We start from the raw sequence: 72089 nt of genomic DNA, 5'->3' as shown, positions 1-72089 counted from the left end.
ATGCCGATGTACTAGAGATGGCAATAGAAGTAGAAAGGTTGCAGGCTAACGTTAGTAAGGAAGAAGCCAGTAAGCCTGAGCCTAGATAGTAGAATCAACCTCAGACTAGTCGAAACAACAACCACCACAACAACAACAGCAATCAGTCCAGTAACAACAACAATAACGGCCAGAAAAGAAGGCATCCTGATAATAAACAGTTTGATAGCGATAAAAGGGCACAGACGAATAATGGAGGTAGTAGGTTGGGTTATGTAGAATACCCGCCATGTGCTAAGTGTCAGAAGGAAACATCCTGGTGAATGTCGTGTAAACACTAAAAGATGCTTCAACTGTGGTTAGGAAGGTCACCAAAAGAGGCAGTGTCCCCAGCTCAAGCCAGAAGGGAAAAAGGAAGAAAAGTTGGTTCCTGCCAGGGTATTCGCCTTAACCCAATGAGAGGCTGATGTTAGCAATAAGGTTGTCACAGGTCAGGTTTCTATCCTCAATAATATATGTTATGTATTATTTGATTTGGGAGTCACTCATTCGTATATCTCGTTAGGAATGATAGAAAAACTAGACAAACCTTGTGAAAGATTTAGAACTAGGTTTGTAACTGAGTTGCCTTCGGGCAAAGTAGTTATATCATCACAGATAGTACGAGGCAAACCGATCAAGATTGAGGACGTAGAATTAGAAGGAGACCTGATAGAACTGGAGATCAAGGACTTCGACGTAATACTAGGCATGGACTGGCTAGCACGGCACGACGCAACCATTGACTGCAAACACAAGAAGGTGACGTTCGAGACTCTTGACGGCCAGAAACTAGGCTTCATGGGACAAGCTTCAGGACTACTGTAGAGTCCAAGAACTTTACTTAGCTAGTTAGATAGTAGTATTATAGTATTTATAGTATTATCTTTGTAACTGTGGATTTTTGGTTCAGACCGGCAATTATTTGGACACTCATAGTAGTACTTATAGATTTTCTAAGTTTAACCTATAGTTTAAGATTATTAATGTTAACCTAAGGTTTGATTATATGACTGATATTAAGGATAATATTTATTATACTATAAGGTTTAGATAAGGACCAATAGGATTTTAAGCACATGTTATGAATGGGTGATTGAGGATTAAGTATTTTGAGGATTTAATTTAATAAGGGTAAAAGTTTGAATGCTATAAGGTCAGTCAGCAGCTTTGAATACGTTGAGGGCTTAGTCTAGGCTGTTTAATCCATTCAAACTTAGCTAAAAATGTGTAATTTTGTGTTTAATTAATCAGCGTGTGCCGATATATCGCAGTTATAGGGGGCGATATATCGCATCACGTAGATACGGAAAACACGAGACGATGCACGACTGCCTCGGGCATACTGGCCCAGGCGATATATCGCCTACAGGGGGCGATATATCGCCTCCTTCAGTATGTTTTGAAAGTTTTTGAATTCTTTTTCCATTCAGCCATTCAACCTCTTGATAAGTCCAGCATCTTTTTGAACGAGTCTTCAGCCTCTGCTGAACGATTATTCAAATTATTTTCACCTAAAAAGCTATTATTTTTATTCAAGTAAAATCAAGATCCTTTCATTCCTAAACTCTATAAACAGGACCTAGTACCCAGCCATTATTCATCTTTTGCTCTAAGTTCAGAGGCTGCAAGTGCTAGGAGAGTGTGAGAGTCAAACACTTGGGTGTGGAAATCATAAGCTTGCTCATCATAAGCTTATCAAACACTTTGGGAAGTAAGGTTTATAGTATTTCGGTTTGAGGTATAGATTGGTCTTACAAGTCTTTAAGGTAACCCAAAACTCTAGTTCATTGGTTTTATGTTATTTTCTTTCTCATAGCCTTCTACTCAGTCTTCTAACCTCATTCTTATTTTGGTTAGGAAATCTAAGTTCTTGAGCACATAAGTTTCAGTAAGTATGTTTCTCAATGGTTTAGTCTTCCCATTCCTTTTCATCTCTTTTTCTTCATTAGACTCACTCTTTTTCATAATGGTTATTAGGAGTGTTCCAAAGTCCCAACGCTGTCCACATATCCCGGTAACTTTGGTAAGGAAAATAGGATAGAATCTATATGTTATATGCTTGTGTTATCTTATGTTTTATGTTATGAAATATGTTATAAAATATATTATGAATATGTATGTTTGTAGGCTTGGGCATATGACCCATATGATTAACAAGACCCCAAATAGATTATAGGCATATGACCTACTTAGCTAGTAGGACCCCACTAATCTCATGGGCATATGACTTGTTTAGTCTATGGGACCCCAAGTAATAATGGCCATTATAGTATGTGTATGTAATAAGTGTTATGATATGTCTTTATGTTTATTATGAAATTTATGTATGTGAAGTATGTATTAGATTTTTCCTTGCTGGGCATTAGGCTCATTCCTTTTTGTTTAAATGTGCAGGAAAATAGCTATTAGTGGCGGTAAGGTTCGTGGATGCTTGGAGATTGTGTATCGATGATGAATGGAGTTAAGGAGTCGAGAGTTCGATTTCGAGGATGTAGTCATTTGTTTATGGTCTTTATATGTATTTTCCGCACTTACTATGTAATCCCTTTATTTTATAAATCATGTTATGTTTTGTTTTTCAAACAATGGGATCCCATATCCTTCTTGGTATTTATGTAAGTAACTCCTATTTCTATAAGTTTTCTAATAAAATTATGGTATTTTCGCAAATGTAAGTTTTAGTAAGAATTTGTATGTATAGTTTCGTTAATGGTCCAAGAGTCTAGAGTAGTGGGTCATTACAACTACGCACCCCGTTAGTATCATCTCTCAAAGCCCAAAGAATGATGGAAAAAGGATGTCAAGCATTCTTAGCCAGCATCACAAATGTGGTAAAGGAAACACCACTTAAGGTTGGAGACGTCTGCATTGTAAGAGAATTCCCAGAGGTATTTCCCAATGACTTACCAGGATTGCCGCCAACTCAAAAAATTGACTTCACAATAGAATTAGTACCAGGCACCGAGCCTATCTCCAAGGCACCATATCGGATGGCACCTACAGAACTCAAGGAGTTAAAGACGCAGCTACAAGAACTCCTAGACTTGGGTTTTATTAGGCCAAGCCATTCGCCATGGGGAGCACTGGTGCTACTCGTGAAGAAAAAGGACGAAAGTATGCGGATGTGCATAGACTACCGCGAGCTGAATAAAGTAGTGATTAAGAATAAGTACCCGCTACCTCAGATTGACGACTTGTTTGATCAACTCCGAGGTGCAACCTTATTTTCAAAGATTGATTTACGCTCCAGGTACCATCAGCTCAGGGTGCGGGGAGAAGATATTCCTAAGACAACTTTTAGAACTCGTTATGGGCATTACGAGTTCTTGGTTATGTCTTTTGGTCTTACCAACACACCAGTTGCATTTATGGACTTGATTAATAGGGTCTTCAAGGACTACTTAGATAAATTCATCGTAGTGTTCATCGACGACATCTTAGTGTACTCCAAGGATGAAGTAGAGCACGAGGAACATTTGAGATTGATTTTGTCACGACTAAAGGAACATCAACTCTACGCCAAGTTCAAGAAATGCAAGTTTTGGCTTTCGCAAGTGGCGTTCCTCAGGCACATTATATCCAAGGACGGAGTTGCAGTAGACCTATCAAAGGTAGAGGCCGTGAAGAATTGGCCAAGACTGAAGAACGCATCCGAAGTAAGAAGCTTTCTGGGATTAGTAGGTTATTATAGGAGGTTCGTAGAGGGCTTTTCCAAGATAGGCACTCCACTCACCAACCTGACCCGGAAACAACAAAGATTCAACTAGAATGATAGATGTGAAGAAAGCTTCTAGTTGCTTAAGGATAAGCTTCGCTCACACCAATACTTTATGTACCGACACCCAATGATAAGTTCATAGTCTACTACGATGCATCAAACCAAGGGTTGGGTTGCGTTCTGATGCAGAATGACAAGGTGATAGCCTATGCCTCAAGGCAGCTGAAAGAGTACGAGCAACGCTATCCAATGCATGATATGGAGTTGGCAGCGGTGGTCTTTGCATTGAAAATCTGGCGCCATTTTCTTTACGGAGAACAGTGCGAGATTTATACGGACCACAAAAGTTTAAAGTACTTCTTTACTCAGAAGGAAGTCAACATGAGGCAGTGTAGGAGGTTAGAGCTAGTGAAGGATTACGACTGCGAAATCCTATACCACCCGGGAAAGGCAAACATAGTTGCCAATGCGCTAAGTAGGAAGAGTTATGGAAGTTTAGCAGCACTAGCCAGAATGGGAAAGCCGCTGCATCAAGAGCTGATCAATGCCGAAATAGAGGTAGTTATCGGCAAGCTGACTAATTTGTCTATCCAATCAAATCTGCTAGAAGATATACGGATCGGGCAAGGGCATGACGACACACTAGCAACACATATGGATGCAGTCAAAGAAGGCAAGGCCACAGATTTCTCAATATCAAGTCAAGGATTATTGAGATATAAGGATCGGGTATGAGTGCCAGATGATCAAAGGATTAAGATGATGATTCTAGAAGAAGCACATAGTACCCCGTACTCAGTTCACCCAGGGTCAACCAAGATGACGCACGACATCAAGGCAATGTATTGGTGGCCAGGGATGAAGAAGGACATAGCGGAATTTGTGTCTAAGTGTCTAGTATGCCAGCAAGTGAAAGCAGAACATCAGCGACCCACAGGCTTATTGCAACCACTTAACGTACCAGAATGGAAATGGGACGATATAGCCATGGATTTCGTGACAGGGTTGCCACGAACGAATAAGCAGCATGATTCAGCTTGGGTAGTAATAGCTAGACTAACCAAGTCCGCTCATTTCCTGCCTGTTAAGACTTCATACACGGTAGACCAATATGCAGACATCTATGTCCAAGAGATAGTAAGGTTGCATGGAATACCCAAGACAATAGTGTCGGATAGAGGATCGGTGTTTACATTGAGATTTTGGGGAAGTTTACAGCAATCCATGGGTAATAAGTTAAGTCTTAGTACAACTTTTCATCCTCAGACAGACGAGCAGTCCGAGCATACGATTTAGATTTTAGAGGATATGCTACGCGCTTGTGTACTTGATTTCAGAGGATCATGGAATAAGTACTTGCCACTGATAGAGTTCTCCTACAACAATAGCTACCAGTCAATGATTGGGATGGCACCTTATGAGTTGCTATATGGAAGAAGGTGCCGATCACCGTTGTATTGGGACGAAGTAGGAGAAAGGCAGCTTCTTGGCCCTAAAGCAATTAGAAAAGCTCAAGAAGCAGTAGTAATAATTAGACAGCGTATGCTTGCTACTCAAAGCCGTCAGAAGAGCTATGCGGATGCCAAGTGATGCAATGTGGAATTCAAAGTCGGAGATCAAGTCTTCCTGAAGATATCTCCTATGAAAGGCGTAAAGCGGTTTGGGAAGAAAGGCAAACTTAGTCCCCAATTTATAGGTCCTTTTGAGATATTGGACAAAGTGGGAGCAGTTGCATATAGACTAGCCCTACTACCAGCCCTAGCAGATAGCCACAACGTGTTCCACATCTCAATGTTATGCAAGTATGTGTCAGACCCATCTCACGTCCTCAAGTACGATATGATAGCACTCCAGAAAGACTTGAGTTACGAGAAACGACCAGTTAGCATCCTAGATAGAGGGATGAAGCAGTTACGGTCCAAGAGTATTCCAATAGTCAAAGTCCTATGGAGTAATAGTTCTGAACGAGAGGCAACGTGGGAGTTGGAGGAAGACATGCAAGGCCGGTATCCGGATTTATTTGGTAAGTAAATTTTGAGGATGAAATTCTTTTTAGCAGGGGAGAATTGTAGAGTCCAAGAACTTTACTTAGCTAGTTAGATAGTAGTAGTAATAGTAATAGCTGTATTATTTTTATGACTGTGGATTTTGGTTCAAACCGGGACTTAGTTGGAGACTCGTAGTAACATTTGTAGAATTTATAAGTTTAACCTATAGTTTAAGAATATTAATTATAACCTAAGGTTTGATTAATATGATTGATTATGAAGGTGATATTTATTATACTATAAGGTTTAGATAGACCCAATAAGATGTTAACACTTGTCTTGTGTATGTTTAATGAGAATTAAGTATTTTTGAGGAATACGTTTATTAAGAGCAATATTTGAAAATCCTAGGGTCTGCCAGCAGCTTTGAAATCGTTAAAGGACTTAGTCAAGGCTATTTACTCAATTCAAATTAGGCTGAAAAAGTGTAATTATGTGTATAATATTTCAGTGTATGCCGATATATTGCAACTCTAAGGGGCGATATATCGCCATACGGGGATACGAAAAACACGTAGCTTCGCACGACCACCTCGACGAGCCTCGGGAGCATCAATACAGGTGATATATCGCCTAGCATGGGCGATATATCGGCTGTGGTGCATGGTTTTTAAATGATTTTGAAACCGAGCTCATTTTAATCCTTACCCTCTTGATAAGTCCAGAATCTTTCTGACCGAGTCTTCAGCCTCTGCTGAACGATTATTCAATTTTTTTCCAATTAAAAGGCCATTATTTTATTCAAGATAAATGAAGATCTTTTCATTCTTGATCTCTATAAATAAGACCTAGTACCCAGCCAGTTCTTCATTCATCAAGCTGAGTTCAGAGCCTACAAGCTGCTAGGATTACTTTAGAGTGTTAAACACTTGGGTTGGGTTATAAGCTTACTAAACACTTGGGAAGTAAGGTTATAGTGTATTTTGGTTTCGAGGTATAGTTCGGTCATAGAAGCATTCAAGGTAATCCTAATTCTAGTTCCTTTCTGTATTGATTCTTATAGTTTTTCTACTCAAATCCTAACTCGTATTCTCTATTCTTGGTTAGGCATCTAAGTTCTTGAACTTGAGGTTCTTGTTGGTAAGTATCTTTTTGATGGTGTAGTTCATTCTTTTCATCGTTATTCTTTAGTATACTCACCTCTCTATTATGGTTTTTAGGAGTGTTCCAAAGTCCCAATCTTGTTCTCATATTCCAGTTTTCGGTAAGGAAAATAAGGTAGATTTGTATGTTTTTATATATGTTTATGTTATGAGTATGGTATGTTTTTAGTTGTTTTAGTATATGAATTGTTTAGATAACAATCACATAATTTGTTTAGATAACAAATATATAGCTTGTTTTGATAACAAGTCCCAATAGTAAATTCCTTGGGCATATGATTGTTTTGGATAACGAGCCCCATAAATTTATGTGACTTGTTTAGATAACTAGCCCCGTAAATTTATGGGCATATGATTGCTTAGCTAGCAAGTCCCAAGAAGTATGATGGCCATTATAATAGATGTTGTATTTATATAGTTATATGATTGTAGTTTACAATTTTTAGTTTATAGTTTATGTGTATGTATATGTTTCATGGTTGTAGTAGATTTTCCTTGCTGGGCATTAGGCTTATTCCATTATGTTTTATATGTGCAGGAAAATAGTTTTGGCGGCGGGAAGGTTCTTGGCAGCTTGGGGATGTGTATTGAGGCAGGATGGAATCGATGGATTGCGCGTACGATTCGAGGATGAAGTTTTTTAAGTCTTTTAGTTATGATTTCTATGTATTATTTTTCCGCACTTAATTTTGTAATCAATTTATTTAAGTTATGTTTTGTTTTATTTTCAATACAATGGGATCCCATATCCTAAGTGAGATTTTTATGTATTTAAACCTTTACTTTACAGTTTTAAATAAAGTTATGGTGTTTTCATATGTACGTTTTCTTAAGATTAGATAGTAGTTATTAATGGTCCAAGGTCTATAATAGTTGGGTCGTTACAAACCGCCATACTGAAGTGGCTGGTCAGGTAAGTCTTGGTTCTCATTCTTTTTCTATTTAACATGGGGACAATGTTCGGTTTTAAGTTTGGGGGAGAGATTTATTTTTGGTATTCTTTGCATTTGTTTTACGATTTGTTATTTTAATTTTTGTTAGTTGTTTGTTTTGAGTCATGTTTTAGAGTGTAAATTATGTTGATAATTATTTCCATGTGAATATGATTTATTGTTTTGTAGTATAATCCAAAGGAAAAATTGATGTGCTTCTAAAAACAATCTGTGTCCTTCGTTATATTACTTTGTTTTTCACTGTGATTTGTTGACATTAGAGATATATTGCTCATAAATTGCAAATTTTATAATTGAGTTATTTTATGCATGTTGAATTTATATTGTGGATTGAAAAGTTTGAAAAAAATTATATAACCTGCTTGCTTACTATTTGAGATGAAATTTGAAACAGTGCACATTTAGGAAAATGAAATAGGCAATTTTTGGACTGGTTGTGCCTTTCAAGCTAACCCTATTAAATTTTATCCTTAGTCAACCCTTTTGAGCCTTATAAGTATTTTCTTGATTAACACATTCTTTTGAGCCTAACTGTGAAATGAAATACTGTAACGACCCAGATTCGCCGATAAGGATTAAGGCCTTGATTAGCATGCCTGGAGGGCAATAAGTGAATTATTGTCTAATATGCGAATTTGTGTGAATATGTGATTAGTGATGCATGTTTAGGTGAATTAAATATGCATGTGGGCCTCGTATAGTTATTAGGGGCATGATTGTAATTTTAGCCCACTGAGGGTATAAATGTGATAATTGTGATATACTTGCGATATATCTGTGTTGAACGATCTGAGATAGTTCTAGGGAGCAGTTAGCTAGAAAGTCACAACGGGGTCGAAAATCCGACTCGGGGCGAGTCGAGGGGTATTTTGGGTGTCAGGCATTTTATGGGGTTATCGGGTTATGGAAATAAATATTTGGAGATATATTTGAGGTTATAATGTCTAGGAGGTAATATTGGGGAAATTTACCATTTTTCCCTCGGGGACGTTTTTGGTACCCTGAGCCTTGAGGTAACCTTAGAGACTAAGTTAAATAGAACAAAACATTAGAAGCTCTCAGAACTTAGGAACCGACCCACCTATTCTATCTCCTTCTCTCATCTTTTTCCTAGGAAGCTTGGAGGCCTAGTGACATTTTGGAGGAAACTAGCCAAAAACTTAGGAATTGGAGCTAGGATTTTGGGGAGCTTGAGGCTTGGAGCTTGGAACTTAGGTGATCAGCTCAGAGACTCAATTAAGCAAGGGTAAGTCTTTAAATTATTTGAATTGTGCTTGAAATTTCTGCTAGTGTGTTAAGAGTTTTGCATGTTGGAGAGATGAATATCCAAATTTGAGTTTGATGAGGCTTTGAACTAGAATTCTGGTTAGGTTTTGTTGCTGAATCTATAGTATAACCTCTGTGATGATTAGTTTGGACTGTTGGCTTGCATTTGGGGTAAATTAGATTGGTTTTTGGGGGTGAAAATGGTGAGTTTTTCTGGGCTCGAGGGGTCGGGCTGCGGCACTATTCTTGCTGAGCCGCAGCCCCTTAGAACTTGGGGCGTCTGGAAATGGAGGCGCGCCGTGGCGCCCTTCAGGAAGGGCCGCTGCGCGTGTGGGCTAAAATGAGGCAGGGCCTCGGGTTGAGCTGGGGGCCACGACATGAGTCCCTAGGGCCATGACGCTTAGTTTATTTTTTGGGTTCTCGAGAGGTTTTAGGCTCGGGAATTCAATAGTTAAGGCTCGGGATGGATTCTATCACCCGGATTGATAGAATTCAATGTTCTGTAGATTAGAATTTTGACCCAAAGCTATTTAATGGATTAGAACTTGATGGGTGGAAATTGTTAATGCGTTGTGACTAGGATTTTGGCGAGGCTCGGACTAGGGAACTGTGCTCAGGACATTGGTTCTTGGAAAGCTCGGGACACAGGTAAGAAAACTACTGTTCCCGTAGAGCTTGTGTTGCAAGGCTCGGCCCTATAAGATTAAGCTGTAGGGCTCGGCCCTATATAATTGTGTTGCAGGGCGTGGCCATTTGATTGTATTTATATGTGCTTAAATATCTGTTTAGTTATATTATGTGTGTATATAAATGGTGGAACGACGATGGCCGGGAACGGTGAAGGCTGAGAACGGCAAGGGGCCGGGAGCAGTGTTTAGCACGCGGAGTGCGAGTTGCCAGGGCGAGACCCCAAGGGATACCCGTGATATCCTTACGGTATATACCGCGAACCCAGGGCCTGGTAAAGCGCCTGGGACGGCATGGCCGTACGTGTATAGCCTGATGATGGCATGATTTTATATTAAGTGTTTGATATGCATATATTATCTGCTTGTGAGGGTTTTCTTGCTGGGCTTCAGCTCACAGGTGCTGTATGGTGCAGGTAAAGGCAAGGGGAAAGTCGATCAACCTTGAGTATGGTGAGCGTGACGAGCGGTGCGTACATGTCTGGTCTACCTGGCTGCCACGGCCAGGGGTGTTTTTGGGAGATGATTGTAGAAAACTTGAATTTTATCGTTTAGTCGACTTTGGTTATATTTTGAGTTGTAAATATTTCTAAACAATGTTTTTGAGTCGACTTTGGTTATATTTTGAGTTGTAAATATTTCTGAACAATGTTTTTGGGATCCCAAATGTTAAACGTTTTATAATTTTTTTTTCAATGAACGTTTATTCTCAAGTTTATGACTCTGATTATGATTTAATTACACTTTTGTTCTAAAAACCTCAGTTAGCGAGTTAATTGCACATTTTAAACTCACTCAGTAATGGCTCTAAGGCAGTAGGGCGTTAAAAATACAATTTACTCTTTTTGACCTATACCATGAGCATGAAAATTATTCTATGAAAGCAGTGAATTTATAATGGGATGTTTGTATTATTTGTTATTTAGAAAATTAATTGTGATTGAAAAAAATTAAAGAAAGAAAAGGAAAAGAAAGTGAAAAATGATTATGCTCCCAAACAATTATCTATTGAAAAATCAAAGTTTGGGGGAGTGTATTGAAAAAAAATTATTCTCAATCATTGCATAGAAAAAAAGGGTAACAAGGGATGAGTGGTGTGAATTTTCTGGGAAAGTTTGTTTAGTTGGAATGCTTGTGGTATGAATAAGCCTAAAAATGTCTCTTTATCTTCCTATACCTAAGCTTTCTATTACAACCCTTATAAAGTCCTATTGATTCGTATTTATGCATTTGTTTATATTAATGGAGAATAATAAGTAGTGCAGGCATATGGAATATTTGAGTATGTGGTTAGTTAGTGAGAATTTGATGTGCATAAAGTGGTTTAATTATTTTATCTGCGAGTTATGAGTAAATGAGCTTTGGTGTTGATAAATTGCAGTGAAAGGGTGATATAATTGAGACTGAAAATCTAGATTAATGTTTTAAATAGCATGATTGTTTTTCTAGCGGATTATATATGCACAGCAGTATTGAGTGTTTGAATTGGTTAGTTATGTCAACTTGATTTGTTTAGGTTTGAGTCTAGTTTGATTCTTTACTCGAGGGCGAGTAAAGGTTTAGTTTGGGGGAGTTTGATAAATGAGTTTTAGGCTCATTTATGGTCTAGTTTTAGGGTGTTTTTCATTAGTTTAGGGTTATTTTATTGTAGAATTATGCTTGTTTGTTCATGTTTCAGGTTTTCCATGCTAAGTTGGTGAAAAGAGTGAAAATGAGTGAAAGTGGAAGAAAATATAGTTAAGATGGAGAAACTTGTGTTTTCGGAGTCGATATGTGCGAGTTTGGATGTTGACAATAGCGCTACAACGCTATTAAAGGAGCGCCGTAGTGCTGGGAAGGACATGAAGGAGTTGATCGATTCTGGAAGTAGTGCCCCAGCTCTACGAAAGGAGCACCACAATGCTATCAAGAACAATCAAGAAGTGCCCCAGCGATACATCAAGAGCGCTACAGTGCTAGTGAAATTTTTTTTAGAGTACTTTTGCTCTGACTTTAGCGCTAGATTTTAGATTTTAAACCACTTTTTGAAGGGCAAAATGGTCTTTTCACTTGGGAATCCTGGAAGGCTATTCAAGAACATTTTTCTACGATTTTAGGAGGCTCTCAATTTTTATAAACACTAGATTAGAAGAGGCTGCTGTAATTAGTTTTCCTAGTTTCATCTATATTCATTAGGTTGATTTTTATGATCATTTATTTGGAGTTTAATTTCATCATGTTATTTATGAACTAATTTCTTTTATCTAGGGATTAATGTAGTCACTGTGATTTCTATTAAATTTTATTATGATTTTCTATTGATGTTTTTTTTATTCTAATCTATATGATGTTTGTTTAATGATAGTAAATACTTGATCACTATTTACCTGATTTAATGGTTTTGATTCAAAATTCGAAAGATGAGAATTGAATATGCTATTATTGTATAGACATAGGTTGCATATTGGATGAAAGTACCTGTATGACTTGTGTAGTAATTAGGTTTCCATGTTTAATGCTTTCTATTTGTTCAAGTTTATCATAGAAATGTAGAAAACCTACATATAGATTGAGATCTTATATCTTGAAAAAGAATAGGAATCAATTATATTAACCTGATATTAGAATAAAAAGAAGAGATTTAGAATTGATTATTAAAATTAATAGAATGAGTAGTTGATGAAATTAATTCCTAGGTTTTTTTTATTATTAATATTGATTTTTGATTAGTTAATTCATTGTGTTGTTTCCAGTTCTTTACTTTTTGTTCATAGTTTATAGTATTTCTTTTACCTTTAATTATTCACTTAAATTTTAATTCACCAAATAGAATTTTAAAATCAATTAGTGATACTTGGAAGATAGTCTCTGTGGAATGATATCTGATTTTCCAGAATTTACTACTTGACACAACTACGTATACTTGCGTACAAAATTTCTAGATCATGGGTCTAGTAGAATTTGATCTATAATTATCTATCTTTATGAAATTTAACCATGTTAACGAACACCATCCGTAGGGGGATGAATCAAAGCGACGTAAGGCCTCATAAAGACACCAACCTATTTAAATATATGCTAGAGATTGAATAATACTCTTAAACTAATCCCATTATTAAAAAATGTTTAGTATTTTTATTTTGAAAATTACTAACTGAGATTTTCCAAATCACAAAATAATTATAAAACATAGTTTTTAATTGTAACGCCCTACTAAACCTGGACCGTTACACTGTGTTTAAAATTATGCTTAACTCGTTAAGTGTAATGCCCCACGTCACTTTGGCTGGTTCCTGGAATGACGAATGGCCCTGCAAACCAACATGAGTCTTTCCAGTGTGCTTTGTCCTCACTCACACACTTCCTGGGAAAACTTACCAGGAAGTCACCCATCATGATACTACTCCAGGTCAAGCACACTTAACTTTGGAGTTCTCAAGTGATGGGCTACCGAAAAGAAGATGCATCTTGTTGGCATAGGTAGTACCCATCAATACATTTAAGCCCTCTTCAACTGTGTAGTCCCAAACCTACGAAGTCTTAGAATCATCACATTTGACCTTCCCCAAGCGATGTGGGATTGCACAGCTTTTTGCCTGGTCTTTCCCCCTACGGGACTACATAGTTGAAAATGGGCTTAAATGGATTGATGGGTACTACCTATGCCAACAAGATGCATCTTCTTTTCGGTAGCCCATCACTTGAGAACTCCAAAGTTAAGCGTACTTGACCAGGAGTAGTCCCATGATGGGTGACCTGCTGGGAAGTCCCAAGAAGCATGTGAGTGAGAACAAAGCATACTGGAAAGACTCGTGTTGGTTTGTAGGGCCAGTCGTCATTCCACAAAGTAGCCATAGTGACGTGGGGTGTTACAAATGGTATCAAAGCCTTGACCCAGCTAGAAGTGTGGTTGACGGGGACGTCGGACCCCTAAGGGAGGGGTGATTGCGACAGTCAGAATCTCGTGATTCGTAGGGGGAAAGACCGTGTAAAAAGTTCTGCAATCCCACATCGCCTGGGGAAGGTCAAGTGTGATGATTCTAAGATTGTGTAGTTATGGGACTACACAATTGAAGAAGGCTTAAATGGATTGATGGGTACTACCTATGACAACAAGATGCATCTTCTTTTCGGTTGCCCATCACTTGAGAACTCCAAAGTTAAGCGTGCTTGACCTGGAGTAGTCTCATGATGGGTGACATCCTGTAAAGTTTTCCCAAGAAGTGTGCGAGTGAGGACAAAGCATGATGGAAAGACTCGTGTTGGTTTGTAGGGCCAGTCGTCATTCCAAGAAGCAGTCATAGTGACGTGGGGCGTTACATTAAGCGAGTCTTTTGGACTAAAACATGTAGTTAAGGTTAGTTAAAATTTGGTATAAAAGTTTTTGGTTAAACATTTGTTACTTTTCATTAAAAGATTTAGTATATATACACATGATCCCAAAGAAAAGGGGAGTTTAAAAAGTTAATACAAAGAAAAATAAACGAAGTACATAACAGGCATCCTAAGCGGCAAAACCACTAAACCCTAGCTTTCCAAAAGAAGTCTCAACCATAGCGGTCAAGCAGGCTGCCTATGTACACGTCGCCCCCGAAGATCTCTAACTCATTGCTGGTCTAGGTTCCCTTTGCCCTTATCTGCACCACATAACACCTGTGAGCCAAGGCCCAGCAAGAAAACTCAATCACACATACAGACAATCAACATATTACAATTATAAACATCTTACTTAATTATTAATAACAATACAAAACAATATTCATTTTATTCACGCGACCATAGGGCCACCTAAGTGGGCACTGCACTTGTTTTGTTCAGGAAGATATAAAGCTGGACAGGCATAACTCACGCTCTACTCTCTCTTCGAGCGGCCATAAGGCCATACCAGTGCTTACCGCTCTTCCATATATGAACAAACATATAATGCATACATAACTCAACTATGTAAAACACGATTATTCACACTCAACTAATAGTTCTAGACATAGTGATAGCTAGGTCAATCACAGGGGTTCAAGCCCTAATTTCATCAAGGATGCAGCTTTCCTACCTTGATTTCTGTGCGGATGACGATACAACCTCAAGTACGATCCTGATCCCGAACCTTGCGGTAATCTAGTCACAACATATTAACGGACAATCATCAAGAACTAAACCAATTAACAACTTCAAGGTTGATTCCTTGCCTCCCGGTCCACGAATTCTACTAAATCAGGTAGTAGAATTATTAGGTTAAGCTAATATAATAAACCTAAGAAAATTAGGTCAAACTCAGGAAAATGGGCCTTAATAGTTGGACTTGCATGGAGAAGGGCTGGGTCCAGTGTATCGTTCCCATTACTAAGGCCCCCTAACTTCCATGCAAGGTGCAAAAGACAAGAATTTAAACATTTGTATTATTAATTGTTACAAATTGATTAGGTTCATTGTAATCATGCAAAGAAAATGAGCATTCACAAATGGAATCACCCACAAGAGAGGAATTTAAATGTAAAATTTTCTAATGTGCACAAATAAAACCTATCAGATTATGAATGTTTAATTTTGCAAAAATACCAGCCATCACTATATGCATCTAAGTCCAATTGCAAAAATACTATTTATAATGATGCATGATATGACAATAATTGGATGCGCCTAACATGTAATTAATTTATGAAAATATACCACAATAATAAATAATTTTTCAAAATACCATAATTAATTAACATAGAATTCATAAAAGAAATCTATACAATTAATTAAACAATTTGCAAAATATAAAATTAATTAAAATAGAATTCATCAAATAAAATTCAACTTTAAATAATTAATTTAAACTAGGTTGTTAGGAAAGACAAGATATTTAAAAAAAATATTTTAACCAATTTTAATATATCAAAAATATATTTTAACCAAAATATGTTAAAATATCATAATTATCAGATAACCAATTCTAAATATTTAAGCAATAAAACTATCTTGAATAATCGGATAATAAACTTTAATATTTCAATGATAACAAAATAAAAAAAATCTTAAAATATCATGAATTATCAGATAACCAATTCAAAATATTTTTAACAGTTAAATTATCTAGAATGATTAGATAATCAATTTTATATATTTTGAAATTAATTTCACAAAATATTCAATTTAAAAGAAATCAACCAAAAGGTCAAAATATCCATTTGAAAAAAAGAAAAAAAATCAAAATTTAAATTAATTTTTTTGTGAATGGTGCAAAAACGTACAAATCTGTACAATCTTGAGCCCTGGAAGCCTCTTGTGCGCGCATGTAACCAGCCACCCTCGCAGTGCACCCAAACAGTCCAAAAAAAAGTAAAAAAAATTATCTGCAATTTTTCAATCCTAAAAACCAAAAACAACCAAATTATAGCTAAATATGCATAAAAAAACATAAACATGCATCAAATAACATGTACCATTCAATTAAACCCTAACATATAAACCAATTTCATACATATTCAATCATGAAAATAAAGCTTTGAGGCCAGTTATAGGAAATACATATCATAGGATCTTGTTTTAGTTTCATGTAATTCACATATTATCAAACATGAAAATTCCAAGAACATGCTCTTATGAAATTGATACATATACAAAGTAAAGTAATTAGAAACTTATATTACATAGTGGAACTGGAACAACTCCTTCCTTTAGGTTATTTATGTTGGAAAAACAATCAGAGCACACAGCGAAATAGGGGTGGTGGGCTCATTGTTGTTTTATTCTAATTATTAAACAACAGAACAACAACATACAAAATTTTTCAATAATCATATAAACAATTTATATGACAAAGAAAACAATCTAAAAACATTATCATAAAATACTATTAATCATGCAACAAATATATATATACAATATATATAATATAAACACAAAAAAAAAAAAAAAATCAAGAACATAAACTTTTACCTCTTGAAGCCTATCAAGTGTCCTTGAGTCTTTTCGTATTTTTATCGATCTTCCTATCCAAAGCTTTGAGCACTCAAACTACGATCTTCCGGAGTATTCTCTACACCTCAAGATGTGTGTGGGCACATAGAGAACATGGGTTTGCATATTAGGAATCACAAGTATTTATCAACACATGAAAACTTGAATTATGGTATGAGAATGACTAGAATAAAGAAGAAGAAAGAGAGAAAGAGTTTTTGTCTGACAAAAACTCTGAGAACTATTTTGAATTGTGTATTGTTTTTTTATTATAGTTTTTGTTTTTCTCTTCTTCTTCTATATCATATATACATAGATTTATGTTGTCTTATTGTTCCTAATAATAATAGTAATATAAAATAATATAATAATGATGATAGGATTGATTTTAGGTAAAATGTTTACCATATTTCAAAAAACTAATTTCAAATTGTTAAATAATTAAATAAATAAAATAAAAACAACACAGATAGAATATCTGTATAGTGGTACACGCAAGGAATAGTCTTTGGACTGTGTCAGGCATGTACTGCTATTCTTTTTTTAGGGATTTTACATTTTTTCTTTTATTTAATTATTTAACTAAATCAATCTCTCACAAAATAAGGCATTTATCTTTTTAAGGAAAAAATGACAACCATATTTCAAAATTTAAATTCTAAATTCTAAATTCTAAATTCAAATTGATGATCATCGTTATCATCATATTTTAAAATTAAATAAATGAAAAACTATTTTTTGACTTACCAATTTTATTTTCTCCCACTCAAATAAAATAATTAATTTCAAAATTTTATTTATTTATTTATATATATGAAATTCGAAATTTAATACATTTAAATTGATAAATATATTTTCGAAATTTCATAATTAATTCTAAATTAATTATTCAACCTCAATTATCATATAATTGTATACTTGACCCGAAGAATAAAATTCTTCTCAAATTCCCAAATTACAGTTATACTCTTCTATCAACTCTTACCTTGATATAGTGTTGATAGAGCCACCCAAGGGACCTATGGACCTATAATATCAAGCTCCAATAAATATTGCATTATTAATCAAAGATCTTTGATTAAATAATCATATTTATTAATATCATGATTACTCCACTAAAAATATGAGATTGAACTCTTGATAACTATAGAGATATATTTACTGAGTACTTTATTAAGAATAAAATATCCATTGATATAATCATTAAATATAGCATTAAACCTCTATTAATGATTCATAATTAAAAGGGAACAAAATATCCTAGAGTACCATTGACTTTACCAGTGAAGGTTGTGTCACAACAAGTTTGCGACGTGAGCGCTCATAACATTTTCAGTTCCAAAAGTCAACCTAATAGGGAACCATTATTCAATCTATGAAAAGGTATAGATTCCATATCTGTTAAACTATGTCCCCAGCCATATACATCATTGAGTCCCCAAAATAATTGTTCTTAGCTTAATCATTCTGACAAACCTTAACGCATGAATCAAAGGAGCAGATGACATATTAAGATCATCATGTATATGATCATCGTTTGATGTGTTTGATTAATATTATGAATGGTGTTTATACAAATATTAACAAATCACATCTAGTCCAGTTCTACATACTCCCAACATGCAAAGTACATCCACTAAAGTATCCTACTACACTAGTAACCCGGATCTAGGTCACATGTATTCATAATACTAGTGGACCGTACTAGTAGTAATTAATCTAAAGATTCTGTAACGTTATTTTACTGCGAACTATTTAAGTTTTATTTTAATCTCGATCCTCCCATACCAATATGAGATTAAGACCACATAGATAAACTTTGAAATTTTATGATATTCACTTAATATTATCATATAATATCGGACTTAGTCTATATATATAATAATTCAATTCAATTATTTATTTCATTTAAAATATTTGTCAACCACAATTGCTTTATGGGCACTATTATCAACACTCTAACCTTTGAATCCTGGTAGTAGTAGGGTATTCAAGAACCTGAACTGGATTGTAGCGACCCAAATTTGCTAAAAAGGCTTGGAGCCTAGATTAGTGTGCCTGCAGGGCAATAATTGTTAAACTGTGTTAATTTATGTGAATTTGATGAATGTGTGATTAGGGTGCATGTTAGGTGATTAAATATGCATTCGGGCCCCGTTTGATTTTTAGGGGAAAATTGGTAATTTTAGTCCGTTTAGGTCATAAATGTAATATATGTAATATTATTGATATAATTGTGAATTATTTGTGATGCACATTCCGAGACGGTCCTAGGGAGCTGTTTAGCTAGAAAGTCACAACGGGGGGTCAAATACTCGGTTCGGGAGGAGCCTAGGGGTATTTTGGGAGTATTACAACTTGAGTTTGGGAATTTGTACGTAATGGTTAGTGACATTTTGGTAACTTGGGTAACCATTGGTAACCGTTAAGGATAGCTACTCAAAGTGGGAAAAATGGTATATTTGTAAGGGATGGGAAAGGTCTAAGATACCCTTGAGGTTTATGTAGAAAGAGAGTTAGATGGAAGGGAAAAAAGGGTCTTTTGGATGGTATATAGATGAATTTGGCTGAGGAAAAATCATTCACGTTACTTTACTCTAAGTATAATCTGAATATTGTGTTGGGGAGCTCTACAGGAAACTAGAGAAAAACAGAAGGGAAGGAAAGGAATTTCTGAAATTTTGTGGGATCAAGAAGGGAATTGAGGCCATAAAACTTAGAAGATTGTTTTTCATATTGAGGTAAGGGAATTCTATGTGATTATGTTGTGGGATTCAGCTATGAATATCATGGTTTGAGAATTGAATTGTGTGTTTTGTTTGGTGAATTCTTGGGATGGATTGTGGTTAGGTTCATCTTGAATTTTGTGAATTAAGCTTGGGATTTGATTGAGAAGAGCAGATTAAGGTCGAATCTTCACTTGAGGTATGGATTCCATGCATATTTGAAAGTTATTTCTGGTTTGGTTTAAGATTTTTAAAGGGAGGTTTAAGTTTTGAAGGGCTTGGTTTAAGTTTCTGAAGTGTTAAACCCAAATTGTGAATTGTAGGTTTGATTATGTGATTGAGCTTATTGTTGATGTTTTTGAGTTGTTAGATGGTCTATGTGGGGTTTTGAATTGAATTTGGGACTTAGGTATGCTTTGGGGTTGATTTAGGAGTGTTTTGGCTCGGGGAAAATGCAGCGGAAAACCCAGAATTCTGGGTTCGCGAAGGGGAGCCGCGGCCCTGTTCTTCTACGCTACGGCGCTAGGTTGTATCAGGGAAGAAGGCCACGTTGGGCGTCGCGACCCTTGAGGGCTAGTGCCGTGGCCCTAGGCCATTTCTGGGCAGGGGAAAATTCAGTTTTCAGTTTTTTGCCGAGGGGGCTCGGGGGACGCTTCCGCCACCTTGTGTGGGGATCCAAGAGGTCCCAAGGGCTCGGGATTGGTTTCGAGAGATGTTTTTAAATCGGTTAGTAATGGGGATGCTATTTATGTGTTGTGACTAGGTTCTCGGAGAGGCTCGGATTAGGGGACCGTCCTCGAGGGTTCAGTGCTCAGGAAGCTCGGGACTCAAGTAAGAAAACTACTGTTTCCCGTAGACCATGAGTTGTGGGGCTCGGTCCTATATGACTGTGTTGTGGGGTTTGACCCTTTGATTGAGTTTATGTATGCTTAGCTTGATGATTGGCTTTATCATATGTGAATGTGTTGGTTGTGCGGCATGAGCTGTGAACGGTGAAGACTAATAACGGTGAAGGCCGAGAACGGCAATGGACCGGGAACGGCGATAGGCATGTGGAGTGTGGCAAAGGGCCAGGGTCGGAAGCATCGTTTAGCACGCAGAGTGCGAGTTCCTAGGTTGAATCCTAAAGGATACCTGGGATATCCTCACGGTATGGACTGGAAATCCAGGGCATGGTAAAGCACCTGGGATGGCATGGCCGTATGTGTTTAGCCTATGAATGACCTGTTTAACTGATAGGTGTTTGATATGCATATGTTATCTGTTTGTGAGTTTTCTTGCTGGGCTTCGGCTCACGGGTGCTCTGTGGTGCAGGTAAGGGCAAGGAGAAAGTCAACCAATCACGAGTATGGTGAGCGTGAAGCGGCGTGTACATGTTTGGTCAGCCTGACTGCCACGGTCAGGGGCATTTCTGGGAGATGAATGTATAAAACTGGATTTTGTCATTTAGTCGACTGTGATTATATTTTGAGTTGTAAATATTTCTAAACTGTATTTTGGGATCCCAAATGTTGAACTTTTATAATTTTCAATGAAATGAGATTATTTTCAAAGATTATGACTTTGATTCTAGCTTATTCACACTTTTGTTCTAAGAACCTTGTTTAGCGAGTTAATTGCACGATTTAAACTCACTTAGTAACGACTCTAAGGTAGTAGGGCGTTACAACTTGGTATCAGAGCGAGCCAAGGTTTATTGGTTCTGGAGATTGACCAAACATGTACGCCTGCTGTCAGTGGCAAGCTTGACTCAGGGTTGGTTGGTATGGTTGATTAATATGCTTGAATATGTGCTTGAATGCCCTGTTTGCCTGCTTGTTTCATATAGAGCATGATGAATGAGTTAACTTATGCATGATGTCAGGGCATGGCCCGTTGTGTGTTATATGCTATCTGTATGTTATCTGGATCGCTGGTTATGGTTGGCTGTTGTGATTGGGAGGTGGTGATGGACCCGAAACGGGTATGTTTAAAATATTTATACTCGCAAGCGCATGAATCGTATTTATAGAATAGTTTTCGTATAAGCACGAGATCGAACCCAAAGGAGTTGTCTAAAATCGAAAAGAGAAACTTATTTTAAACCAAAATTAATAAATTCTAACCTAGATCCAAAGATTAATGAGAATTTGTGACAATAAAATAAACTAAAAGATAATAATAAAGATATTAAAGACAAGATATAAAAATAAATTAATAATAGAAATGAAGATGGTAAAATAAGATTATTAAGGATTAGAATCCACAAAATATAAGTTCAATAATATTTATAAGTACATTGATTCCCAAGTTTTAGTGATAGTTAAAATAAATCAAACTATCATTTTCTAAATAGATTTATAATTTTAAGTACAAATTACTTCTAAAAAGATAAGCTTTTTCTTCACTTTTCTAAATTATAATTTCAAAGCATTTAGTGTAAATCAATCTAATGAAATAAAAAATAAATCAATGAACATTATTTATAAGGCAAAACATAATATTTTTGTTCTAAGCATGGATGTGTACAATTTAATGACACATCTTACACAAAGAATATTATGATTTTGCACTAATGAAGAACAAAGTGTAAATATGTGCTAACAATCCAAAATACGTGATATTTAAGATGAAAGAAGATATTTGAATAAGAAAAATCCATAAACTTTGTTGCACAAAATGGGAAATCAACATACAAAATAAACACTATCTAGTTACACATTGTTTCATCATCACCTTAATAATCTTAAAAAGATTAGAAGCACATAACTAAAATAGCAAATACAAACTAAAAATTACAAACATAAATAGGAAAATTTGGAGGAGAAACCGCCAAAATTTTCCTCTAAAAATACATAGAAAGTAACCAAAAAGAAGAAGAAGATGAAGAGAATAGAGAGGTTTTGAAATGTGTAGAGTTTTTGGTATATTAACCTCCCCTTAAAATGGACACCCCAAATCTCTTATTTATAGCAAAAAATGAGGTATTAAAATAATCAATTTAAATTAATTAAATTGATTAAATTAATTTAATTAATAATAATATAGCAAATAGGGGTAAATTATAGGGTGTAATAATGATGTTTTGGGGTAAAATGTGTAGAAAGTGGAGTAAAAAGTGGTATTTTTAAATAAAGAGACAAGAGTACAAAAGCAAGCTTTTGTTGGGCTCAAGACAAATAAAGGGGCTGGTGGTGCACTGGCGTGGGCTGGCATTTGGGATTGTGGCTGGCCGTGTGATGCTGCTGGGTGATGCAGCTGAAGGAGCCATTGAGCTTCACATGATGGGCCTGCGATGTTTGCTGAAGGAGGCCCAAGAGCTTGCATTTGATGCTTGGCTGAACGTGGGAAGGCTGAAGGTGGTTGATGTGGTCATTTGATGCTTGGCTGAAGAAGGATTGGCAATGGGCCGTGGGCTTGCTACTTGGGCCTTGGCTAAATGGTCTTCAAAAATACCAACTTTTCATTTCTTTTTTTTCTCAAAAATGCCACCTTTCTTCCTTCTTTTCCTTACTTTTCAAAGCCCAAAATTGCAACAACTTTCCTACAAAATAAACATAAACTAAATCATAATAAAATATTTTCAACTATAAAATAAATCAATTTAATTCTTTGTCGAACATTAATTATAACTTAATTTATATTTAACATTTAAATTCAATAATACAACATGTTTTTACCTCAAACTAAACAATAATAATTTAAATAATTAACTACAACATTTTACAACAAAATAACTATAAAAACACACAAAATAATATAAAATCAAAATAAGACTAATAAATTCAAAATTACTTAAAAACTTAATAAATCAATTAAAAACTCAAGAATTAAGCAACAATTAGCACATAAAAAGTGGTAAAATAACTCTATTTTATAGAGTTATCACACCCCCAAACTTAATATTTTGCTAGTCCTCGAGCAAAAGAAAGATTAAAAATACACTTTTTTTTTTTTTAATTGGTGATGTCAAATGCTTAACTCAAAAATTTACATAATGGAAATAGTTCAAAGAAAATCACAAATAAAAGTAAAACTTATGTTATTAATTAAAAAGTTAAAATTGCTTTCAAAATAGATATTTAACATGCAAACACAAAAACTATCATCAAATCATCATGTGAACATTAGACAAGCCTATGCAAACAAAAATAAATTAAATCTCAAGAGATAATCAAGCAAATTCTAGTATTTTTCAATTTTTTTTTAGAGATTTAAATAATTTAATGTTTAAATAAACTATATCCAAATATCACAAATTCGAATAGAGTAGAAAAGTGACATTATGAAAAATATATATTTAAACAAAGCTAACTTAGAAATTAAAAGTAAAACTTAATAATTATTTATATTTTTCTAAGAACTAAGAACTAAGAACTATTTCAATCAAAATTCTTATAATTAGAAAATGAAAATCACCAATATTTTTTCTAAAAAAAAAATTTAACATTATATAACAAATGAAAATCACATAAAACCAAAAAGAAAAACAAATAATTTTTTTTTTTTTGAATTTTACAACAAATGAAAAACATGCATAAACACATAAACATGCACATGCATCAGAGGCGGTTGCTAGAATTGGTTAAGGATTATGATTGTGATATCCTATACCATCCTGGGAAGGCTAATGTAGTTGCTAATGCATTGAGTCAGAGAGGCCCAGGACAGTTATTCAGTTCAAGGCAGATATCTGATAAGTTGGTTGAGGAGATGACTAGAGCGGGAATAGAGTTGGTGGTTGGCCGGTTAGCCAACATCACTCTTCCGTCTACACTCCTTGAGAGGATCAAGGAGGCCCAGGGGGAGGATTTCCAGTTGAGAGGTCATAGAGAGAACGTCTTAGTCGGAGTGGCTAAGGACTTTTCCATTTACGAGACGGGGTTACTAAAGTACAAGGGTCGGATTTGTGTTCCGATGGATTCTGTTATTCGACGGGAGATTCTAGATGAATCACATACCACTCCCTACTCTCTACATCCAGGTACGATGAAGATGTACCAAGATTTGAGAGCTTTATACTGGTGGTCGGGCATGAAAAGGGATGTGGTGGATTATGTGGCCAGGTGTTTAACATGTTAGCAGGTTAAGGCTGAGCATCAGAGGCCAGCGGGATTGCTGCAGCCTCTAGGGATTCCAGAGTGGAAGTGGGAGGACATCACCATGGACTTTGTGGTTGGTTTGCCGAGAGCCGTAGGAAAGCATGACTCGGTGTGGGTGATTGTGGATAGGTACACTAGGTCCGCCCACTTTTTGCCTGTTAGGATGACTTATACTGTGGAGTAGTATGCTGAATTATATGTTAAGGAAATTGTTCGACTTCATGGAGCTCCGAGGTCGATAGTGTCTGACAGAGACCCCACCTTCACCTCCAAGTTTTGGGAGAGCCTACAGAAGGCTATGGGCACGCAGTTACGGTTTAGTACCGCTTACCATCCTCAGACCGACGGACAATCTGAGAGGACGATTTAGATATTGGAGGACATGTTGTGAGCCTGTGTAATAAACTTTGGGGGATCTTGGAGTAAGTATCTTCCTTTGATTGAGTTCTTGTATAATAATAGCTATCAAGAGACTATTGGAGTGGCTCCGTATGAGATGCTATACGGGAGGAAGTGCAGATCACTTATCTTCGAGACAAGACGGGTGAGAGAAGTTATTTGGGTCCTGAGATGGTTCAAAGGACCAATGAGGCGATTGAGAAGATCAGAGCGCGAATGCTCGCCTCCCAGAGTCAACAGAAGAGTTATTCAGACTTGAAACGCAGGAGTGTAGAATTTCAAGTTGGTGATCATGTATTTCTTAGAGTTTCTCTAATGCCCCGAATTTCTTAATAAGGGTTAGGACCTTGATTAGTAGGCCGGGAGGGCCATAATTGTTTAATTATGCCATTAAATGAATTTATGCATGTTTATGCGAATTATATTATAATATGATGTTAAATGCATGCATGTAGGTCCACATTTGTTTACAGGGGTGTTTTGGTAATTTGGCCTGTTGAGGGCATAATTGTATATATTTGTTTGCATGTCAATGATATATTGTGAGGCCACATTATAATGTGGATTGGTTCGATTTATTCGGCATGAGACGATCTTTAAGTATAATTTATCGGTTTGGTCATAACAGGCTTAAGCTCGGGGCTCGGGGTGAGTCTCGGGGTGTTTTTAATGATTAGAGCATTACCGGGAATTATAGGGTAACGGGATATGAATTATTGGTGTTTGAGATTATTGAGATTAGCGGTAATTGGAGCGCGTTAATTATGATTAACGAGATAGGTGGAAAGTACCAATTTTACCCTTGGGAAGGCTTTAGAAACTTTTAATGACCTAGGGGCATTTAGGTCATTTGGTTTGGATGTATATGACCTTTAGGTGGCTGTAGAAAACAGAGAAAAAATAGGGTTTTCCTTCTTCATCCCGTACATCATTCTCTTCCATTTCTCCTTTGGAGTTTTTGAGCTCAAAGTGAGGTTTCAAGCTAAGAAATCAAGGGGCTGGGTTTGTAGACTTGGTTCAGCTATTGAAGGAGGTGTAATCTCGGATTTGAGGTGAGTTTCAGCCATTAGTTTCTGGTTTTACTCTGTTTTAGCTTTGAGTTTTTAGTTTATAACTCTCTTGATGGATAGTTGAATTGATGGAAGTTTGATTGATGTTCAACTTGGGTTTTGATGAGGGTTTGATATAGATGATGTTTAGGGGTTGGATTGAGTGTTTGGAGGAGGTTTGGAACTGGTTTGAAGGTTTAGTTCCGAGGGAAAACGCAGGGGAAAGCAAGCTGGTGCTTGCTAGTTTTGGTAAAGGGTCGCGGCATGGCTATGGTGAGCTGCGGCCTACGTGCATTTTTGTGAGGGGAATGGCCCTGTCAGATGGGTGAGCCGCGGCCCATAGAGGCAGTTTTTGCCAGAAAAGGGTTTTTGACTTGGGGATGCTTGCCATAGGCCTCGGGGTTGATCCTACTACTCGGTTAAGTGTGGATTGATGTCCCAGAGGCTAGATATTGGTTTGGGAACCTATGTTGATCATTTTTATTGATGGTATCCTATATTTGGTTATGACTAGGTGACCGCTAAAGGACTAAAAGTTGATCGTTCTCAAGGGTCATTCTTTTAATCATTCTAGCTCGAATCTGAGGTAAGAAAACTGCACCCTGTGTATATGTGACATGCATGGCTATTGTTAGGGTCATTTTAGGTTTGTTTTAGGGATCGTTTTAGGTTGTGTTTTTAGTTATTTAGGATTGTTTAGTGCATATTTATGCTTGTTTTCTTCTTGTTCCAGGTTTTAATGGTCAATTACATAATATGGAATGAAATGAGAAGAAACATGTTAAAACCGATGAATAAGATGGATTTAGTGTTGATTGTGGAGTTTCAAGACATCATGTGTGGAAGATACTACATTAAAGAGGCTCAACACACGTCGTTTATGTTCTATAACGCAAGTCTGAGACTTTATGCCACATTTTGACAAAGATTTAATCATTTTCTGGAAACATGTCTAGAAAACGAAGCTGTAGATATTTCTCTAAGCTTTCCACATCTTTTTAAATCGTTCAATTCGGAGTTATATTGAAGGAGTTATGATCAAAATACGATGAGCTGACGCTGCTAGCTGTTCAAAACGAGTTAGTTTTATTATGTGCAAAGTAGCGCCCCAGCGCTACAAACCAGCGCCCCAGCGCTGCCGAGAAACAGAGAGCATATTTTGATGCGGGTTATAGCGCCTAGGCACCACATTTCAGCGCCCCAGCGCCATCAATTTTCCAGAAACGTGTTTTGAGACTTATTTTCAGCGCCTCAGCGTTATCCCGTAGCGCCCCAGCGCTAGGGTCCGTACGGAAACACAATTTAGGGGAATTTTCAGGGGTAATCTTGTCTTTTCATGCAAAAAATGAATTAGGGTTCTTTTTCTTTTTCTTTTTCTTTGTGTTTTGATTCTATGTTTATGTTTGATTTAGTCATGTTTATGAACTAAATTTCTGTTTATGTTTTCTAATTGACTCTCTTGAAACTCTATTTTGATTTAATGCATTTATCTATGTAACACCCTCGATAGCCAAGACTGTTACACTGTGTACTTATAAAGATGCAAGACTCGCTAATCAAGTCATTAATTTGAAATCGTGTCGCTAAACATGTAAGAGCTAGGGTTTAAAAGGTTTTGGTCTCAGAAGACTCATTTAACATATATTAACTGTAGTAACATGGGATCCCATACAAAACGAAGTTAAAGAAAGTTTACAGACTCCCAAAATACATAAGGAACCACTAGCCATACTAAGGCCAAAACAGACAGTCTTTAGATTCCAAGTCCTTGCCTAGATCTCAACCGTGGCGGCCGAGCACCTGGCTATGTACATTCTGCTCGCCGAGCTCTCCAGTCAGGGCTGATCTAACTTGCCCTTGCCTTTACCTGCACCACGTAGCACCCGTGAGCCAAGGCCCAGCAAGAAAACATCACAGATAACTCAAACAACAACAACAGACAAATAACTCAGTAAGCATGTATACTCATCAAATATTCCACAACAGATAATTAGCATATACAATTCATTTCACATATTACTCAGGGCCAACGACTTAGGCCGCACCATCTATTTAACCCACTGACTCTGGCCTGCTTAAACCAAGCTTAGTGCATATTAAGCTGTCCTCGGATACCAGTGTCCGAGCCGCGCCCTGTGCGCTAGTAAGACCCTTGGCACCCTTAGGCCGCTGGTTCACTAAATGGCTTGCATGGCATAATACCATCTTTTCAAGCATCTACAATAGGGAGCCCTTAGTCCCGTCAGATATATTCAACCAGGTGTAGTTTTCTTACCTTTAGTCTATACGGTTATCGAATTACGAGCAACGCCCCTCAAGCACGATTCGTTCCCGAGCCTAAGATTTTATCACCTAGCCACAACCAAAACATAGGGTTTCATAAATAATCAAATATAGGTTCCCAATTACAAAACCAACTCCTGGGACTCCTAATTCCACCAAGCACGGTGGTGAAACCGAACCCGAGAACCCAAGACCACTCTCCCATGCCTAAAACCCTCAAAATCCCAAGTGTACAAGCAAGGGCTACGGCCCCCAAAGCCTAGCCGCGGCCCTTCCTCAAAACAGAGCCTATCCCCTCACTGAACCACACACGCACCGCGGCCCTTGCCTTGGGCGCCGCGGCGCACCCCCTTGGCCGAGCCCCCTTGGCTTCCTTGCATGCTAGGGCCGCAACGCTCTAGAACAGAGCCGCGGACCTCCCCTTCGAACACAGATTTTTCTCCATTCTAAAGCTCAAAACCTCACCTTAAACCATCCCAAAATTCCCTAACTCTTAACCAATTAATTCCCAACCTCTTTAACATGATCTAAACAGCATAACTCCCAAGAAAACACAGCCTAACACACTCCAATCTCTTCCTTTCAATTTCTGAAACCCAAATGCTAAAACACACACAAACCAGCCACCAAACTCAATCTAAAACCTCTAAACTTGGAGTTAGAACTCACCTTTGCTGTAGAACCACTTCACCAAGCTGTAGCCAAGCTAGGTCCCCAAGTTCCCTTCTTTAATTCTGCCTTAAAACACCAAAGCTATATTGGTTTCAACACTTAACCAAAAATCCAACTAGAGCACAGAATTCAACCACAGAAAAGATGTTTAGATGCTTACCTTAATCCCTGTTCTAGTGCTTGACAAACCCCTGAACTAGACCTTCAATTCCTCACCTCAAAACCAAGAATTCCAGCTTGTTTCCCCTTTGATTTACTGTGTTTTCTTCCCTTGGTTTTCCCCTTTGTTTCCCTTAAGCGTGAGAGAGAGAGAGCTGAGCCTAAATTAAGTCGGTTTATGTTTTTCTTCTAAAGGCTTCCTTAAGTCTGTCTCACGTGTTATGCTAATCCCGAGGCTCGGGGTGCCGGAACCGTCCCCGAGGCCAAAATGGTAAAATCTCCCATTATTTCCGCCTAGACATCCTAACCTTAAATATATCTCCATATATTTATTTTCATGTCCCGATAACCCAAATCCCTATTCGCTATCTAAAAGTATCCCCGACTTCTCCAAAGTCATATCTTAAACCCCGTTGTGACTTTTCCCACTATCTGGCCCTAGAATCGTCTTGAGTCATCCTCAGCGAACCTGTCCACATAATAATGTGGTTCTCACACATATAACATAGATCATATTACCACATAATATATTCAATTATCACATAAACAGTATTAAACACATAATTATTCATTAAATCACAATTATTCCAGTAATGCCCTCCTGGCACACTAATCAAGGCCCTTAAGCCTTATTAGCGAATTTGGGTCGTTACAATCTATTTTCTCTTCATCTGAAATCTATTCAATTTGTGTTTATTGTGTATGTATTTGACTGCGCATCTTTTACATATGATTTACGAATTTGAATCAAAAATCTGAAAAGTGAGATTTGAATATGCTAAAATTGAATAGACATAGATTTCAATTTAGAATGAGAGTATCAAATTGGTTTATGTGATTAAGGGTTGTATTCACTGCTTCCTATTGTTTGAATTTACCATAGAAATATAGGGGATTCACACTAGGTCGAGTTTTCCATTTCTTAACTCGAATAGTTAAAACTTTTGCAAACCTATCATTTCAATGAAGAAGAGTCTCAGTAGTAATTGCATTAAAGATTAATATAGTGGATAGTAGAGATGATTAGGATTCCTAATTGTTTTACAGTGAAGTTAATCCAAGGTTTTGCTATTATTTGTTATTTTATTTAATTTTTAATTATTGTTTCTGAACATTATAGTTTCTTTTGCTGTGTCTATAAGAATCAAGAATTCTAATTGATCAAATAGAAAGAGAAATTAATTGACTGGTAATTGAGAATTCAGTCCTTGAGGACGATACTTGGTTTTTACCATATTATTACAAATTGCGACTGTGTGCACTTGCATAGCTTAAAATTTCGCAACAAGTTTTTGGCGCCGTTGCCGGGGACTGAAAAAAATTATCAATATCAGTCTGATTAATTTTTATTCTAATTTGATTATAATTTCTCTTGTTTTTAACCTGTTTAGTTGCTTAATTTGTCTATCTCAGGTGAATTGTGTTATATGCGAAGCAGAAGAGGAGCAGACAGTCTTGTTCCTTTGAATCCTGAGATTGAAAAGTCATGCAAGCAAAATAGAAAGAACAAGAGGGAAGCCCAGAAATATGTGAAGATGGCACAGAATGATGGGGGTGACAGGAATGTTTTAATTCCTGGAATTGCACAAGGGGGCCAGGCTCAGAACAATGCTGAGAGGAGCTTGAGAGACTATGTACTGCCCACTCTGACGGGAGTACAAAACAGTATACGCCCACCAGCTGTAGAGGCTAACAATTTTGAGATCAAGCCAGCTATTCTACAAATGGTGCAATCCTCTGTTCAATTTAATGGGTTGCCTTCTGAAGATCCTCACACCCATTTTTCTAATTTTCTGGAGCTGTGTGGAACTTTTAAATACAATGGGGTGAGTGATGACGCTATTAAACTTAGGCTTTTCCCATTTTCTCTGAGGGATAGAGCTAAAAGTTGGCTGAACTCTTTGCAACCGAACTCTATTATTACCTGGCAAGTTTTGGCTCAGAAGTTTTTGTCAAAATTCTTCCCTCTGTCCAAAGCTGCTAAATTGAGGGGAGAAATCAATAATTTTTGCCAGAATGATGGAGAATCATTGTATGAAGCTTGGGAACGGTTCAAAGAACTTTTGAGAAGATGTCCTCATCATGGCATTGAACAGTGGATGTTAGTGCATAATTTTTATCATGGTTTATGTCCTACTACTAGAACTGTTATTGATGCTGCAGCGGGTGGTACTTTTTTGAGCAAGAGTGCAACTGGTGCTTATGAGCTGTTGGAGGACATGGCCACAAATAATCATCAGTGGTCTGAGGAAAGATCATCGGGGGTCAGAAAGGTAGCTGGGGTGCATGAGCTGGATGCAATCACTGTTCTAACAACACAAGTAGCCTCCTTGACAAAACAGTTACAACAGAGCACTGTATCTGCTAATGTGGTTCAAATGGCAGCTAGGTGTGAAATTTGTGGTGGTTCTCACTCTATTGATCAGTGCCCTATCAGTATGAATAATAACACTTCGATGGATCAAGCTCAGGTTCAAGCGGTGGGAAACTTTCAGAGGCCATTCAATAATCCATTCTCCAATACTTACAATCCTGGGTGGCGAAATCATCCTAATTTTTCTTGGAGGAATAATCAAGGCCAGCAACCTCAGTTTCAGGGTCAAATTCAGAAAAATATGCCTCAGCCACCAATGCATCAAGCCTCTTCATCACAACAGCCTAGGCCTCAACAATCCATGAATCAAGCTCCACCTGAAAGGCCTAATGAACTGCAAGCTGCATTATTGACCCTCACCAATACTCAAACTCAGTTTATGAAAGAGACTAGATCTTCTATCAAAAACCTGGAAACTCATGTAGGGCAGTTGGCTAATATGCTTAATAACAGACCGCAAGGAAATTTTCCTGGTAATACTGAAGTCAACCCTAAGGAGCAAGTTCAGGAAATTACTTTGAGGAGTGGGAAGCAAACTGAGCAGTCTAGATCTCCACAGGCAGTGGTTCAGAATGGAGAGATGGGTGAACAGTTTGATTCAGCAAAGGTTACTGAAGACCACCAGCTTTCAGAAAAGAGTCCGCCAGTTGTTAATGAGCAGCCAGTTCGAGTTCCATATCCTCAGAGGCTTAGAAAGACTACACTGGATAAACAATTTTCTAAGTTTTTAGAGGTGTTTAAAAAGCTGCATATAAATATTCCCTTTGCTGAGGCCTTGGAGCAGATGCCCAGCTATGTGAAATTCATGAAGGAGATTCTGTCCAAAAAAATGAGGATGGAAGACTATGAGGCGGTAGCACTCACTCAAGAGTGCAGCGCGATATTACAGAGAAAGTTACCCCAAAAGCTGAGAGATCCGGGGAGCTTCACCATACCTTGCACCATTCGCAAATTTGAATGCAAACACACTTTATGTGATCTGGGGACGAGTATTAATCTGATGCCCTTATCTGTGTTTAGAAGACTTGGTTTGGGGGAGGCAAAACCAACAACTGTCACTCTATAACTAGCAGACCGATCGGTGACACATCCACGGGGTATTATTGAAGATGTTCTTGTGAAAGTGGATAAGTTTATATTTCCAGCTGACTTTATCGTTCTGGACATGGAGGAGGATACAGATGTACCTATTATTCTCGGCAGACCATTTCTAGCCACAGGTCAACCTCTTTTTGATGTTCAAAAGGGAGAGCTTAAGCTTAGAGTTCAAGGAGAAGAGGTGGTCTTTAATGTCTTCAAGGCCATGAAGTATCGATGGCTAGTGACAGTTGCTATAGTGTGGATGTGATAGAGAAGGCAGTCTCGAAGAGAAGGATGAATAGTGATGCCTTAGAGGCAGTTCTATTAGGTGATGAGGTCGACGATGACGATGCTGAGATAGCAGATTGTGTAAACTGGATCAATTCCTTCCTGCCATACTGGAAGAAGTTTCAAGAATTAGCAGACGCACCTGATAAACCGCTAACATCCATTCAGCAGCCACCGCAGCTGGAATTGAAGGTTCTTCCAGATCATTTGCGATATGCATACTTGGGAGAGAATGAAACTTTACCTGTCATTGTGTCAGCTGACCTGTCAAAGATAGAATTGGAGAAACTGTTGAGGGTTTTAAGGGAGCATAAATTGGCCATTGGGTGGACCTTGGCAGATATTAGAGGAATAAGCCCATCGACAGTAATGCAAAAAATCTTATTGGAGGAGAATAACAAGCCATCCATAGAGGCCCAGAGAAGACTCAATCCAGCCATGAAGGAAGTCGTACTTGAGCAGATTCTTAAATGGTTGGACGTTGGGGTGATCTACCCAATTTCTGATAGCGCATGGGTGAGCCCTGTGCAAGTGGTACCTAACAAGGGTGGTATGACAGTGGTAAAAAATGAAAACAATGAACTCATTCCAACAAGAACTGTAACGGGGTGGCAGATTTGTATAGATTACCGCAAGCTCAACATGGCAACAAGGAAGGATCATTTTCCTTTGCCTTTCCTTGATCAAATGCTTGACAGACTGGCAGGCCATAACTACTACTGTTTCTTGGATGGGTATTCAGGGTATCATCAGATCGCTATTGCGCCAGAGGATCAAGAGAAAACAACTTTTACATGTCCTTATGGCACATTTGCTTTTAGGAGAATGCCATTTGGACTATGTAATGCCCCTACAACATTTCAACGGTGCATGATGGCCATATTTTCAGATATGGTAGAAAGGTGTATTGAGATATTCATGGATGATTTCTCTGTTTTTGGCTCATCATTTGACCTCTGTTTGGGTAACTTGGAGAACGCGTTGAATAGATTGTGAGAAGGCAAATCTGGTGTTGAATTGGGACAAATACCATTTTATGGTAAAAGAGGGGATTGTTCTTGGCCATAAAATTTCGAGTGAGGGAATTGAGGTTGATAGAGCAAAAATTTCTACCATTGAAAAGCTTCCTCCACCAGTTTCAGTCAAAGGTGTAAGAAGTTTTCTTAGTCATGCTGGGTTCTATCGAAGATTCATAAAAGATTTCTCTAAAGTGTCCAAGCCTCTCTCGAATCTGCTTATGAATGGAGTTGTCTTTGATTTTAATGATTAATGTTTGAAGGATTTCAACTTCTTGAAAGAAAAGCTTATTTCTGCTCCAATTGTGATAGCTCCAAATTGGGAATTGCCTTTTGAGTTGATGTGTGATGCTAGTGACTATGCAGTGGGGACAGTTTTGGGACAGCGAATTGACAAGGTATTCAGGTCTATTTATTATGCTAGTTGGACTCTAAATGATGCTCAACTGAATTATGCTACTACAGAAAAAGAGTTGCTAGCTATTGTGTTTTCCTGTGATAAATTTAGACCGTATCTGATTGGTAATAAAGTGATTGTCTACACTGATCACTATGCCATTAAATACTTGATGTCAAAGAAAGATGCCAAGCCCCGACTGATTAGATGGATTCTTTTACTTCAAGAATTTGACATGGAAATTCGTGACAAGAAGGGCAGCGAGAATGTGGTAGCTGACCACCTCTCTAGACTTGAAGTGGAGGAGACTGAAAATAAGAAAGCAGTGCAAATCAATGATTACTTTCCTGATGAGCAGTTGTTTGGGGTAAGTGAGAAATTAGCTGTCCCTTGGTTTGTTGACATAGTGAACTTCTTGGTTGCCAAGATTGTGCCTCCTGAAATGTCGAAGCAGCAATTAAAGAAATTCTTTTTCGAGGTGAAACATTACTATTGGGAGGAGCCTATTCTCTATAGGCATTGTGTGGATCAAATTATCAGACGGTGTGTTCCTGAAGAAGAGATGCAGTCAATTCTCAACCATTGTCTCACTCAACAATGTGGTGGGCACTTTGGTGCATCTAGAACGGCAGCCAAGGTATTACAAAGTGGTTTCTATTGGCCTTCATTATTCAAAGATGCTAATGCTTTTGTCAAGGCTTGTGATAGATGTCAGCGAACTGGTAATATCTCGAGGAGAAATGAGATGCCTTTACATGGAATTCTTGAAGTGGAACTTTTTGATGTATGGGGCATTGATTTCATGGGGCCTTTTCCACCATCTTACAACAATGAATATATTCTATTGGCAGTCGATTATGTATCTAAATGGGTGGAGGCTGCAGCAACTAGAGCCAATGACGGTAAAATTGTGCTTAATTTTCTTCATAAACATATTTTTACTAGATTTGGCACTCCCCGAGCACTTATTAGTGATGAAGGGAAACACTTTGTGAATAAATAACTTGATGCATTACTGGCTCATTATGGAGTATATCATCGAAAAGCTTTGCCTTACCATCCTCAATCAAATGGGCAAGCTGAGATTTCAAACAGAGAAATCAAAAGTATCCTTGAGAAGACCGTTGACAGTTCGAGAAAAAATTGGTCGAAGAAGTTAGATGATGCGATTTGGGCCTACAGAACTGCATTCAAAACACCAATAGGTATGTCTCCTTACAGGTTGGTGTTTGGTAAAGCGTGTCATTTACCAGTTGAGTTGGAGAATAGGGCATTCTGGGCTATGAAAAAGTTGAATTTTGATTGGAGTGCAGCCAGTGAACGAAGGTTGTTGCAACTGAATGAACTTGATGAGTTCAGAAATGAGGCTTATGAAAACGCAAGGATTTATAAAGAGAGAACAAAGGCTTGGCATGACAAGAACTTAGTCAGGAAAGAGTTCCAACCAGGGCAGAAGGTACTTCTTTTTAATTCTAGATTGAGACTTTTTCCTGGCAAATTGAAGTCAAGATGGTCAGGACCATTCACTATTGTTCGGGTCTTTCCATATGGTTCTGTGGAAGTTCAGGGCAACTCAGGTGATTCTTTTAAGGTCAATGGTCAGAGATTGAAGCCTTACTTGGATGGTCAAATTGGTCATGCCAAGTCAGTGATTTATTTGAAGAATCCTTGAGAAACAGTTCAGCGTCCGGCTACAAGACGTTAAAGACAACGCTTTTGGGAGGCATCCCATGCTTTTAGTTGTTTTGTTTTAGTTTTGAACAATTTTAAGTGTTGATTTGGTTTTTATTATTTTGGACAATAATTTTATTATTATTATTATTTTGTAAGTTAAACCGTGAAAAGCGTGAAAAAAAAAATGAAGATTTGTATCAGGAGGCAGCGCCTAGGCGCTACAAACCAGCACCCCGGCGCTGCTCAAGTCAGAGAGGACCCCCAGAAAAATTCCCAGACAGCGCCTAGCCGCCATAAGGTAGCGCCCCAGCGCTGCTTAACCCAGAAAGTGCCCAGATTTTTTTTTTCACACAGTGCCTAGGCGCCCAAAGGCAGCTCCCCAGCGCTAAGACGAACCCGAGAGCCCTAGAAAATTTTTCGAGGTAGCACCTAGGCGCCATATCCAGTGCCTCAGCGCTACCTCGGCTCCAGTTTTTAAAAAAACCCAATTTTTTTCGAATTTTACCCCAAATTATTTTCTTCTTCTTCTTCCCTAACCACCTCTTTATTCCACTCAAATTCAACTCTAAAAATCTACGCCATTTATTCTACATTCAAGCCCTAATTTCAAATCTGAAAATTACTGCTATTCTGATGGGGATTTTGTTTGTGGACTCATCATCACAACTTTTTGCTTATGGATTATCATCAAGTAAGGTCCCTTCCTTTATTTTTCAATTTTAATCTCTATTAAGCAAAGTTTGGGGTGAATTTGAAAGTTGTGGATGAGCACTTTAGGATTTTGGTGTATCATTGTGATTATATTTGCTGGTGGAGTATATTCTGCATTACTATTGTTTTGGGAAAGGAAGAAAAATAAGGGGAGGTGCGGATGAAATTTGGGTAGAATTGTTGTGAAATTTTTTTGTGGGTTAGTGGTGTATTGGTTGGTTGTTGTTTGACTGAAAAGGTTGTGATTAGTGTGCAATGGGACCTAAGACAAGGAATACTGGAGCATCATCATCTAGGCGTCGTAAGGACCCCTCGCCTCCACCGGAATATGATAATGATCGTTTTGTTAGTAAAGATGCAGCAAACATATATGAAAAATTGTGTCGTAAGATATTGATTCCTGAAAGAGGCATGGAGTTTCAACGTGAGCCATATGAGGATCCGATTTATGAGCCTATACGGGCTAACATAGCACGTAGAGGCTGGGCTACTTTTGTGAAGGGAAATTTGACTGATGTTAACAAGTCCCTGGTCTATGAGTTTTATGCTAATTTTCCACAAGATTCGCAAAATGAAGTCTTTGTTAGAGGTAAAAGTCAATCGTCGTTCGGTTAATGCTATTTTTGAGACTACTCCTTTACAAGATGCGGATGACCAATATTATAATTTTTTGAAAAATGACATTGATTATGATGAGGTGGTTGCTACAGTGTGTTTTCCAGGGGCTCAATGGACTATGAAGAATGGGGTGCCTCAAACTATGCCATTGTGTCCAATGAATCGGGAGGCTCGTGCATGGACATATTTTGTTTGTTGTCGTCTCCTTCCCATGAGTCATTTTCCACCATTCCTGTGCAGCGTGCTCTTATGGTTTATGCGATAATGAAATGGTTTTCTTTGGATCTTGGGTGTGCTATTCCTACAAGTTTAAAACATATATCTCGGGGCACTACAATGGGAGGTCTTGGGCATGGTTTTTTTATTACTGATTTATGTCGAGCTCATAATGTGCCTGAGTATACCACTGATATTCCAGAGGAGCCTTCTGCTCCTATTACCCGTGCTATTGTGGCAGAATATCCTCTTCCCACTGTTGCACTAGCCCCACGACCTCGGGCAGTAAGGCAACGTCGACCAGACATCCCAGCCCGAGACGAGCAAATGGAGCCTCCACCAGCTGATCCTATGCATGTTGATCCATTATTGGTTGCTATCGGGGATCCTATCGACTTAGGACCACAAGGAACTTCTAATCGGTTGGACTACATTATGCAACAAAATCAATATCTCATCCAGTCTCACCAGAATATGCACATGTACATGAATCAGCAACATGCTTATGAGCTTACTCATGTGGATCGTTTGAATAGCTTAGTGCAGCGTTGGCCGATGAATGAGGCAGACACCCATTATTTTTCTTATCCTCCACCATATCCTCCATCTCTGGCTCCTCCATCGCCTCCTCCCTTTTGACGCTCGTGTTGTCGTCCTGGTAAGTTTCTTCTCTTTTCTTATATTTGTACACTGGAGACAATGTATTCTATAAGTTTGGGGGAAGAGCTTTGTTGCGTTTTTTTATTGCGTATGTTTTCTGTAATAGTTTTTGTTTTTTTTTATTATGTAGTTTTTCTTATAGGATGTGTTGTGTCTAGGGTGTTTAGAATGTTTGATCAGTCGAGTTGATAATGATTAGCTGATGATAATGAATGAAAGAATTGCTCATATAGTTGATGAAATGAAAGCCATAAAAATTGAACCAAATCTGTGTGCTTGGTTGAATATTTCTTTGAGTTGCTTGGGTCCATGTAAATATGTGAGAGCTTGATCATGATTTTTTAGATAAATTTTGTGCATTTGATGATATTTATGCTTGCTAAATTTTGGTTCAAGGAAAGATGGATGATTATGCTTAGAACTTGCTTGCTTGCTACTCGAGACCAAATCCTAGATAATGCATGTTTAGGAAGGTGATTTAGGCCATTTTTGGAACGATTGGGCCTTTCAAGCCAACCTTGATTAATTTAATCCCTAGTTTCCTTCTTTTTGAGCCTTACGTTAAATTCTTTGTTGTGACACCTATTTTGAGCCTACCTGAAAGGCGTTATAATGTTACTTTCCCATGAATAATTACCATGAGCATATAAGTGAATGATGATTGGGGAGTGGTTTTGTAATGGTATGTATTGTGGATTGGGTGTTATAAAAAAAAAAAAAAAAAGAGAATTTGAATAAAAATAGATTGAGAAAATATTCTAAAAAAAAAATTAATTTGAAATGTAAGTGTGAATTTTCTCAATCTAAGAAGAAAACCAAATATATATATTGGGATTGTCTTTGGGCTATAATGTGGATATCAAGTTTGGTCCGTATGGTTTGTATGCTTATGGTAATTTTGAGCTTAAATGACATTTCATCTACCTATGCCTAAGCCTATTGTTATAAGCTATAAAAGTCCTATTGATTCTTGGGCTTGTGTTGTCTATATTAGTGGAGAGTAGTCGGTGAAGCAAGCATATGAGATAATAAGATTTGATGGTTTGTGGTGAGAAATTTGGTAAGTTTAAATGGATTCAAATGCATGTTATTTATTTATCATGATTAGGAGAGCATATATTTGTTTTGATTTGAGTGAGTTGAAGAAATATTTTGATCAAAATTCTGGATTATCATTATGGTTGTATTCTTTTTCTGAAAACTATACGAGCAAGACATACATAATTTGGAAGCTTAATTTGTTGTTGTCAACTTGATTTGTTTTTGTTTGGTTGTTTAGGTTTTTTAGGGTTGTTTGGAGTTCTTTACTCGAGGGCGAGTAAAGGTTAAGTTTGGGGGAATTTGTTAGGCTCATTTTAGGTTTGTTTTAGGGATCGTTTTAGGTTGTGTTTTTAGTTATTTAGGATTGTTTAGTGCAGATTTATGCTTGTTTTCTTCTTGTTTCAGGTTTTAATGGTCAACTATATAATATGGAGTGAAATGAGAAGAAACATGTTAAAACTGATGAATAAGATGGATTTAGTGTTGATTGTGGAGTTTCAAGACATCATGTGTGGAAGATACTACATTAAAGAGGCTCAACACACGTCGTTTATGTTCTATAACGCAAGTCTGAGACTTTATGCCACATTTTGACAAAGATTTAATCATTTTCTGGAAACATGTCTAGAAAACGAAGTTGTAGATATTTCTCTAAGCTTTCCACATCTTTTTAAATCGTTCAATTCGGAGTTATATTGAAGGAGTTATGATCAAAATACGATGAGCTGACGCTGCTAGCTGTTCAAAACGAGTTAGTTTTATTCTGTGCAAAGTAGCGCCCCAGCGCTACAAACCAGCGCCCCAGCGCTGCCGAGAAACAGAGAGCATATTTTGATGCGGGTTATAGCGCCTAGACACCACATTTCAGCGCCCCAGCGCCATCAATTTTCCAGAAACGTGTTTTGAGACTTATTTTCAGCGCCTCAGCGTTATCCCGTAGCGCCCCAGCGCTAGGGTCCGTACGGAAACACAATTTAGGGGAATTTTCAGGGGTAATCTTGTCTTTTCATGCAAAAAATGAATTAGGGTCTATAAAAACTTCTTTATTGACGTTTTTAGAGGTGGAGATCAGATTAAGCAAGGAGGCTAGAGAAGAAACAATAAGAAAATTCAGAGTTCTTTTTCTTTTTCTTTATCTTTTGATTCTATGTTTATGTTTGATTTAGTCATGTTTATGAACTAAATTTCTGTTTAGGTTTTCTAATTGACTCTCTTGAAACTCTATTATGATTTAATGCATTTATCTATTTCCTCTTCATCTGAAATCTATTCAATTTGTGTTTATTGTGTATGTATTTGACTGCGCATCTTTTACATATGATTTACGAATTTGAATCAAAAATCTGAAAAGTGAGATTTGAATATGCTAAAATTGAATAGACATAGATTTCAATTTAGAACGAGAGTGTCAAATTGGTTTATGTGATTAAGGGTTGTATTCACTGCTTCCTAATGTTTGAATTTACCATAGAAATATAGGGAATTCACACTAGGTCGAGTTTTCTATTTCTTAACTCGAATAGTTAACACTTTTGCAAACCTATCATTTCAATGAAGAAGAGTCTCAGTAGTAATTGCATTAAAGATTAATAGAGTGGATAGTAGAGAAGAATAGGATTCCTAATTGTTTTACAGTGAAGTTAATCCAAGGTTTTGTTATTAATTGTTATTTTATTTAATTTTTAATTATTGTTTCTGAATATTATAGTTTCTTTTGCTGTGTCTATAAGAATCAAGAATTCAAATTGATCAAATAGACAGAGAAATTAACTGACTGGTAATTGAGAATTCAGTCCTTGAGGACGATACTTGGTTTTTACCATATTATTACAAATTGCGACTGTGTGCACTTGCATAGCTTAAAATTTCGCAACAACTATTATTGATGCATGTTGAATGATTATTAAATGTGACATGTATGGCTATTATTGATGCATGTTGGTTGGTTATTAAATGTGACATGCATGGCTATTATTGGTGCATGTTGGATTGTTAAACATAATGTATGTGATGCACGAGAAACATGTGATTAGGACATGCTTTGTATACTGAGTATGATATCGTTTAGAGCTTGAGTCTCTGTGTTTGTGCATGGTCCTAATTGTACTAGTACCCGTTAAGTAAGCATGCTGAATACCTTGTTTATGGATATTTGACATGTGATATATGTTTGGTGGCATGGCTTACTTGTGTGTGGCACTGACTTATTAGTCAAAATCGGCTATGGTGTTAGGTCCATCTGTGAGGCTGTGACTTATTAGTTAAGTTCACAACGGGTTGAGCACTGGTCGTGTTTCGCTGACCTGAAGGTCAGAAACGGCATAAGCGTCGAGGAGGCAGGGCTGAATGAAGATTAGATCTAATCGATATCAGCATTGAATGGCTCTATGGCATTAATGCTGGACCGACCCTAAGGTCGATGAACTTATAAGCGCTTGACTAGTCTAAGACTAGTACTCAAAGCCAGGGCATATGGCCCCAGTGACTGTTTGTCACATGGCTAGGGAACGCTGTTCCAAGGTTATGACTCTATGGTCATGGGGAAGGTTATGTTGGTGACTATTCACCATACACCTATCCTGATCAAACTTATGAAAGGTTCTCTTATCAGTTAAGCCCTGGTGATCCTATCATCACATGGCTAAAGGGTGCTATCCCCGTATTTGTGACCTTTGTGATAGTCACCTATTTCTTTGGACTGATAGTCCTGAGTAATTTAATATAATCACTGTTGATATTATATCATGTTATATTAAGTTTTCTTGCTGGGCTTCCGCTCACGGGTGCTTTGTGGTGCAGGTAAAGGAAAAAGAAAGCGGGACCATCCTTGAGTTGGAGAGCTTAGGTGATGACGTGTACATATGCAGCTGCTCGTCTGCCACGGCCGAGGTTTAAAGAGGAACTAGGGTTAAACCCTATTTTTCCGCATAGAACGGCCTGTTGTAAATATTTTCTTGTAGTAGACTCTGAAATTACAGTTTTGGGATCCCAATGTATATATTATACATTCTAGTGAAACGTTACATCTTAACCAAAATTTTTAATCCCTAAACCACTAATCATACTTAGTTACACGATTTTGGCCAAATAATCGATTAGCGAGTTTAGCACTATTTACAAGGCACACCGTAACGGTCCCTGGAGTTGGGGCGTTACAATTTCACCTCTAAGAGGAGTGAAACAGTTCGGTGTTCGGGGCAAGCTGAGCCCTAGGTTTGTTGGACCCTTTGAGATTCTGGAGCAGGTTAGGGAGGTAGCTTACAGGTTGGCGATGCCTCCAGCTTTATCAGGGGTTCATAATTTTTTTCATGTGTCCATGCTCCGGAAGTATGTATCAGATTCGACTCACGTATTGAGTTATGAGAGTTTGGAGCTGGACTAGGATTTGTCCTATGAGGAGAAGCCGGTTTGGATTCTTGATCGAAAAGATAAGGTTTTGCGGAACAAAACCATTACCTTGGTGAAAGTGTTGTGGAGGAACAACAAAGTTGAGGAGGCGACATGGGAACTTGAATCAGACATGCGAGAGCGGTATCCCGAGTTGTTCAGGTAATTTCGAGGATGAAATCTCTGTAAGGAGGGGATAGTTGTAGCGACCCAAATTTTCTAATAAGGCTTGGAGCCTAGATTAGTGTGCCTGGAGGGAAATAATTGTTATACAGTGTTAATTTATGTGAATTTAATGAATATGTGATTAGGGTGCATGTTAGGTGATTAAATATGCATGCGGGCCCCGTTTGATTGTTAGGGGCAAATTGGTAATTTTAGCCCGTTGAGGGCATAAATGTAATATATGTAATATTGTTGAATATAATTGTGAATTATTTGTGATGCACGTTCCGAGACGGTCCTAGAGAGCTGTTTAGCTAGAAAGTCACAACAGGGGGTCAAATACTCGGCTCGGGAGGAGCCTAGGGGTATTTTGGGAGTATTACAACTTGAGTTTGGGAATTTGTAAGTAATGGTTAGTGACATTTTGGTAACTTGGGTCACCATTGGTAACCATTAAGGATAGCTACTCTAATTGGGAAAAATGGTATATTTGTAAGGGATGGGAAAGGTCTAAGATGCCCTTGAGGTTTAGTTAGAAAGAGACTTAGATGGAAGGGCAAAAAGGGTCTTTTGGCTGGTATATAGATGAATTTGGCTGAGGAAAAATCATTCACATTACCTTACTCTAAGTATAATCTGAATATTGTGTTGCGGAGCTCTACAGGAAACTAGAGAAAAACAGTAGGGAAGGAGAGGAATTTCTGAATTTTTGTGGGATCAAGAAGGGAATTGAGGCCATAAAACTTAGAAGATTGTTCTGCATATTGAGGTAAGGGAATTCTGTGTGATTATTATGTGGGATTCAGCTATGAACATCATGGTTTGAGAATTGAATTGTGTGTTTTCTTTGGTGAATTCTTGGGATGGATTGTGGTTAGGTTCAGCTTGAATTTTGTGAATTAAGCTTGGGAATTGATTGAGAAAAGCAGCTCAAGGTCGAATCTTCACTTGAGTTATGGATTCCATGCATATTTGAAAGTTATTTCTGGTTTGGTTTAAGATTTTTAAAGGGAGGTTTAAGTTTTGAAGGGCTTGGTTTAAGTTTCTGAAGTGTTAAACCCAAATTGTGAATTGTAGGTTTGATTGTGTGATTGAGCTTATTGTTGATGTTTTTGAGTTGTTAGATGGTCTATGTGGGGTTTTGAATTGAATTTGGAACTTAGGTATGCTTTGGGGTTGATTTGGGAGTGTTTTGGCTCGGGGAAAATGCAGGGGAAAACCCAGAATTCTGGGTTCGCGAAGGGGCGCTGCGACCCTGTTCTTCTACCCCGCGGCGCTAGGTTGTATCAGGGAAGGAGGCCACGCTGGGCATCGCAGCCCTTGAGGGCTAGTGTCGTGGCCCTAGGCCATTTCTGGGCAGGGGAAAATTCAATTTTCAGGTTTTTGCCCAGGGGGCTCGGGGGACACTTCCGCCACCTTGTGTGGGGATCCGGGAGGTCCCGAGGGCTCAGGATTGGTTTCGAGAGATGTTTTTAAATCGGTTAGTAATGGGGATGCTATTTATGTGTTGTGACTAGGTTCTCGGAGAGGCTCGGATTAGGGGACCGTACTCAGGGTTCAGTGCTCAGGAAGCTCGGGACTCAGGTAAGAAAACTACTGTTTCCCGTAGAGCATGAGTTGTAGAGCTCGGCCCTATATGACTGTGTTGTGGGGTTTGACCCTTTGATTGAGTTTATGTATGCTTAGCTTGATGATTGGCTTTATCATATGTGAATGTGTTGGTTGTACGGCATGAGTCATGAACGGTGAAGACCGGTAACGGCGAAGACCGAGAACGGCAATGGGCCGGGAACGGTGATAGGCATGTGGAGTGCAAGCCGAGTGCGGCAAGGGGCCAAGGCCGGAAGCAGCGTTTAGCACGCGAAGTGCGAGTTGCTAGGTTGAATCCTAAAGGATACCTAGGATATCCTCACGGTATGGACCGAAAATCCAGGGCATGGTAAAGCGCCTGGGACGGCATGACCGTATGTGTTTAGCCTATGGATGACCTGTTTAACTGATAAGTGTTTGATATGCATATGTTATCTGTTTGTGAGTTTTCGTGCTGGGCTTCGGCTCACGGGTGCTCTGTGGTGCAGGTAAGGGCAATGAGAAAGTCAACCAATCATGAGTATGGCGAGCGTGAAGCGACGTGTACATGTTTGGTCAGCCTGACTGCCACGGTCAGGGGCATTTTTGGGAGATGAATGTATAAATCTGGATTTTGTCGTTTAGTCGACTGTGATTATATTTTGAGTTGTAAATATTTCTAAATTGAATTTTGGGATCCGAAATGTTAAACTTTTATAATTTTCAATGAAATGAGATTATTTTCAAAGATTATGACTTTGATTCTAGCTTAGTCACACTTTTGTTCTAAGAACCTCGTTTAGCGAGTTAATTGCACGATTTAAACTCACTTAGTAACGACTCTAAGGTAGTAGGGCGTTTCATGGATCAACAACATAGTCTTCCTCACCAAGCGTTTGATCAACCTAAAACTAGTGTTGGCTGGTTCTCAACACATGAGATAGAGATCTAGAAGAGAAGAAGAGAGAGTGACTAGAAGAGTGTAATGCTAGAGTTTTCTATGACTGAGCATTTACCTAAACTTGTTCTCTGCCAACTGTCATCTTATGAAAACCCTAGCTATAACATTCTATTTATAGACACATCCAAGGGCTCATTTTCCTAATTAAATTAAATTAAAAATAAAAAGTAAAGTAATCTCTATCATGGTTGGCCCACACCATATGGGTTGGGCTCATGACATGTGTCTTAAATTTAAGGCCTAATTGACTCAAATTCATGACCCTTTTATTTATACATTTTATAATTAATTAATTAAATAATTAAATCCTTATTCAAATTATTTATAATTTGAAACTTGATTTAATATTATTTATTAATATTAACACCAATTTATCATTATTAATAAATATGCCCAATATTTCACAGTAACTCTCGTCTTTTCTCTAATTCATAATTCATGTAAATATCTCAAAATTGACCAAGTCAATTCAATATTCTAAATTGATAATTAATTCAATTAATTGAGACATTGTAGATGATATATTAAAAGGAGATGGGGACACCATGGTTCCATGAAATCAAGCTCCAATAAGTTACTGTGAATGTATTTATGAATAATTTCACTACCTTATTAATTCCTTGTGTCTCCACTATAGACTTGGAATTGCACTCTTGAATTCATAGAACGCTTTACACCGGATGTAAATATATCATCCATTGTTACAACCATTGCCATCATTCAACCCTCTATAGATGATCTAATAATGAAACAGGTGCTGATTACCATTTGACCCCTCATTTGTATTTTATCCTTAAATAACACTAAGTTCCTTGTGAATAACATTTCCGTAAACATAATTACAGAAATGAGATATCTATCATTTAACGCTTGAACTAAGCCATAAGGAAATCACCATTTTACTTCTTAGATAGGAGCTATAGATTTCATGTATATGGTAAATATCCCCCACTCAATTATACTACCAAATTCCCAATATGTAAATATGGGCTAGTCCGTAGGGTAAGCTGGTAATCAACAAATCTAAGGACTTGAATAATATAATCACTGGAATATTAATCCCTCAAAATTGGGATTGAATTGACCTATGGTCAACTTTATGATATGATTACATTAGATGATAACGATACTTTACTTATCCATCTATAATCAATATCAGTTCAATCCGATATTATCTACTTGGTCAATGTCCTGGATATGACATCACACTAGATTGTGTAAGTAGATTATATCGTAGATTAACAAGTCAGTGTAAACCCTGTGCACTAACTTAATCTTAGGACTAATGCTTTAAAACATATAACCATAATTACAATCCACTGTGACCAAGTCACTATAACTGTGATTATCCATATGTTCATGATTTAATAGATGTTTATATTAAATAATTAATCATGTAAATAAACAAGTGAGCAATGTGATTGACAAGTCAAAATTGATTTCTATTCTTTATTGATAATGAAATGAGGTTACATAGAAAATTATTTTTACACAGGGCATAAAACCCCAACTGTCAAATGTTTGATTCTTAGGCTCTCTAGATATTCTTAACACATGAGATCTAGAGAGTTGGAAAATGAAGCCTTAGAGAGTTTTTAATTTTTAGGCTTAAAGAACTAGTCGACTGATACATTTGTCACTTGTTTAAACTTAGAGATAATAAAACAATTTATATCTATAATTCAAAAAACTGATCAGTTAAAGATGTTTTATTTAATTATTTATTTTAATCAAATTTAAAAAATAATTAAATAAACTAATAACCATATTCTAACCGATTTAAATTTCAACAATTCAAATTCAAATCTCAGGAACATGTTGCACCATGTGTGGCGCCACTCACTATGCAAGCCCAATGAGTGGCGTGTGGCACTATAAGTGCTCCCCAATTTCCTCATTTGTTTGTTTAGTTAAAAATAAGACAATATATTTATTCATTTAAAATAATATAAATATTATTTTCAAAATAAATATCGTTTAATTCACAATTAACTTTATCTTATAATATCAAATTTGAACAATTATCTTTTACTAATATAATATTAAACTCTTTATAATGTTAATCCAAAAACGGATTAATATTAATTTTAACTAGTAGAAAGTTTTTCAAATAAAAAAAAATTAATTAAATGAAAATTAATAAATCATTCATAATTATCACATAATTACCACTTATCCTTGGAAAATTAATTCATTTACAATTTAATCATTTTCTCCATTAATCTTGTCTATGACACATTTACCCTTGTCACTAAGCTTCAATAAACTAGACTGTTAATTAAACTCTTTAATTAAATAATCTTATTTATTAATTCTATTATTACTCCACTATAAATATGGAATTGCACTCTTAGAAACTACAGAATAATATTACAGAGTAATTTCTTACAATCTATTGATATAATCAATACATGTAATTTAGTCCTCAAATTATTGGTTCCTTAATTAGAGCTGGTTAAAGCTTACCGTTTTACCCTTCTAATTGCCTCTTATTTCTTAAGTACCATTAATTCACTTGTGAATAATTAATCTATAATCATATTATAAATTTGAGATCAATAATTATTAAGTTACAGAATTATCCCTAAGGGAACAAATATTCAATCCATTAGGAATGCTTGGACTCCATTATTGTAAAATCATGTTCCCAACCATTCAAGTTAATGAATCTCCAAAAAAAAGTTACTAGCCTTAGTGGGATCTTCATTGAGCCAATTTCCCCCATTAGTTGGTAACGAGTTACCATTATTGTTTTCCCCAGTGGTAGGCCTCGTAGCAGATGGAGTGTCGAGGTTGCGGTTAACCCCAACATTTCTCCGTACATATCTTCTAGAAGGCATGATTTTAGTTCATTCCTGAAATTAATAGTGTATCTTAGTGCAACTTTTTTTTCCTTCAAAATCATGAACCATAACATACTATTAATCCATCAAACAACCAATCTTCATTTATTCATAAAACCAAAATATCCTGATACGTCCATATTCACAAAGTTAAAAAATTAAAAAAGATGAAATAACAAACTAAACCAAACTACATGTCATGCAACATCTAAATCCACATGATATGTATGAGGTAAGAATTCTTGTGCTTATCCATCAACTCTATAGTGATTCCTTGATCAAATGGTTCACTAGTCATCTCGATTCCTTGCTGCCTAGCGTACTATTCTCGTGCACTTGTTTCCACACAATTTCTAGATCCTCCTGCATCCCATCTGATGAAATCGTGCTCTTAAGTACATCTTAATTTTTCTTGCAGCTTCGCAATCCTCCTTCCCTAATCATGCCTAGGATACATTGATTCATTATTACAATGCAAACTTTATGACAATATGCAAACTTTAGAAGGTTGCCTTTTTAAATCCTTAGACCCAAATTTTTTCAATTTTTACGGAGCCATTCTTGGCTATTCCAAAAAGTTCCATACCCTATTTTAGAAAAAATTAGGCATTTTTACTAGGTGAAATTTGTCACCAAAAAGTATGGTTTGAAACTGTTTTATTTGAAATCCAGATTTTTCCTAAACTTTGGAAACATAGAAAATTTAATTAGCTTCGCATTTTGACCTGATTTTTCTTAGGTCTAAATTAGGTTATGCTAAGAATATCCATGAGAAAAATTATGCGAAAAAATAAATTTTCTTTGTGAAATACGTTCACAAAGTTGGCTGCTCAGAAAGCATTATTTCAAAATCTTACTTTTTCTCTAAATTTAGAAGGATATAACTCCTAGCCCTTTTATTATCATTTTATGAAACTATATAAGTTTTATCAACAATATAAAAATAGTGCTTAATTCGAAAATCAGCCCAAAATACTTAATTTTGCTTACTCAAACATTTTTCCAAAGTGCGAGGGTTAAACTGACTGAAAATGTTTTTCCATATTTCTTGTCAACTTTAACATTTTATAACTCCCAATATCTCACAATTCCACAAAACTCTCCAGATTTGATGTAGCGCACCAAAGTTTTTTATTTTATTATTTTTTGTGCTTTATCTTATTATTAATTGTAAAGTCTTAGGAATTTACTTTTAATTGTTTGAATTGTTTCGTAGGAATTATGTGAATTAAAGTTGTTAATTTTTTTATTTAATTATTTTAATTTTTGAGTTCTTTAGATTTGATTGTGCAGACCAAGGTGCATGGTTAGTAGAAATGCACCCTAGCACTTGTGTGTGTGCATGTGCATGGTATGCATGGTGATAATGCATTAGTTTCTATGCATAGTGTCTATTTTCCATTTATTTATTTATTTTTAATTATTATTATTATGAAAAGAGAAAATTAGAAGACAAATGGTAAGAAATAGAGAGTGAGTGGCGTGAGTGTGAACGAGGAAGGAAGGATCTTTCCTTAATAATCTTTTGTCATATTTTATTGATTGGAAACTAGAGAACTAGAAAAATAGGTAAGTGATTTAAGGGATTTAATTTGCTATGAGTTGTCTTTGGTTATTTTTGGGTAAGAAAAAGTAGAGAGTGGTAGTTTGAAAAGGCCACACATATCTGGGTATAGAGAGAGAGTGGGAGAGCATAGGTTGTGTTTCCTTATTTATGTGTGTTATCTTTTCCTTTGATTTATTTATTTTTTCTTGTTAATTGATATTATGCAAAAATTAAGGGAAATGAAATTGAGAAAGTTTCCCATTCACATTAGAAGATTAGGGTTAGGCCACTTGGGGATTAAAAAGAAAATTTGGAGTCTTGGAGACTGATTGAGTGGCTGCCAAATTCCCAAGAGAGAGAGACGGGTAGAGAGAACTCGTGAGAATAGAGAGAGAGGGAGAGAAAGAAGAAGGCAAGAGAAGGTGACTTCGAATTTCCTGAGGTATGAGTTAAGGTTTATGATTTCATTCCTTCCTCTTCTTCTTGGTTCTAAGCTTGGTGAGGTTCATGGTGATACTAGGTTTGAATTTCACAAGAGCATATAGTGGAGGTATTGGCCTAGGGTTTTGGCCTACAAGGGTAAGATTGTTCTTTTAGTCTCATATGAGAATTTTGTTTTGGGTGGTCTAATGGTTTGGTGATCATGACAAGCTGTTGGAGATTAGCAATCAAAAGGGGAGGACTTAGATTTTGGCACTCGGTGTACTCAAGGTGAGGAAGGACCTTGTATTGGTGTTGTTTTGATATTGGAGTTTCACCTATGCAAAGTGTTGTATTAGACTTGTTAAGGTTTATTGTACGTTATGAGTGGTTTATTGTTTTGTGTTTTCTCTATGTCTAGATAATGCATTGGAGGTTTGTTTTTATTTTAATTGATTTTCTATCAACTTGTTTATGTTATTGGAAATTGGAACATGTTAGCGTTTCGTGAAAATCATTAAGAGTTTTGATTTATTTTTATTCTTGAAAGATTAATATGTGCATATTGTTGATCTTTAGAACATGATTTTTGGAAAATGTTATGCCATATATTCAGCTTAGGTGTTCTTAAAGATTGAGTATGAAAATTTCTTAATCTTTGTTGATGATTTTAGAAGCCATTTTTTATGATATGCCTATTTGTAATGTTATTGGGTATTAGGTTATGTGGTTTCAGCTTTGTGGGTATAGTGTGATTGGAGTAACTTGATTTTTGTTAATGATTTGATTTGCATGTTAATTGTCATATTAAAATGCATAAAGTGTTGAAACCATGTTAAGTAAATTTGTTAAATTATTGTTAAAGATTCTAAGTATTTGTTAGCATTCTAGGTGGATTTATGATTGCTTAATTTTGTTAATTCCATTTTTGGCAAATTATAGAAAAAATATTTTTTGATTTATTTCTTGTGATTTTGATATTCAATTGAAGTTTATTCTATTTTATTATGCTCACATTTATGTTCTGATTATATAAAAAGCAGATTATATCAATCTATTCTATTTATAGAATGTTTGACAATATACATAGTTTTAACATATGAATCAAATAATAAATGTTGGTCTATTTTATATCTGGTTGATTTTATTCGACAACCTGATTCTTATGACCAGATTTCAACAGATTGGATCGGATTGATCCTCATTAAAATTGAAGATAGGATCTTGTAATGACAACCCAGATACATACTGTTCTATAGCTATAGACAGTCTGTCTATTTCCTCAGATCATGGATGATTCGATGTAATTGATTGGTTATTTAAGGAAATATTTTCTTGTGAGCTGTGTGCATTCAGACCTAGTAAATGTTGTTGTATGTGAGTATGTCTGTGTATAAATACTTACCATAGCAACTTTATCTAGGTTAATTCTTTTGTCTATTGTTAAACTTATTTTACACCATTAGAAAAAGAGTGTTTCTTATGTAGAGGTTAGTGGTTCAGCTATGCCTCTGTTATTTTGTGTCTTTTATTTGTTTTGTGTATTGAAACAATTCAACAAAGAGAAGAACAAAGAGAAAACCTTCAAGAGAAGGTTCATCCTAGTCTTGCCTCAAGAGGAAGCAAGAACTCTTTAAGCAAATCGAAGGGAGTTTGAGTTCTTGAAGTTTCATCAAGAGGAAAATACATCGAGCTTGCAGCATAAAATTAGAGGGAGCCTAATCTTTGCTTAAGTCAAATACTTTGTATTTTTGAGAAACTTTATTAATGAATTTTATCTCTGGGCGTGGCCCCGTGGACTAGTAACATCCGAAAGGATTGTTGAAACCATGTACAAAAACCTCTATTTGTTTTTACTTTTCTATTTTATCCTTATGTTGTGTATTTTTGTAGTTGCAGAATCTCTATCTGTAGCTACAAAATATCTGTTACAGTACCAACCTTTTATTCCCCATTTAATTAATTGATTTAATTAAATATAAATTTGGTAATCATAAAATATAAAATTTCAATTGGTATCAGAGCAGTTCACTAAACTCTTAGTGAGATCTTGTGATTATTTTTATTCCCTTTAATGGGTTTTGTGTAAGATGTCTTTCTTTCCAGAAGGAAGTTCCATAACTCGACCTCCTCTACAGAATGATACTGACTATCCTTATTGGAAAGTCAGAATGATGGCATTTATCAAGTCACAAGATGAAGAGACTTGGAGATCTATACTATCTGGATGGGCTCCACTAACTAATAAAGACAAAGAAGGTAATACTAAGGTAAAGCCTGAACTCGAATGGTCTACTGAAGATGAAAAGTTGTCTAGTTACAATAATAAGGCTTTGCATGAGATCTTTAATAGAGTTGGTGAAGGATTTATAAAATTGATTTCTTCTTATAAGTCAGTAAAAGAGGCTTGGAAAATCCTTCAAACTCAATTTGAAGGGACTGCTGATGTCAAAAGATCACGCTTTACCATGTTACAAACTAAATTTGATGAATTGAGAATGGTAGAATCTGTAACTTTATCTGAGTTTTATGAAAAATTATCTGACATTGCTAATGAGTTTTCTGCATTGGGTGAGAAACATGATGAATTTGTTTTAGTTCGAAAAATAGTTCATTTGCTTCCAGATAGTTTAACACAAAACATCTAGCAATGCAAGAAGCAAATGATTTCAACAAAAATGAAGGTTGAAGAGCTAATGGGCTCTTTAAGAACATTTTAACTAAACAAACAAATCAAGCAAAAAGACAATCTGAAATCCTCAAGTGAGAAAAATAAAGGTATAGTAAAACCTCTATATAAGAATAGTATTGGGACCAAACTAATTGTATTCTAATTGAGTGTTTATAACTAAATAGAGGTATTGGTTCCAAAAGATGTTCAAACACCCAAAAGTATCAACTTTAACAACAACAATAATAATCAAAACTCCCTACTAACTATTACATTTTTAAAAGTAATTTAAGTAATTCAAATTTGGAATAAAATTTTGATTTTCTCCTTTGAGTGAAAATAAATAACATAATATATATTAATTTGATTCTACACATAATTATTACTATATAGAGCCATACTTTCTTAATACGAGACTTAAAAAATGTATAAATACTTACATTTTAGAGATTATTCTTATTTATAACTGGCCCAAATTAGGACCAATTTTTTTTATAATACAATAGAGGTTATTCTTATATAGATTATTCTTATATAGAGATTTTACTGTATTGCTTTTAAAGCTTCTTAATTTTTTTTTTCTGATAATGAGGAGGATGAAGAAATGGCCTTGTTAACATGGAATTTCCAAAAATTCATGAAAAAGGTTAGTAACAAAAAGAATCTTTCAAAATTTCCTAAAGGTAGCACATCTTCTAAACCTTTTAGTTCTACTAACAAAAAGGGTATCCAATGCAGAGAGTATGAAGATTTTGGTCATATTCAATCAGAATGTGCCAATACTTTGAAAAAGAACAAAAAGGGGTTTAATGTCACTTGGAGTGATGATGAGTCTGAAAGCAGTGAAGAAGATGAGGGAAATTTTGCGTTAACCTCTATTTTGTCAAGTGTTTTTCAAGAAAAACTTGTGTGTTTGAAGAATACCATCATTGAAAGCAATGTTGATGGTGTAGTTTCAGATTCTGATGAGTCAGAAATCAATGAGGATTCATTGGCTGAATCCTACAAGGTAATGTATGGTAAGTGGGTATAAGTTTATGCTGAAAATCATTCTTTGACAAAATTAATAAAAGTTTGTCTCATAACATCAACGAACTTGAGATGAAAAATAAAAGTTGTGAATCTGAATTGTGTTAAAAAATGACTGAAATTAATTATTTAACAAAAGTACTTGAAAATCCGACAAGAAATGTTAATATGTTAAATACAGGTTCGTCTATTTTTGAATAAATTTAGAACACAGGGCAAATAAGTCATGCTGGGTTGGGATTTGTTGAATCTCAAACCAGAATGAACACACACTATGTAAAATTTGAGAAAATTTGTACTGGGTGCTTTGATCTAACATTGCAGGTGTTTGATACTACAAATGGGTCTTTTGTACCTACAAAGGAGAAACTATTAGGTAAGGATGATAGATTTCGTGAAAAATCCAGAAAATTTGTTCCCATTTGTCATTTTTGTGGTGTAAGAAGTTACATTCGACCTAAATGCTTTACTTTGCACAATATGTTCAGGTCCAATTATTTTGGAAAAAAATAATAAAATGAAAAATAAACATTTTTCACCAAAACAAATGTGGATAAAGAAAGAAAATGTCTTGCTGGTTTTTCTTGCTTTAAAACTGCTGCTTCTCAAATGTGATATTTTGAGAGTGGTTGTTCTAGACACATGACAAGTAACAAAGACTTTCTTGTCAATATTCGACCTATGCAATGTGGTGGAGTGAAATTTGGATGGATTAGTTGGAAATGTTATTGGGATGGGAATGCTAAATTTTGAAGGCTTACCAAAGCTTAAAAATGTGATGTTAGTTGAAGGACTAAAAGGTAATTTGCTTAGCGTTGGTCAAATCTATGATCAAGGGTATACTGTCAATTTTGATATTGATCATTGTTATGTTCTCAACAATGATAAACAATGTATTTTACAAGGTTTTAGACCTACTGATAATTGTTATACTCTCACTCCTTTTCTTACTTGTCACTCAGCCATAGATAACACCACTGATCTATGGCATGAAAAACTTGGGTACATAAACTACAAAAATTTGAAAAAGTTGTCAAATACAAGTATTGTTCGAGGGTTGCCTAAATTAGGTAAAGAATCTATGAGTAAATGTGAACCTTGCTAGCTTGGTAAGCCATTGAAAGTTGCCCACAAAGGTATTTTTGATGTTAACACCACCAAGGTTCTTAAATTACTCCATAGGGATCTGATGGGTCTGATTCAGGTTGAAAGTTTGAATGGTAAGAAATATATTTTTTTCTGTGTTGATGATTTCTCTTGTTTCACATGGGTTGATTTTTTAAGTGAAAAATCTAATACTTTTGATGCTTTTAAGTCTCTTTGTTTGAAACTAAAAGTTGAAAAAGACTGCAATATTGGAAAAATAGTTCAAATTAGGAGTGATCATGGGAAGTAATTTGAAAATGTTATCTATGATGAGTTTTGTTAGTCTACAGATATTTCTCATGAATTCTCTACTCCTAAAACTCCTCAGCAAAATGAAGTTGTTGAAAGAAAGAACTGCACCTTGCAATAGATGGCTAGGGTGATGTTAAATAGCAAAAAACTTTCCAAGTGATTATGGGCGAAAGCTATCAACACAACTTGTTATACCATAAATAGAGTGTTTCTTGGTCTAGGTACTCTTAAGACCCTTTATGAGATCTGGAAAGGCAAGAAACACAATGTAAGTCATTTTCATGTGTTTGGTTATACTTGCTATATTCTAAGAGATCATGAAAACACTGGAAAGTTTGATGCTAAGAGTGATGTTGGTGTTTTTATTGGATATTCTATTAACAACAGGGCATATCATGTGTATAATATGAGAACCTAATCTATAATGGAGTTGACTAATGTTGTTGTTGATGATTTAAAGGATTTTTCTGAGTTTTCTACAGAAATTAAAATAGAAGACATGCTGGAAAAATCTTCTGCATTGATAGAAGATTTGATTATGCTATCAGAATATGCATCTGATACAACAACTATGGATTCTATAGCTACAACTGATGATTTTCTAGTTCTAAATAACGGAATGAAACAAATCAAACACCAACATCATCACATATTCAGTTAAGAAAGAACCATCTTACAGAGTAAAAAAGAATCACTCTACTGACCTCATTCTTGTAAATATGGAAGAAAGCATGGTTAGTCGAAGAAGGAATGAAAATTTGGTTCAATTTTCGTGTTTTACTTCATATTTTGAGCCTAAAATTTGAATGAAGCTTTGACGAATGAATCATGGATTCATGCAATGCAAGAAGAGTTGGATTAGTTTTCTCGCAATGAAGTATGGACTTTTGTTCCTTGGCCGAGTCATGCCAATGTCATTAGAACAAACTGGATATTCAAAAACAAGAGTGATGAATTTGGCACCATTGTGATGAACAAAGAAAGATTGGTGGCTCAAGGATACACAAAAGTTAAATTATTGATTTTGATGAAACATTTGCATTGGTGGCAAGACTTGAATCAACATGGTTACTTCTATCTATTTGTTATGTTATTGGATTTAAATTGCACCAAATGGATGTTAAGTTTGCTTTTTCTAAATGACATTTTGAATGAAGAAGCTTTTGTTGAGCAACCTAAAGAGAGGTATTGTTTGCATTCTCCAATAATCAACCAAGTTTTGGAGAACAATTTTAGCCATATGGAGCCTACTTTTGAAGATGGCACTCAAGAACCATGGGAGGAGACATTGGAGGAATTTCAAAACGTCATCATAGAGGAACCTGATTCAGTAACTCAATCAAGTTCATTGGAGGTATTGATGATGGAGTTTATGGCTAAAAACGATGCTTTGATCCAAAGACAAGCTTCATCTTTGAGGAATTTGGAGAATCAAATGGGATTATTGGCCAATGAGTTGTGCAATAGACCCCATGGTGTTGTACTTCATGATTGGGAAAATTCAAGGGGGCAAACACAAAGTGAGGAGGTCAATTTTGGGGAGTGGTAAGGAGATGGAGCTACCAATGGAAGAAGAGCATCAAGTGGAGCCCTCTTCAATCCAAAGTGACAAAGACAAATGAGAGAAAATAGTAATGTTGAATGCTATCTCTACCCAAGATGTGGATAAATTATTGGAGCAAAGTAAAGAAGAAATGTTAAATCCACCACTACCCCTCATGCAACAAGTACTCTGTCCTCAATATAGTGAGCTCATAGTAATGGAAGAGTACACATATTACGATCCTTATTGTCCACCATCACCTCCACCTACATTAGCATCATTCCTTGGCATAAATCATGCTTATTCTTCCAAAGAAAGTCACGTTGAACATTGGAGTTCATCAATTTTAAATCTCGCCAAGCTTGAGGGTGTACACAATGGAGACCCATGTGTGAGGGCATATGCCACTCTCTATGGGCGAAAACCATTCTTTGACGAGCACATTTCAACAAAATGTCGATGATTTTAAATCAAGCGCTTCTTGGGAGGCAACCCAAGTTCCTAAACTTGTTTTTAATTTTGTTTTAGTTTAGTTAAGCTCATTGCATTTCCTTTATTAAATATTTTTATGCTTGAAAAAAAAACAAAGTTATTTTAATTTTAATTTTGGATAGTTTAATTTTATTTTATTGTGTTGTTTTTTGGACTGGTTTTATGTTTTTTTTTTTGTGTTTCAGGTGTTAATTAGTAAGAAAATTGTGTTTTGGTAGTAATTTGGGGGTCTGAAGATTTTGCAAAGATTTTGCTGAAGTGAAATAGGGAGCAAAATGTGTGAAATTTTTGAAAAATGAAGGATTCCGCCAGCAACAGCAAAATTTTGCAATTTGGGAAAGCACCCAACTCCTCAACTCCGAAACCAACCGAAAAGAAGGCCATCGATTCAAAATTGACCTTATCCTTTTGGATGAAAATTCTGAAGGATAGTCATGGAGTTTTCTTATCTCAACTCGTTTTTTTTTAATTTTTATAATTTTGTTGTTTTTGTTATTTCTTTTGTTCTGTGGTTGTAACCTTGTTTTTAATTCTTGTCGGCAGTTCTATTTTTTTTTTCTAGTTTGTACTTGTCTTGTTGTTATTTTGTTGTTGTTTTGAGGATATTCTTTGTCTTTGTTAGTGTTAACAAGGGCGCTCGATGGAGATCTTGTAAAAGCTAAAAAAATATAGTAAAATTAAGTTGAAGCTAAATGTCTCTCTTACATAGGTTTTAAAATAAATTATTTGGGTGTGAATGTTGCTAGCAATTGATTAATGGTAGTGTTTTTCTTTTTAGTGTATGCATAGTTGATTAAACTTTTCTGAGACCCTAGAAAGAGCTAGTTTATTGTGGGAGTTTAAGATTTTAGATTTACTTAATGGTTTTCCTTGAGGCAAAATCCTAGACATCACTACACCAATGACATGATTTAGGCCATCTTTGGACCGTTTGTGCCTTTTAAGCCTACATGTTATGCATTTTTATCCCTAGTCAACCCATTGAGCTTAATAGACACTTTTCTTTCTTAGCCACTAATTAGCCTAGCTAGATATAATAACCTTCTTTCACCATACCTCTTTAGCACCTTGATCTTCATAGGATAGATTTGTGCATTTTGGGGGGTTGAGATGAGTTGAGTGTGAGAGAGAAAATTGGGTGAGCGTTTTCATTTTCTTCTTTTCACCATTGGGGACAATGTTGAATTTTAAGTTTGGGGGGAGAGTGTATTCTCATTTTTCTTGTTCTCTTGCCACTTAGTTTGTTTATCATTATTTGAAAAAGATAGAGAAAAATATATATAAAAAAAGAAAAAAAAAATCAAGAGTGCACTCCCTTGAATAAAAGGAATGTTTTGAAAAAAAAATTCAGAAAAAAGTCAAAAAAAGAAAAAAAAAAGTATTGCAGTATGTTTGTAAATGTTGACCTGTGAAATTGGCCAATGGTCATATGTACAGTATACGACACCTTTTGAACGAAATAAAGAGAATAGACGATAGAGTATGATTATCTTAAATAAACACATAAGAATTTTATAGTGGTTAAGCCCTGTTCTGATGAACAGTAATAAACTACTCCACTTAGCTTTTAGTATTGAATCACTTGACAATTACATAGTTGAACCAAAGTATTCACTCATTCTCACTTGCCCAGAATTTCTCCCCAAATTTTCTTTAGATCTCCAAAATTCCAGAAAAAGTGATCCAAGGGAAAAAAAAGGTCCCCTTTATGAAGCCTTCGGTCCTTTATTTATAGTACCCAGGGGCTGTTACATGATCAGTAGTACTGGAGATTGTGGTTTGGTACACGATCATTGTGAGTAAACATACGTGACCACCTCCCCTTGATTATGAGATCGTGGGTCTTCCTGTTGTCTTCTCTTGATCGTGGTTGATAATCAACAATAGAAACCTTTGGGAAGATGTTAAGTCTCTGTTGGTATATGAGACTTAGGTGCTAGGTTCGATGACCCGAGCTTGGGTGCTAGGCCTGTGACCTTTTGGGTGTTGGACCTATTGATACTCTAGGTGCTAGGCATGTTGATCTTAGTTTGAATGAGAGTGAGTATTTCTCAGTGAAGTGTACTTGGGGGTTTGAGCCGACAAACCCTATGAAGAATAGGGTGGGCCGACCACCCTAGGGGTTGGGGTCAGGCCGACCACCCCTGGGGTAGGGGTAAGGCCAATCACTCTCTTGGACACACTAGGGCCGACCACCCCTGGGGTAGAGGTCAAGCCGACCACCCCTAGGGCTTTTGGGCCTACTTAGGCCGACCACCCCTAGGGGTAGGGGTCAGGTCAACCACCCCTAGGGAGTTTAGGCTTGGTCGACTTCCCCATAGGACCTGGACCTATCTTTTTTGCTCGTCGATCTTTTCTCAATACTTTATCATTTTTCCCCTGATTTGTGATGTCACGTGTCGCTTTCTCATTCGCCACGCCATCCTCGTATTTTTGAGGGATAACATTTGCCCCCAAGTTTATTGTAATGTTTTCAACATTACGGTAAACTTGATCCTGGCCCGAGACACATATCGTAGCAGTACTTAAATAGTCAAGTCCCTTGGGGCAATTAGAAATTCCTAAAAATAATTAGGTTTTTCAAGGAAAATTAATTTCCTAAAATTCTAATATATTTCTCAAGGAAATTTTAAATCTTAAAAATATAACATATTTTTCAAGGAGTTTTAAAGTCCTAAAAATATAATATATTTTTCAAGGATATTAATTTTTAAAAATAAAAAAATAATTTTCAAGGAATTTTAATTCCTAAAAATATAAGATAGTTTTTCAAGGAATTTTAAATTCCTAAAAATATAGAAATTTTTCAAGGAATTTAAATTTTAACCATATAGAATATTTTTCAAGGAAATTTGAATTCCTAAAAATATCTTGTCTCCTTGAGAGGTTATAAGTAGGTCTTCTCTTCTCATTCCTGCTCTAAGCGCCACTTTCAAATAAGATCGAAGTCTGATTTCTCCAGTTCCTCATCAAACTCAGATCTTTGGTAAGTACTTTCTTCTAATCCTCACACAATTTAATTTAAATATGCTTATATTTATAAGAAACACTTTGCATTTTTGAGGAATTTTTGTTTGAATCTTCTTGTTTTGTTGTATCCTGATCCAAAATAATTGACTTACTTGAATCAAGATTTCTCTTTAAAATTCCTTAGTCTGGGTGATTTCCAGGGTTATAAACCCAAGATTGGACAATTTTCAAGGATGTAAGACCCTAGGCCAACCACTCACTAGTTCTGGCGATTTCTGGGACTCCAAACTATAGTGCCTGCGATTTCCAGAGATAGGATCAGGCTTGGGCCGAGCACCTCCATGGCACCCAATCATGGGCTGAGTACCTCTTGGCTTCTCCTTGTGCGATTTCCAGGCCTAGGAACAGGTTTGGGCCGAGCACCTTTAGAGTTTCCAACCTTTGCCTTAGGTGATTTCTAGGCTTAGGAACAATGTTTGGGCCGAGCACCTCTAGGGCTCCTAATCCTTGCCTTAGACAATTTCTAGGCTTAGGTACAGTGTTTGGGCCGAGCACCTCTAGGGCTCCTAATCCTTGCCTTAGGCGATTTCTAGGCTTAGGTACAATGTTTGGGATGAGCGCCTCCAGGGCTCCCAATCGCGGGTCGAGTACCTTTAGGGCTTCCCTTCCCTAGCCTCAGGCGATTTCCAGGCCTAGAATTAGGGATAAGCCGACCACCCCTAGAGATTCATGGGCTGAGTACCTTCTTTCTCTTGCCTTAGGCGATTTTCAGGGATCTAGGGTGATCAGCCCATGCATAAGCCGACCACTTAGGAACCTAAAAATAATTTTTTCACCTTAATTGATCTCCTTGGGGGCCTTCCTAGTATTGTAAAAATTACTTTTTCTGGAGACTTGAACAGTCCTCTGGAACTTTTCTAAGGCTTGCATCGCTGAGGTGGTCGGCCTAAGGTGGTAGGCCAACCACCTATGCCCCATTTTTCTTGCTTCACAATTTGATGGATTCATGGTGGTCGGCCTAGGCTTAGGCTCACTGGGCCGACCCCCTATATAGAATTTTACTCCTGATTTCTTCATTTTTATTCCATGGTTCATGGATATGCCCCCAGCTATTGGCTTCATTATGCTCATTTACTAACTTTAATCTTCATGTTTCTTCTATTGCAGATGTCCAGCTCCTCTTCATCAGACAATTCAGTAAGTGAGCGTACTCCCCAGGAGTTCTTGGAAAGGGTGAAAATGATTCTCCCTCGCTCCCCTTTATATTTGTTCAGCGAGGACGATTTCTTGAAATGGTATTGTCCAATGGAGAGAGTAAAACAGATGACTCAGCAACCCTCTGAATATGATCCTCATATTTCCAGGCACATCACTCAGGGCTCCTAGTTTGGCTTTTCTCAGATTTCTTCTTAGCACAGTACGCCCCGTGGCTCCCAAGGCACATCTCAACAGAGTCATTCTTCTCAGCGGAATAGGTTAGGTTAGCGAGACTCATCGCAACACCCTTTGCACCGAGATACTAGTCGGGTTCCCCATCAATCTTCTTCTCAGTAAGAACATACCGAGGGTTCTCATCGCTATGCTATTCATTCTCAGGAGCATTCTATTCACAGGTTCCGGCCTAAGGTGGTTCGCCCTCCTTCCAAGAGCAAGACAGTCTCGCCAGCTGCGCAACAGAAGAAGAGATGATAAATGTAGTTCAATTCATCAGATTCTGGGGCCACCTTTTCTAGTGAAATCATATGGAAACCAATTGACAAGCCTCGCCCTCCAGATTATGAGGTTGTTTGGTTCAAGGGGCGGTCTCTGACATGACTGAAGAAAAGGTAAAGAACTTAAGGAAGACCTTTGACCTCTCTGGTGTGTCTATTACTATCCCTGGTCCAGATGACAGAGCTGAGGACCCCCCTCTAGGTATGTGCACTTGGACACATTCTGCCATTAAGTCTAGGGCCCTACTTCCTCTTTATCCATAGTTTCGTAGTGTTGCAGACTATTTTGGTATTAGTCCTTCTCAACTGGCTCCTAATGCGATCTTGGCCTTATCTTCATTGTACATTATCTATCACTACAGAAAATGGGCTGCTCCAGTCCTCACAAGATCCACTACTTGTCTGACCTGAAGACAAACCCTTCTCAGTGCAACTCGGGGTATTTCCACTTCCACCATTATATGAGCGAGGGTACCAACACTTTCTTGGAAGATATCTCTGAAAATAGCAAGGAATTTAGATACGCCGACAACTATTTCTTTACTAAGGACGCAGAGGCCAACTAATCCAAGTTTAAGCATGTTGGGCCTTTTTATAGAGCACTCCTGACCCAGGCTATGAAAGTTAGGGCCAAGGCACTGATTTCCATGACGTTTGAGAAGAAGAATGTCAAGACCCATTACTCCAGAGAACCTTAGGAAGGTGGGGCTGTTTCCTCCTAGTTTAGCCGATGTTCCGGATGACGATAGTCCCGAGCCCGTGACCGCCATTTACTCCCCAGGACCCATTCATGTCGAAGAGACACCCTCTTCACTGGTGCTGGTCGGACATGTGGGTGGTGAGGTGGGTGCATCTGTTGCGTGCTCATCCCTTGGTTCAGACGACTTTGATGAGACTACATTCGAACTCGAATCTCTTTTAGAAGGTTTGACACTTTATCACCTTTATTTTATGATTCATTTGTGCTTAATATCCTTCTAACATTTGATCTTCTTTTGCAGGCTTAGACATGTTAGGTTTTGTTCATACCCAGCAGAGGTCGACTCCCACCAAGGCTAGTCCTTCTATTCGAGTGGCAAAAACGGCCAGGGTTGAGGCCAAGTCGGTCATGGAGGTTCTTCCTGAGGTGTCCCCTCCGAATCCTTTGGTGTTTAGTCCAACTCTTTTGGCGTCTAGTCCTGTTGCATAGGTAGAGCTATCTTTGTCTACACCAGTTCCTCCCATTTTCATTGATGCGAGTGCTTCCTATTCTGCACCTGCTTCCTTATCTGAGCCACATCAATTTGCTATACGGAACTTAAGTTCCCTCATGGATAGAGCGTCTTATCTGGAGCACACGATAACAACTTTTAATGGGATTAAGAATGAGGAATTGACACCATTCTAATGAAGTCACTCGTAGACATTCGGAGTGTGAGTCCTTTACAGTTTTCTTCTTGCCTTGTTAGCTTGTGCTCTGATGTTTATCTAACACTTGTATGTTTTCTGCAGGCATTGATGCTAGTCTCTCATGTCCATGATAGGTCTGTGGAGTATACCTCTACACTCTCCAACCTTCGTTCCGAGCATGAAACTATCCGCCAAGAGGTGCTGGACCTTAGGCATGTTCTTGGCTCTAGGGATGTTGACATTGCCTCAAAGGATGAAGAGATCAACACCCTTTGTAGTACCGTGGAGCTCAAACAGAAGGAAATGACTGAGTTAAATCTCAGGATAACCCAGATGGAGGGGAAACTTGCTGATCAGCTCCAACAATCTGAAGCTAAGAAAGAGAAGCTGATTGTTGACATGGACCAATTGCGGAAGGACGCTCTTGTCGAGAAGGAGCAAGAGGTAAAAGCTTCCCGGGACAAGGCTCGAGAGGAGTATTCAGAGACAACTTTCTCTTGCTTTTACTTGATCTTGAAGTCCAACAAAAATCTGAACTTGCATTTCCTTCCCGAGAAGACGCGAGCGAAGGAGCTTAGCAAGTGTCTGGCTTGTGAGGCTGCTGAGGCTCAAGGTGGTCTTTCAGATGGTACTCCTCACCCTAGTTAGTCTTCTTTTGGTTTTCTACTCTGTCTTTGCTTCTATGCCATTGGTGGGGCACCTTGTACATTACAAATTTTCATGACATTTTATGCCTTAATGCTTTTTTGTTATGAGTAATCAGTGTATTGATTGAAAATTTTAATTTCCAATGCTTACTAAGTATATCAACTCACAACCCTCATTGGCCTAGGTATCAATATACTCTGAACACATGCATTTTGCATGCCATACTAACCTTACTCTTTTATATTTTTCATGCTAACAACCATGGTAATGTGAGTAGTACGATACTTCACCAAGTACCATGAACAAAATGGTCCAGGTCGATGACCCCATGGGTGATAGGTCGACCACCCCATAAGGGACATGGCTAGGAATCTCCCTTCCCATGCCTTTTTTTTTTTTTTTTTTTGCACTTTTGGAACATATGTGAAAAAATGTCCTAGAAAAACTTGAGCTTGCTTAGTACTTAAGGTCACACCCTCATTGCTCGTGTATACCCTGATTGGTATGTACTATATGCCCCCAAGTAATCATGGGTTTAAAATCCTTGGTCACTTGTTACTTAACCATGCCTTGCTTCGAGCATTTAGACACATAGTACTATCTTTTTCACCCAATGATGCAAGCAACAAATGCTTGTCCCTCATTGGTAGTCAGGTGATGCTTTCATACTCAGTAATAATGATACCTATACACAGATGCATATTATGTAGCAAGAGTCGATCACGATCTACGTAATCTCTCGTGTACTCGTTATAATGGTTGTAGACAGAAGTCTCTAAGTTGGACCAACTTGGTCTAGATGGGCTAATTGAGCTTGCAACGAGCCTTAGATCAAATTATCGATTGGTCCATCAAGGACCAGATTTGATTATGATCTGATGATGGTGACTGGTCTTCGGACGAGTCTCTTGTTTTTGATCGTATGTTTCGATAGGTTCCTCAAGAACCAGGATCAAACGTGATCAAATAATGGCGACTCGTCCTTGGACCAGTCTCTTTTGTTGATCGTATGGGTCGATAGGTTCCTCAAGAACAAGGATCGAACGTGATCAATAATTTTAATGAAAAGGTCCTTGGACCGGTCTCTCATTTGGATCTTATGGGTTGATAGGTTCCTCAAGAACCAAGATCGAGCATGAGCCATTCATTTGGCGACAAGGTCCTAGGACCTGTCTCTTTTGTTGATCGTGTGGGTCAATAGGTTCCTCAAGAACCAGGATCAAACATGATCAAATAGTTTGGCGACAAGGTCCTCGGAGAAGTCTCTCATTTGGATCTTATGGGTCGATAGGCTCCTCAAGAACCAAGATCGAACATGATCCATTAATGTGGCGATAAGGTCCTAGGACCTATCTCTCTTGTTGATCATGTGGGTCGATAGGTTCCTCAAGAACCATGATCGAACATGATCAAATAGTTTGGAGACAAGGTCCTCGGACCAGTCTCTAATTTGGGTCTTATGGGTCAATAGGCCCCTCAAGGACCAGAATTGAACATGATCCGGTGGGGTTCATAGGTCTAAAGGACAAGTCCTTCGTTGAATGAAATTTAAAGAACTAAGAGAAACTTAGGAAATTAAATCATTCATTGAAGCACCATGGCTATTACATAGATAATTTGAAAAATACCATATGTGCAAATTAAAACTTGTGTCGCTGTTGAAAAGCTTCACTGGTAGCACCGGTGGAGGTGTTCACCATTAAAGTAGTTTTTTATTAGTTATCCATTTAGTGGAGCTATCTTGTACGTCCCTGGTGGGATTACCTTCTCCATAAGGTATGGCCCTTCCCAGTTAGGTCCTAGTACCACTACTGTAGTGTCCTTAGTGTTTAGGAACAACCCCTTGAGTACTAAGTCCCCAACTTGGAATTTTTGATCTTTCACTGTGGAGTTGAAGTATTTGGCCACTTTTGTTGATGTGCTGTTACTCTGAGACTTGCCTTTTCTCATCTTTCTTCGATCAAATCGAGCGACTCTTCTATTAGTCGATGGTTCCTCCCCTGATCGTATGTCTCCCGTCTATGCGATAGGGGAGTGAGTTCAACTAGCAACATGGCTTCATACTCAAACGCCAAAGAGAATGGCGTATGCTCTGTCGCCATTCATGCCATCATTCGATGTGACCATAGGACCTCAGGAAGTAATTCTGGACAGGCTCCTTTGGTGTTGTTCAAGGTGTTTCTTTAGAGTGTCTTTGATAGTCTTGTTCACTGTTTATGCTTGGCCATTTGCTTGGGGGTGTGCTCCTGAGGAAAATCTCTTTGTGATTCCATGCCTCGTACAAAATTTGGTGAACATATCACTGTTGAATTGAGTCCCATTGTCCGAGACTATCTTTTTTTGTAGGCCAAATCGACATATGATATTCTTCACTACAAAGTCTAAGACTTTCTTTGAGGTTATGGTGGCAAACGGTTCTGCTTCAACCCATTTGATGAAGTAGTCCATGGCTACAACAGCAAATTGGACTCCTCCCCTTCCTGTAGGTAGCTTTCCGATTAGGTCGATCCCCCATATAGCAGAGGGCCAAGGGTTTTGCATCTGCGTCAATTCGTTTGGTGCCGCTTGGGGTATCTTGGAGAACATCTGGCACTTGTGGCATCTTCTGACATACTCCGTTGAGTCTTCATTCATCGTCGGCTAGAAGTATCCTTGTCTTAGGATTTTCTTTGATAGGCTCTGCCTTCTGCTCCCCGGCGTGATCTCCACAAATCACCTCGTGTAACTCAATCATTAACAACTTTGACTAGTCGGGTGTAACGCACCCTAGCAGTGGTAGGGAGTACCCTCGTCGGTACAGTACCCTTTCGACTATCATATAATGTGCAGTTTGTCTCACCAACTTCCTTCCTTTGTTTTGATTGCCGAGCACTGATCCTTGGTTGAGATAGTTAATAATAGGGGTCATCCATGTATCACCTAACTCAACAGGTAGTGCCTCCTGCTCGATTATTCTTCTTTCCACCAAGTATTCGACGGGAATGACATTTAGGGTGTCTGCATCTTTGGCACTAGAATGCTTGGCTAAGGCATAGTTGAGTATTTCTTGAACTGTGCCAACAAGTCCTTCACCTTGTTTAGGTGCTGCACCATCCTAAGTCCCTTGGCTTGATACTCCCCCAGTACCTGGTAACTGGGGTGCTGCACCACTAGCTAGGAGTCGTTGAATATCTCCAGGGACTATGCATGTATATCCCGATACAAGCGTAATCTTGCTAATAATGCCTCGTATTCAGCCTCGTTGTTTGAAGCGTTGAATCCAAATATGAGAGCGCAATGGATTTGATGATTCTCCGGAGTGATCAGTATGATTCCTGAGCCTGAGTTGTGCTCATTGGATGCTCCATCAACATATAGCTTCCATACAGGAGTATCTCCTTCCTTCTCGGTATCTTGATTCTTTGATTGGTAGGAAGGGTTTTCAAGGTTGGTGCCTTCGACAATGAAATCTGCCAATGCTTGTCCTTTTATCGCCGTCCTCGAATGATAAGTGATATCAAACTGTTCTAATTCCATTGCCCACTTGAGTAATCATCCTGAGGCCTCTGGTTTCTGGAGAACCTGTCTCAGCTGTTGATCGGTCAGGACTCAGATCGAGTGAGCTTGGAAATATGGATGCAACTTTCGAGAGGTGATTAGGGTAGCTTTTCAAGAGGGGGATACCTAGACTCCGCACCTACTAGCCTTATACTGATATAGTATACAGGGTGTTGTACCCTGTTCTCTTCCTTTACCAAAGCAGCACTGATTGCATGCTCGGTGATTGCCAAGTAGATGATTAGTACTTCACTATATATCGACTTCGGTAGGATGGGAGGTTGGGCAAGGTGCTCCTTTAGGGCTTGGAAAGCTTCCTCACATTCCTCAGTCCATTGGATTTTCTTGCTGCCCCTCAGTAAGTTAAAGAAAGGGATACACTTGTCCATAGACTTTGATATGAACCTACTGAGGGCAGCTACTCTCCCAGTTAAGCTTTGTACTTATTTGATTGTGGTAGGTGACTTCATGTCGATAAATGCTTTGATCTTCTGTGGGTTTGCCTCGATTCCACGTGAATTGACTATGTATCCGAGAAACTTACTAGAACCAACTCCAAACGAGCACTTGAGAGGGTTTAACTTCATGCTATACTTTCTAAGTATTGTAAAGCATTCCTCCAAGTCTTGAACATGCCTCCATCTTCTTTTGACTTGACTAACATATACCTCCATATTTTTGCTAATCAACTCTTGGAACATGCCATTCACTAAAAGTTGGTAGGTGGCTCCTGCGTTCTTCAAGACGAATGGCATCACCTTATAACAATACACTCCCTTGTCTGTCCGAAAGCTGGTGTGTTTCTCGTTCTGAGGGTGCATACTTATTTAATTATACCTAGAATATGCATCCACCAATGAGAGTATTTCATGTCCTGCCATTGCATCGACCAGGTTGGTAAATTCTGGGTAATGGGAAGCAGTCTTTGGGGTAGGACTTGTTCAGATCTGTGAAGTCCACGCATGTTCTCCACTTCCCGTTTGATTTTGGGACCCGCACGGGGTTTGATACCCAATCAGTGTAGTAGGCCTCTGTAACGCTCTGGTTACTCCAAGACCATTACTGTGAACTTTAAACTGTGCTTAACTCACTAAACGAGTCTTTAGGTTATAAATGTGCATCTAGGTGTTATTAATAGGCCAGGGTGAAAATCTCGGTCAAATTGAATGCGTATATTTTATTTAAAAATATTTAACTGTACATGGGCCCATAAAAATGTTCCAGCACTAGTTATTTACAATCCAAAATAGTCATTACAGTATAAAAATACAACCCGTCGACCTAGCCGCAAAATATAGGGTTGAGCCCTAGTTCCTCTGAGAAACACCTTGGCCGTGGTGGTCAAGTGGCCGCATATTTACACATCACCACCTAAGCTCTCCACTCAAGGTTGGGTGAACTTTTCTTTCCCTTTACCTGCACCACATAGCACCCGTGAGCAAAAGCTCAGCAAGAAAACTTATTACTGCATGTATACAATATCAATAAATGATTGTAATAATCATTCTGGGGCTGCAGCCCAATCAGATAAGTGAATATGGATATTGATTATGGTAATCTTGCTAGGGCTTTTATCCCTAATCAGATAAGTGATTAATGAATCACACATTGTTTAAGTGACTAATGAGTCACACACTTGATAGGTGACTAATAAGTCTACCTCCAAGGATCTGTTCCCTGTATAGATGACTAATGAGTCCATCTCTAGGGTTCTGTTCCATGAATAGATGGCTAATGAGTCCATCTCTGGAGATACGCTCCCTAAGCCATGTGACGTGTAGGTCACCTTAGCCTTTTGGCTCTGGCTCTGAGTAACTATCCTTTAGACTATACAAGGGCTTTTGTTTTCATCAAACTTAAGGTCGGTCAAGCATTTCATGCTTACGATGATAATGCATTCCATAACCAAATATGAAATCCCATCAATAAAATGAGTAATACAAGGTTCCTGGACAAAGACCTAGCCTCCGGGGTGTCGAATCCTAGTAAACTAGATAGTAGGAATGATCCCGAGGCCTAACGTTTGAGCTCCCACGATTAAAACACAATTCTGGCCAAAAATGCCCTTAAGCGCCGCGACCCCACCCTACTGAGCAGCGGGCCACCTTCCAGACAGAGGTGCCAGCCACAAGCACCTATCCTGCGCGCCGCGGCCTGCCTCCCAGGCTCTGTGGCCCCAAAGCCCTTCGGCTCCACCTCTCTTCTGCACTAAGCTCGGGCCGCGACACTAAAGAATAGGGCCACGGCCCCACTTGGAACCCAACCAAAAAATTTCGTTTTTCCTCTTTTAAATCCTTCCCAAAACCTACTCAAACATCCCCAAATCAAAAAATCAAAGTTTCCAAACATCCCAATGGCCAAAACTATCAAAATCTCAGGTTCAAACAAATAAAAAACTCATCAACACATAACATCCAATTCAAAGCTTAGAAACTCAAAAACTAAAAACTTAAAGCTTGAATTACCTCAAATTGAGTAATTTCCCACTAAATCCTTTGGTTAATAAGCTTCTAATCTTTCCCAGAATTGTTATAACTCAATCCTCACAAGAATCTGAGTCTTAGAACGCAAGTTCCCTTTGAAAATGCGACGAACAGTAAAAATGGATAATGGGAGAAAGGAAAGGAGTTTGAACGTAGTTTTCCTTTTGACAGGTTACTTCAAGTAACCTCAAGTAAATCCTAATACTCGAGGTCTCGAAAATGACCCCAGGGGAAAAATAGTCAAAATTCCTAGAATTTCATCCTAATCTCACTAACTCCCAATATATCATCAAATAATCATTCTCATTATCCAATATCCCAATAATTGACCCCGTTATTAAAAAACCGCTAAATTACATCCTAAGATCGTCTCATGCTGAATAGCTAGAACATATCAACATAATAATGTGGCCTCATCCATAATCACCAACATGCATATAAATATACAAATATGCCCTAATGAGCCAAATTACCAAAACACCCTTATAATGAAAAGTGAACCCACATGCATGCATTTATCATCATGCATATAATCATTTAATTTCATAATAAATCAATTATGGCCCTCCTGGCCCCCTAATCCAGGCATTAAGCCACATTAGGGATTTTGGGTGGTTACAACTATCCCTTCCTTACAGAAATTTCGTCCTTGAAATTTTCCTGAACAACTCAGGATACTGATTCTGCATATCTGACTCCAGCTCCCAGGTCACTTCCTCGACCTTGTTGTTCCTCCATAATTCCTTAACCAAAGGTATCATTTTATTCCTCAGGGCCTTGTCCTTTCTGTCCTTTCTATTCCTCATAGGAGAGATCTACCTCAAGCTCCAGATCCTCGTAACTCAAAACATAAGTCACATCAGATACATACCTCTGAAGAGCTGAGATATGACACACGTTATGCACGGTTTACAACGCCTGTGGTAAGGTCAACTTATTGGCCACCTGACCAATCCTCTCCAGGATCTCAAATGGACCTACAAACCTTGGGCTCAACTTGCCCTTCTTCCAAAACCTTCTCACCCCTTTCCATGGTGAGACTCTAAGGAAAACATAGTCTACTACTTGGAACTCTGGGATCTGCATAACTTTTCTGTCTACTTTGAGAAGCAAGCATCTGAGGTCTAATCTTCTCAATGGCCTCACTGGTCCTCTGAACTGCCTCAGGACCCAAGTATCTCCTTTCTCCTGTCTCATCCCAATGAATGGGAGATTTGCATTTCCTACCATACAGCATCTCATAAGCTGCCACTCCAATGGTCGACTGATAGCTGTTGTTGTAGGAAAACTCTATCAAAGGTAGATACTTACTCCAGGATCCACCAAAGTCCAGCACACATGCTCACAGCATGTCCTCTAATATCTTGATTGTTCTATCAGATTTTCCATCTGTCTGAGGATGATAAGCAGTACTAACCTTTAACTGTGTTCCCATGGCCTTCTAAAGACTTCCCCAGAACATGGAAGTGAAAGTGGGGTCCCGATCTGACATGATTGACCTCGCTGCATACAATCTCTCTCACATAGAGATCTGCGTACTGGTCAACTATATAAGTAGTCCTCACTTGTAAGAAGTGAACTGATTTGGTATAGCGATCCACAATAACCCATATTGAATCATGTTAACCAACAGTCCTGGGTAACCCCACCATGAAATCCATCGTGATGCCTTCCCATTTCCACTCTGGGATATCCAGAGGCTGCATGTAACACCCTGGATAACCAACGCCGTTACATGGTGTGATTATAAATGTGCAAGACTTGCTAATCAAGTCATATAGTTGAAAACGTGACCCTAAAGTCATAATCAGGTTAGGGTTAAAAGATTTTGGTCATAAACAGGAAACTTCTCATTTAAATAAACGTATAGTACATGGTATCCCAAAAACAGGTTTTTAAAGGACAGTTTACAAAATTTTCAAAGTTATATACAACCACAAGCCACTCTAATGGAAAAATACGCATTTCAGGTTTTCCTGTTTCTGCACTTTCCCTCGGCCGTGGCAGACGAGCAGCTGACTATGTACATTCTGCCCCAGAGCTCTCTAACTGAGGATTAGTCCACCTTGCCCTTGCCTTTACCTGCACCACGTAGCACCCGTGAGCCAAGGCCCAACAAGAAAACCATAATGTAGAGCATAAACAATACATACAGTCAAATAATCC

The 72089-nt window shown here is 37.5% G+C and overlaps 1 non-coding gene across 1 annotated transcript; it reads right to left on the bottom strand.

Moving 5' to 3' along the window:
* Positions 1–31067: 31067 nt before the first annotated feature.
* Positions 31068–31174, bottom strand: LOC133820536 (small nucleolar RNA R71). The gene has a single exon (XR_009886943.1). It is a non-coding gene; the product is annotated as a small nucleolar RNA R71 (small nucleolar RNA).
* Positions 31175–72089: the final 40915 nt, after the last annotated feature.

This window comes from Humulus lupulus, chromosome 2 (genome assembly GCF_963169125.1).
Source record: "Humulus lupulus chromosome 2, drHumLupu1.1, whole genome shotgun sequence".
In the NCBI taxonomy this organism is placed as follows: domain Eukaryota; kingdom Viridiplantae; phylum Streptophyta; class Magnoliopsida; order Rosales; family Cannabaceae; genus Humulus; species Humulus lupulus.
Note: the sequence above shows the minus strand (reverse complement) of the source record. Positions and strands in the feature narration are given on the sequence as shown.